Genomic DNA, 70,424 nt, shown 5'->3' on the forward strand with positions numbered 1-70,424 from the left:
AACCAAGATCGTACAAGTTTAGCAATTACCATCACATGTTACATAAAGTTCACAATGACAGTTGGATACATTAGAGTTTAGAACATAAAGTTATTACAACACAAGTTCAAACTGAAATAGCGGAAGCAAATAGTTTTAAAGCCACACACACACTTTTGGTTCAGATACAGTGCCAGTAGGTAGTCATCTCCAACAAAAGCATCAGATGAGAGATACGGAGTGACCATTGCCCTTGGTCCTAGTTGTCGCCCATCGTCGGGTACAGGCAGTTAATGCAATAACCGTAGTACATTTGACCATCTGCAACAACAATGGGAACAATGCCCTGAGTACGAGAAGGTACTCAGCTAGACTTACCCATCTTAAACTAAAATAAAGCGACACCAAGGATTATGCAAGACTTTCTTTAGTGGGCTAGCTGACTCGTTTGCAAAAAGCATAAGCTATCATGAAAAAACCATTTTAAGTACTTTGCATCATCTTTATTATGACCTATCCATCTAGGTAAGCACCTATACTATAGCAATCACTTAATTAACCAATAATATCCAGTTACCAACTTAGATTTAGCATATCCCATACCATCCAGATAACCATCAGTGTTCCATCATAATTACTACGATGTTGTAGCTCGAGTCAAGTGCTCACTATCCAAGAGCGATGGCGATTCAAATCAATTCATAACCAGCTGGTGATTTATTCTTCACACAAACCACACTCACCGATCAAGTGAGCTACAAATCACTAATGACACTTTCCAAGTAGCCATAGGATAACAGTCATGGACCGCACTACCCAGGGACCGCTCGACAACCAGGACGCACCTTGGGCTCACTCTTCGCATCCCCGTCATACCCCCTTTAGCACCAGTCTGCCAATCTGAGTTTATCCTGGCTCGAATAGTGTCACTAGCTTCACGGTCGAAAGGTACTTTATTCGGCCAGCTAAATGTGAGGCATACGTTCAACATGACAAGGGGGACGAGCAACGATCGGTCCTTAATCGACACAGATGAAAAACTAACAACACCCTAGAACCCTATCTGGTTGTCTCTAACTTTTCCGTCCAGTCTCAAATTATCCATCACACATGGTTAATTCCAGAATATTATTCTTTCCATAGCTAAATTCTTTCAGTAACCACCTATAAATATATGTGACCGGAAATCACCGATCGCTATCGGTCTAAGCAAGGCTAAGCAATTATTCGATCCCAACCTAATAGGGTAAAAAGGTAATAAGGTAGGTAAGGATAGTAATAAATGCATCAACGGTTTCAATCAACTCCTATAACTTAATGCAACAATATATAAACTCATATATAGAAAGAATTGTTTTTATAAAGTAGGAGACTTAGAATGCTCCGGGGCTTGCCTCGTTTGAATGAACTAGGTTGATGATCCACGCACTTGGGCAAGTCCTCTCCTTGCTCTTCTTCCTCTAGCACCTCCTGTGTGTGGACTTCTTATGGATCTGTCCCGATCGGCTCTTCTTGAACTGCTACTAGCAACTCCTCCTGCGATCCTGTATGATGCAGATGTATAAGTGCTCATGCATAGGTGCATCGGAGAGATGACATGTAATGATCATGATGCATGGAATGTAGATGAACATGTTTAACTTTATTGGACATAGTAGAAGTAAAGCTCTTCTACAAGGTAGCCAACATCATCCAAGAACATGTACTACTATACTACTACTACAAGCATTGTACTAACATGCCAAGTCACCACAGCAAGCTAAGATGCTTCAAAGATACACCAAAGCAAACATTATTAACTAAACAAGCATTAAAGAAGATTATTTTATTTCATTTTAAACTAGGGCTACAACAACAACATATATTTTTGGTGCTCATAAAAATCTAAGAAAATTACAGTAGCATAGTACTACTCTATGTAGACTACCATAAAATTTTCATGGTATTTGGATAAGTAAAATAGCCTACACAAAAATGACAAGCTATGGCATAAATCTAAGCATGAAAATACTTTGTATTATGAAAAGTATCAAACAATAGATTTAATATTTTTCCTATGTTCTACCCAGTAAACAATCACTGCACAAAAATTATCATACACATGTTTTATATAATTTTTGCTCTCTATTGAAATAACAAAAATTATCAATGAAAGGCACTTGAACTACACATCAATATTTCTCTACAGAACATGCATGACATATATTTTTCCTACAAAGTACATCACTAAAGGAGATTAATAAAACTAGAACCATATTTTTCTGATGTATATTCTATTTATTAGACATTTTCTAAGAAATTAGCATTTATTCAATTTAAATAAAGCTACACAGAAAAGTATCACAAATTTAACATGGAATATTTTTAACAAATAGATATAGTCACAAGGAACCTAGCAAAACTTATTTCAACAAATTTGGAGCTATTTTGAGCAAGTTATGAATTTTTGGAAACATTTAACATTTTCTAGAAAATCATTTCTTAAAAACCCTTTTTGAAAACCGAGGCATAAATGCTAGATCCACGTGGATCTCTACCTAGGCTTGCACCCCTGTGGCTGACAGTGGCCTCTAAGGCCAACTGGGCCCCACCCGTCAGCCGAACCGAAAACAGAGGAGATCACCGACGGTAAGAGCTCGTTGACGGTGCGGTCTCCGGCCAGCTAAGGTGACCAACGTGCTCCCCACCCTCGTGCGAACCCAACGGTGCCCGTGGCAGGGGCCAAGAAGCTCGAGAAGCCGACCGCTGCCGTGCATGGCGGAGCGGCGGCGCGGGTCGTCGCCGGTGGGGCGTCCCCGGCCATGGCACGCTGAGTGGAGGCACTCGGGAGCCTCAGTGACACGGTGTGGTGCTCGTGCACGAGAAAAGAGAGCGAGAAGGAGGATGGAGGGGCGAGGTCCACGGAGCGGAGCACTCCGGTGAGGAGGAGCTCACTCTATTGAGCGATTCACGGCTGGTGAAGGCTTACCAAGGTGAACCGACGCGAGCACGGGGTGCGCAAGGTGGAGGCAGAGCTCAGGGCGAGGTGGAGCGGTCGACAGTGAGCTGGGGCGGCCGGGCAAGCCAGCTCCGACGAGGCACTGGTGCGGGCGGTGGCGGAGGCGAGCACGCGTGTGCTCTGCTGCTGTGCTGCAGCTGGCGAAGTGGAGAGGCGAGTGGGGAGCGCAGCGCGGTCAGGCAGGTGAAGGCGAGCGCGTGGAGTGGTGGGGCCCGCTGGGGTGCCACCTGTACGCCGTTGTCGGCGAGCGGCGGCCACGCAGCGGCCGAGTTTTGCCGCGGCAGGCGGCGCTGGCGCGCGCGCTAGCATGGGCTAGCGAGCGGCGGGCGCAGAGGCAGGCCGGGCCGGCTTCGGTCGTGGGCCGAGAAGCGAGGGCGCGGCCCGCTAAGCCAGGCTCCCTTCTCTTTTTTTAATTTAAATTTAAACAGCCCCAAATTCATCATTTTGAGCAACTTAAAAGCATTTTGATGATTTGGTGTAAAAACAAAAGTTGCTCCATTTTTCAAGCTCTACAACTTTGCCAAAAAGAGTAAGGCCAAAATCCAATTAGATTTTGAACTATCGATTTAAAGTTAATTTAAATCAAAAACCCTATTTTAGAAGATTATTTTTAAAAGCAAAATTTTGAGAAAACTTTGAATATACACCTTGCTCCAAATCGCATCCTAATTACTTCTAAGTGGTCTAAGTGATCAATCAAGGTACACACATAGCAAAACAAACATAGCATCCAATCTATTAAAACAAAACTATGCAACATACATGTTTTATTAGTATGTTTCAATTCTATATTTCATGTCATGCTTATGAATGCATAATAATGATTATGCTCATGATTTGCAAAATGTTAATGCATGCTTAACACCGAGGTGTTACAGCAACCTGCCATTACTCATAATAGGTGATTATAATTACTCTCGTGATAAAATGATAAAAGGAAAAATAGAGATAGGGAAGGGATATGGTATGGGTATTGGTAGGTGTAACAGGTTATGTCCCGTAGCCAACGGGGCTTAGCTTGGTTACACTATTTTTCCTATTCGTGTCGATTAAGGATCTCGTTATTGTGGATGGTAGTCAGGTCATAGACTTATTATCCTGAGCATATACTTGCTTATGGGAGCAGGAAGGCTCATTACGCTCTTGTCGTGGGTTCTGACTCTTTTCGGACTGACTGATTGGAGGTAGGGACAGGTGGAGGTCTAAGCACCATACTGAGACTATGTCTTAAGTGTGGGGGCTTGGAGTCCATGTTTAGATGGGGACCTAGACCCTGTGATAGGAATGGAATGGGTTGGTCTTGTTTGTGCCTGGGGTACAAACAGAGCATGTGTTTTGGGGTACCCAGCTGTGATACATTGGTTTGCGAATTACCATTTCTATGAGACGGTACGACTTGGATATGGTCTAGCACTGTAATAAGAACTGGAAGATGAAAGATGGTTACATGGTTATGATTGCTTAACCCTAGGCTGGGAGTCCTAACTTTGGCATGGGAAATAACCTATTTACCCATGGTGCTTCTCTCCCTCTACTCTATGACATGTGGGTCCCATATGTCAGCTTCATCTTCAACCTCCAGCCATCACCACGCAGCGAAGGGAGGCGAGGAGCTCGTGCGGAGTCCCACGCAATGAGGGGAGGGGAGGAGCTTGTGCGGAGTCCCACGCAACGAGGGGAGGGGATGAGCCCGCAGCCTGGCCTCCTATGCCTCCGTAGCTTGGCCTAGAGTATGCCCGAGCCTGCGACTCAAGCGAGCTCAAGTCGGCGAAGGCGTTTAGACCCGGAGCATGGCCTACGACTCTAGCATGAGAGGCGACGTGGTGCGCCGTCTCTTTGAACGTGTTGAATCGGCGGAGCTTCTCCACGGGGGCGCGTTCTACATTATAACGCGCACCCCACCGCTGGTAAAGCCCCCACAGCGATGCCTCGAAGTTGAGGTCATCGATGGTGAACTTGACGTCGGCGGTGGCGGCTGGCTCTAGCAGAGCCATCAGTGCCAGCAATGCCACCACGCCTACTAGCTTGGCGAGCTGCTGCTTCATCATGGTCGTCTCGGTGGAGCTAGCGATCGGCCTGCTAGCACTACTACTCTCTGGTTTATTTGGCGATAGATGCTCTACGAGCTAGCTAGCTATGTACGTACATGTTCCTATTGTGGAAGAAGCGATGGATGGAAGTGATAGATATGGGCCGGACGGTGCTGCGGTGCCTCCTTTTATAGACGGTCAGCCAGCCAGCGGTGCACCGCGCGAGTCGAACCTCGAAGAAGATGCAGGTGCGCTACGACAAGCCAGGGATCGGACGAGCTAGCTATCTAGTTGCTTGTTTGCATTGGCGTCGTTTGGGTAGCCAATCTAACAGCCAGTGGTTGGGTTAGCTGCTTCGGTCAGTTCGGTGTACGCCGACCGGGTTTGACACGATCACCTCACTCCCGGGCCAGCTCGCGCGCGCGTCGAGACGGTAGCCGCCGCTCATGCATGCCTGGGCGGCCTGCTGTGGGCTGCGCGAACCCACAAGTTATTGGCGTCCGGGATTAACATGGATTGAATCAAAGCACCTCGAGCTGGCCGATCGGCGACATGCAGTTTTCACGAGCTCCTCCCCTCCCATCGCTGCGTGGTGTTGACGGGAGGTTGAGGATGAAGCTGACATGTGGGGCCCACACGTCAGAGAGTAGAGGGAGAGCAGCAGCATGGGTAAATAGGTCATTTCTCGTACTAAGTGAGGGCTTCTAGCCTTGCTGTCACACTGGCATATCCACCTGGTGTGCCAGGTCGACGAAAATGATAAAAGTGGGAGCGCTAAAGATGGAAAAAAAGTTAAAAATCCCGGCAACGCCTCCCCCATGCGCCCCGTAACCTCTTCCCCCACAGCTGCTGCTTCCTTCATCCACGCCCACACGCTCCACCCGCTGCCCTGAGATGGATCCCGCGCTGGCGACCCCGCGCTGGAATCTGGAGCGACCGTACCTCACTGGACGCTTCCACCAGGTATGCCCCTTAGCGCATACTGCCAGCATTACCACGTCAACACCCCTCTCAAGAACCTCGCACGCTCTGGCAGGAGGCGAAGGCAGCCGCGGCGGCGCAGGGACCCGGATCCAAGTCGTTCTCCCTCGACTCCTTCAGGTAGGTACTACGGTGGAATTCGTGCGGTTTAGGCGCAATAATCCGATGATTCTGCTGTTCGCGGTGGTTTCTGATGCCTGGAACTGGTTTGAATCTGCAGCCGCGGCGCCGGCGCCGGCACCGGAAGTGTCATCGGATCGTTCGCAGTATCGGTGCAGGTAAGCGGGCTGGAGGTCAACTAGTGGAGTTGAGCTTTCAAGTGGATTTTTTTTAGCCAACTGTCCAACTGGAGCTAGGGTTTAGGTTCTGGTTATGGGGTTTGGATTTGAGGAATTAGCTAGGTATAGGATTTGACGTGTCTGTATTTATTATCGACCTGTGAATTTAAATTGCTGGATCTCAGGTAGGGAGGGTTTGAATCTGCTGCTGCTGTGCTGGGGATTCCTGAGTATTAGTTTTGACATTGCCTGCCTCCTGGAGCTTAGTAAATCATGTTTCATGTCTCCCTTTTAGTAGTGTAATCATGCTGAGTTAGACTTCGCTTCATTTTTCTGGTTCAAGTACTCATTGTGTGGCTCTGCAAATAGTTTGAGAAATGTTACAAGTATGCGAATTTTGGTTGAGTGTCAATTCTTTTAGTTTGAATTGCATTTGGAGGTGGAGCCCAATGGTCGGTCAGTTGGTTCAGGTTTACAAAATGTTGGTCTAAATATGACATTGTGAAACATCATCACTACTATAGGTTCTGCTCTTCCGTGGGTCTTACTATTGGCCTAATTTTTTACTGTTGTTAGAAATATATGAACTATGTAGCTTTCACAGAACAACTGCAAAATGTAAGTTTGTGCAGGGTTGCTGATATAATTGTAATGCAGGAGCTTTTGGTTATCGATGATTTGCTATCAGCTCTGGTGGGTATTGAGGGACGATATATTTCTATTAAGAGAGTTCGTGGAAAGGAGGGCTATGTTGTCTTTCAGATTGATTCTTCGATGGACCTCGCCCTCCAGGTAGACCTAAGTGTGGTGTCCATTAGATCACACATACAATAAATGATATGGTTGTCACTTTACTGATCTTTCTCTTGCAGGAATTGACTCGCCGGATTTTCCCTTTGTGTGAGGATTATGTGTTGGTCAGCCAGTTTGTGGAGTCCAGGTCACATTTCAAGAATGGTTTGGTCAACCATGCTCTGGCTGCAGCTCTAAGAGCATTCCTACTGGTACAACAACTGTCTGTACAAAGAAAAAAATGAGGCGTCTATGCTCTTGTTAGAGCTAAATTGTGCAGATGTTGAAGACGTATTCTTCTACTCTTGATAGGAGAATGTAGAGTACTTTAACATTTGTGATTTTCACTTTTCGAGGAGAGCATTGAGTTATGGGCTATGGGCCGAGGACTAGAGGCAGCTTATCTGCCATGTGGCAACAGTGCAGCGGCCGTGTTGCTTAGGAGATAAGCTATTTGTTTTGTTAGCCTACAGATAATTCTTGGTTTGTTAGCATAGACATAATTCTAGTTGGTTTGTTATCTCAATTTGCTAATTTGTTTGATTGAAGCCAGCTCTATGTAATAGGCATCGGCAGATGTAAATTGACAAGCAAGAAGAACCCTAAAAGCAGTCAAAGCCTCCAGAGAGTGGGCGACTAGCCAGTTGCCCAGTTCTTTCTGCCATCACAACCAAAACCACAGCCCTGTAGAACTGCAGTTTCGATATGTGATTGCAAGCTCTTCTGTTTGAAAAAGGCAACAAAACCAGAAAGAATATGAAAAAAGCTGTATCATGTGCTAGAGTTCAGTTGTTCTATCCTGTCATGTTTTTTTTAACGAATTGTATCGTTGCTGAGATTATCCCATTGATAATACATTGACTTTCTAAAATCACTATATATTAACTTCCAGGGAAGGTCTATGTTGGTACTTCTGTATGGTGCTTATCTGAAAATTTTGCACTTTGCACATAGTCACCAAGTTTCTTTTATAAAATATATGATCAGGACTATCAGGCAATGGTTGCTCAACTGGAGCACCAGTTCCGTCTTGGAAGGCTTTCTGTTCAGGGATTATGGTTCTTTTGTCAGGTGAGTTTTCTTTTATTATGTTTGCCTTTCTTTGATTATTGGTTTTAGCATTAAAAGTTATGTTTTCTCTTTGGCAGAGGATGACGAGTTCACTGAATGCACTGGCAGTTCTAGTGGAGAAGGCTACCTCCAACAATACTAATGGTTCTGCGACACTTAATCTACTTCAAAGCCAGGTACTCTTTCACAGTGAGTTTATTCCTCTGAGAATACACACTGTTCCTTCTGTGCCTCCTCCCTTCTCCCAGTGTGCCTACTGTAAATCTAAGCTAAATGGAGCTGTCCAGTTTTTAATTTCTTATAGATAAAGCAATTTTCTTCAATAGGACTGGTTTCTTACTTCACATTTTCCTCAGAGCTTAGTTCTCCCGAATTCACATTATTACTTATTTAAACATGTAATGCATCTATCATATCCTTCAACTCAGGCAAAGGTGATGGGTGGTGATAGTGCTGTTCGGTCTTTACTGGAGAAGATGACAGAATATGCAAGCGGAGCATACCTCAGGATGCTAGAAAGGTTCATGATTGTGCATTGCTTCTTTCCTTGTTTGTCTTATGAGTGATGCACCTTTTCAACCGTTTGCTAGCTTTCATGTTTTAGCTGAAGTCAACACACATCTTCTAATTATCGTCTTGTCTTGTTTAGAGTCCTAGTGTTTAGAGGGAAAAAATAAAGGTTCAAGTAACTTGCTATTATGTGAACTTGCTTTTGTTCATATTAGGTGGGTGTACGAGGGAGTTATAGACGATCCTTATGGTGAATTCTTCATTGCTGAAAACAAATCTCTGCAGAAGGTACCTTTTGTCTTCTAAATCTTTGGACCTTCGTATCTTACTGTTGTTTGCATCATATTAAGCCTAACATGTCGAGTCTAGTTTTATCTTATTTTAACCAAGTGCTTGGTTTATTTCCTTTCCTTTTGGTTTCGCTAGGAGAGCCTCACTCAAGATTATGATGCCAAATATTGGCAGCAACGATACAGCCTAAAAGAAGGAATTCCTAGTTTCCTTACGAATGTTGCCGCAATGATTCTTACAACAGGAAAGTATCTTAATGTTATGAGAGAATGTGGGCACAATGTTCAGGTATACATGATTCATTTTTTTTCTCGAATCAAAATCATTAAATATTTAAATGCCATGTTAGTAGTATGCCTCGGTTACTTAAAATCACACAATTACTTTGGATGTTTTATTTAGGTTTCCTTGTCAGACAATTCTAAGCTTATGAGCTTTGGCTCAAACCACCAATATCTTGAATGTATAAAATCTGCATATGATTTTGCAAGTGGTGAATTGTTGACTCTGATGAAAGATAAGGTAATCACTGTTTTATAGTTGGGGTTACATTTTGTTCATTTATAAGCTAGGTTGCTAATTTATCAAATTAAATGTGCAGTATGATCTCATCGGGAAACTGCGATCCCTGAAGCGATATCTACTCCTTGACCAAGTATGCTGAAAATATGGAGAATATTTACTCTTTATATTTTCTGTTATTACTTCTTATGTGTACTTGAGTGTCATGCTTTAGCATAACATGTAGAGACAGTTTAAAATTCAGAAAATAATCTCTATGTTCTGTTACGTCCTATGTTCCAAAGTGTAAAGTCTTTTTAGGTTTATTGTCCTAAGTCAAAAGTCTTCAAGTTTGACCAAATTTATAGAAAACTATTTTCAACACTAAACAAATATACTACAGAGATATTCAGTGGTGGATTTAATGAAACTAATCTAATGTTGTTTATGTTGCTATGTTTTTGTATAAACTTGGTCAAACTTGAAGTTTGACTTAGGACAAAACCAGAACACCTTCCATTTTGGATGGAGAGAGTATGAAATTATGAGTATCTTAGCTGTTTACAATGTCCTTGATAATGAATGCCATGTTTCCTGATTTGATTTTGATCATCCATATTGATTTTTCTTGAGCTACTTATCTTATCTGTTTTATCTAGTTTACAGGGTGACTTTTTGGTTCATTTTATGGATATTGCTCGAGAGGAGCTTACAAAGAAACCAGAAGAAATATCTGCTGAAAAACTTCAGGTTTGTCTTGTACTATGTGTTTTCTGTGTGTTTGTGCCATGACAAAAGCAGATTTTTTGTCAACTCTGATTATGAAAAAGCTGGTTCTCCTTTTGTTTTGCTAAAGCTTTCTTTGTTCATTTTACACGGCAGTCTCTGCTTGACATTGCTTTGCGGAGTACTGCAGCTGCTTCAGATCCAAGCCATGAGGAATTAATCTGCTGCGTGGTAAATATTATCTGGATCTGGTCATACTATATGACGTTTTATATTATCATCTTTGTTTACATCTGTGTTCAACAGGAAAGAAGTTCCCTCCTTAAGAAACTGGCCACTCTGAAAGACTTGGATTGTGCTTACCCTGCAGATAAGCTTGCTGCAGCCGATGTTGATCAGTCAATGCAATTAAGCATCACGGGTTTGGAAACATTCTGCCTTAGCAATAAGGTTTTCTACTTTAATAGTTTGTTTAAAACTTTCCTCATGTTTGTCTTGTGATAATGAAATGATATACTTGTTGTACCCTGCAGGTCCAGTGGCCGTTATCTCTTGTAATTTCAAGGAAGGCTTTGACAAAATACCAATTGATCTTTCGCCTATTGTTCCACTGCAAGCATGTTAGTCGCCAGCTGTGTGCAGCATGGCAAATACAACAAGTATGAATGAACCCTTTTTGTCCTGCAAAATCAGTTTAACATTTTTGCGTATGCCAACTTTGACTGGATATTAACTCTTGGACAGGTATTCCGGTCTGTCAAGATTCTAGGGACACCAATTTTACGGTCATCAATTCTTTGTCGTAGCATGCTCAAGTTTGTAAATAGCCTTTTGCATTATCTAACATTTGAGGTAAACCATACATATCAGCATGCTAAACTATTCTTTTGGTCACTGCTAAACCACATATGACACCATGCATTATCTAACGTTTGAGGTAAACCATACATGTTGGGCAAGTTCTAAATTATTCATTTGGTCCCCAGGTTCTTGAACCAAATTGGCATTTGATGCATGACCGCCTTCAAACAGCAATGAGCATAGATGAGGTTTTGCACTTTTTTTACAATTTGATATTTTAGGGGGATATTTTTGCAATTAAAATTAATCTGCAATGCTAACCGTCCGGAATGCATTACCTTTGATGTTAATACTGCTTGCAGGTTATCCAGATCCATGATTTCTTCCTCCAGAAGTGTCTAAAAGAATGCTTGCTGTTGTCGCCTGAACTCCTTGTGGTGTGTCCTTTTACCTTTTTTCTTAAAACTTAAAGAAAAGAAGATAAAACAATAACTTTTGGTTGATAGATTTACTTAGTACTCCCTCTCTTTCAAATTGTATGTCATTTTGGCTTTTGGATCTCAAAGTTTTTACTATGTATCTAGACATAGTATACTATATCTAGGTGCATAGCAAAAGGTATGAACCCAGAAAAGTCAAAACGACTTAAAATTTGGAATGGAGGAAGTATCATTCAAGATTTTTGAAAGAATCAAGTCTTATTCTTGTATTTATTTGGATGCACAGAAAGTTGAGAAGCTGAAAGGTTTATGCCTTCAGTATGCTACTTCCATCCAGCTCTTGATGCCATCCATCGATGTCACTAACTCCGAGAACACATCAAAGTCTGTGAAGTCAAGATCAAGGATAAATAAATCACAGGACAGGGACCAGCAGCTGAAACTAGCATCAGAGAATGTTGTCATGTCAGAGTCGATCCTGTATGTATCCAGCATCTCTATCTATCCTTGAAGCGACGACATTAAAATTCCAGCCCAGTATCATATAACATCATCACATTGGTCTTTGCTGCAGGAAATTTGAAGCAGCGTTCAATTCAGAGCTCCAGAGTCTTGCTCCTACATTGAGTAACAGTTCACATGCGGAGCCGTATCTGACTCATCTCGCACAGTGCATTCTTGGTGTGCGAATCGACCAATGAATTATTTGATGGGCAATACCTGCGTTCATTTGGATTTGGTACAATGCCATACTCTGCATGTGCGGCTGCAGCGTTGCATTGCCCATCCCAATAAGGTTGGTGTATGTTCGTTTCATGTGAATGATAATGTGAGCTATGATGCGCTTCGGCGTGATAGATTATAGATAGGCCAGTAGGATTTAATGAGCCTAGGGTGGTGTCTTATTGGTGTTGGCATATCAGCCTTCTTAGTATCTTGAGCTCGAGCCTTGATGTGTGTTTATCAGCTGCGACTCAGCATTTCCGTGCTGTTGATATCTGACAATAGCAATGTGTGATGTGTTGTGAGATCCAGATGTGTAGACCAGAGTGTAAACTTTGCTAAGTTTATTCCATGTGTGTGGCAAAAGTGTTTGGTTTGAATCGAACTGGGCATTGACGCCGTCATGGAGATGATTTTGCGTTTCGCGTTACACTTACACGTCGTATCTCCTTTGCTGATTGGTGAAGCACCGAACTCGTGAGTCATGGCGGGCTTCATTGAATTCATGGCAAGACCCCTAAGCCCTAAGCAAGCCACACTAAGGGGGTGTTTGGATGTTTAGTTGCTCCTAAAATTCATATCACATCGAATATTTAGATACTAATAAAAAGTATTAAATATAGATTAATTATAAAACTAATTACATAGATAGAGGCTAACTTGCGAGACATTTTTTAAGCCTAATTAACTATCATCAGCACATGTTTACTGTAGCAACACGTTGTCAAATCATAGACTAATTAGGCTTAAAAGATTCGTCTCGTAAATTAGTCGCAAGTTGTGTAATTAGTTTTGTAATTAGTCTATATTTAATACTTCATGCATGTGTCTAAATATTCGATGTAATAGAAATTTTAGGAGGACACGTAGAAACCAAACCCTCCCTAAAAAATACCACGCGACCATGTAGTCACCAGCGATGTAGTGCAGCGGCGCCAGGCAGTCGCCGGCGCTGGTGACGATGTTGTGCTACGGCGGCTGGCAGAGGCTGACGGGAAGGCTGGCCGGGCCAGCATCGCGCGAGCGTAGCCTCATGCTGACTGGTTCAGGTTGGTACTGAACTACCGTTAAAACTTACGACTTGATTTTGATTGTAGCATCACGGAATCTCAACGAGTAGGAGTGATGTAACGGTGTAGTTGCACTCATGATTTTAACTTGACTTTAAATCTTCGGCTAATCTAGCGTTATGCCCGCTCAAAATGCTCAACCCCTGTGTCCGCTTCCGCCCCTGACCCACGCGCACGCCCCTAGCGCGCCCCTGGCCTAGTCCGCACGCCCCCCGAGTTCGCCCCGCAGCGCGCCGCGTCCGCTCCACGCGCGCGACGAGCATGCCCTAGCTCACCCTAGCCGCAGCACCCTGCGTCCGCCAGCCTCAACACCTCCGTCCGCTAGGCCCTCGACGAGCCACACGCCCCCGTCCGCCCGCCCCCCCTCCCGACCGAACAACATAAAAAGCCAAATAGAACACTTACAACAACACAGAACAACTACTGCAACATTATATTGAAGCAGCTGAAACATTTGGAACATATTATTGCAACATTTTGTGTGAAGCATGTGAAACAACTCTCGAATAAAACTGTCGATGTTTTCGGACCACCGACGAGTGCTCGGAGGACACAATGGTTTATACTGTTTCGGGAGGAACGTCCCTACGTCTAGTTTGCTGCTGCTCGTGTTACCGGCACTTGATTTGCAGTAGAGGTTACAAATAGGTGAGAGAGGGAAATGATCAAAAGTCTCTGGTAAAAGGAGTGAATGGGTGCTGAGAGCTCGATCGCTGCTCAGCCGTGTGCTCGTGTCGTGCTCTTTGTGTTTTTATCTCGTGGTTCGGTCTTGTGTGGATCTGGATCCCCCTTTCATGGGACACCATGCTCCCCCTTTTATAGGCGAAGGGAAAGCGCGGGTTACAGTGTAGGAAAATGAGAAGAATAAGAGAGAAGAAGGCTTTCAGGATCGTCGGGTCATTCTTCTTCTTCATGCGGGTCCCACCGATCCTGTAGATGTCAATAGGGATGGCTCCACATCGTGGCCCTGTTCGTCACTGGCGCCGTGCGCAGGCGTCATCTGCCGGTCATGGCGTTCTATTTCGTCCCAACGGACGTCGTGGTGAACTGACGTGTCTGTCAGCGTTCGTACGAGGGTTAGGCAGAACAACACCGCCACGCCCGACGCTGTTCTTGATGTGAATCCTCAGGTATGGCCCGTCATGGCCACGGGTTACATCGAGGCGTGCCAGTCTCTTTCCTGGTGTTAGAGTTTTGACCCAGGCCCTTACGCTTGGACCTGGAGTGGTTGGCGACGGTATGGGTCCCCGTCGGACGAGACGGAACCCGCGTCCTAGAGGTCGGGCGAGACGGAGCCCACACCCTAGGGGTCGGGCGAGACGGAGCCCACACCCAAGGGGTCGGGCGAGACGGAGCCCACGGCCTCGAGGTCGGGCGAGACGGAGCCCGTGGCCTTGGGGTCGGGCGAGACTTTTTAATACGTCTTGCCCCATCCGAGGAAGTCAACATGGGGCGCTAACTTCCTTGCTTTGGGTATCCCTAATATCGATACCCGACAAAAACACTTACAACAACATGGAACAACTGCTGCAACATAAGACTGAAGCAACTGAAACATTTGGAACATGTTATTGTAACATTTGTGCGAAGCATATAAAACATCCAAATAAAAAACGATTGCAACTTTGTCTAGAAATAGGTGAAACATTTTTGAACAAATGCTTGCAACGTGCCTTTAAAACACTTGCAATATATGCAACATGTTCAACATCCCCCGATTTACTTTTGCAACATCCATATGATTCAACTGCAATATACCTCTGAAGCGTCTAAAACAATTGAAAGATACAATTGCAACATGGGGGGAGAGAAGAGAGCCATGGGGGGAGAGAAGAGAGCCTGGCGCAGGGAGCGCCATGGCCGCCGGATCTGAGGGCATCAGGAGCTCCTTGTGGGGGGAGGACGCCGGTGTGTGTGTGTGGGGGGGGGGGGGGGGGGGGGGGGGAGGGCACCGGGGTGCGGGAAGGAGCCGCCGAGGTGGGGAGGAGGACGATAGGGTCGGGGAAGAAGCCGTCAGTGTGGGGGAGGAGGACGCCGCGGTGGGGGAGGAGGACGCCGCCGCCGGCCAGGGAGGGAGCGGGGTGTGTGGAGGGCGGGCACAAGACGGGGAGGAGCGCGGTCGCCGGCTTGCGGCGCTGCAGAGCATAGTCGGGGGTGCACGGCGCTGCTGGATCCATAGGGGGAGAGGAGAGGAGGACGCCATGGCAGTCAGAGCGGTGATTTTTTCGAAAAAAATGGAGAACAACAGCTGCAAACTTGTGGACGAGAGGCCATGAGCCATATGCGGACGGGGGCTATGCACCGGTGCAGGCAGGGTCTGTTGGGTGACGGGCGGCTCGGTCCGTCCGGATGACCGAACAGTTTCATTATCGTTAAATCAAGGTAAGGGGTCACAACTCAAACGTGACACACGAGAGTTGGCTAGCGGCCAATTCTGTAAGGCCCGGATCCACAGATATAACTATCAGGCTATTAGCTCTATAACTATTTTTTTATTGCTAAGTCGATTATTTGTGTTAAAGTTAATTTTTAGCTGATAAATAAAACACTGGCTGTCCTATTAGTTTTTTTACACACACCTAATAGTTTTAGCCGAAGAAATCTGATCATGACCTGTTGACCTTAACGAAGGTGTCTAGCTTAGCTTACCTAACACCACCTGGTCCATGCGCGGTAACGTTAAGTTGGGTCCACACGAACCAGCCGACCGGCACGATAGTGGGCTAGTGGCAGGCTGCCAAGCTCACTCCACCATAGCCCCCTCGCGGCCCTGTCGTTTGCCGGAAATCCGCTCGGGAACCCCGCGCGCACCAGCCATTTTCCCCTCCACCTCCGCATCGCACTTCCGCACCGACCCCTCGCCCATCCGCGGTTAGTTCGCTTCCCACACTCCCCCCACCCCACTCTCCTGTTCCAGTGTTCCCCTCACCACCCCAGGCCCACCACCACCACGCCGCGCCGCGCCGCGGCCCAGCCAGCCACAACAAGGCGAAATCAGGGGCGGTCACGCTCACTGACTCGCACACGCCGAGCGACTACGCGAAGGCGCAGTCGGCAGGGCGGCGATCTCCCACCCAACCCACATTGCGCGCGCGTCTACGGCCGAGGATCGATGGTGGGCGGCGGGGGGCGCCGCGCGGCGACAGCGGCGGCGCTGGGGCGATGGTGCCTGGTGATCCTGGCCGTGGCCTCCGCGCTCGGGGTCTCCGGCCCCGCCTTCTACTGGCGCTACAAGAAGGGCTTCTCCTCCTCCCCCGCGTCCACCGCGGCGGTGGCGGCCTCCTCCCCCTCGTGCCCTCCCTGCAGCTGCGACTGCCCGGCGCCCCTTTCCCTTAAGTCCATCGCCCCAGGTGAGATGTCCTGGTCAGTCCCTCGTATCAGATCTTGCTACTGTCCTCGCCTGATCTGTGTCGGCGCGCGTGCTACCCATAATTCGTTAGATAAAAAAAACAGTATTTTGGTTGGGACTAGGGTCATCAGATGAACGCCGTAGCACATGTGACTCTGTATTACTGTATGAATTATGGTACAACTGACGCATGCATAAGGGCAACAAATATCTAGTTTTAGTTGCTGTCTAATTGTCTATGATGAAAACCCCCAGTTGCAGCTATGTCCGCATTACTGACAGGAATTTGTGTTCATTGCAGGGCTTGCCAACTTCTCAATAACAGGTTTGGGTCCTTCCTTCACACTCCTGTCAATTGAAGCATGGGTTTGCAAGCTTATCATATTTGGATTAGTGTAGTGGTTATTTTGTCAAAGAATGACAGCAATTGTTGTGGATCACTGTGTTCTTTTCTTGCTGAACTGAGCAGTTCAGTTTGTGAAGGGGCTTTATCTGCTACCTTCAGTAGTTCAGTCACTAACTCACTATGATGATGCACGGGGTGATTTGTAGACCTTATGGAATCTTTTACTTGGGTTATTCTTCACTCTAAAAAAATGCTCGAGCAAATTAGTTCTTATGAAATGAAAGTACAATTATGTGTCAAATTTGTCTTTCTGAAAATTTACATTCTTTTAATCATTTAGCCTCAAATTGTCTTATGTGAAAAGAAAAGCTGAATGCTACAGGGGGGTGAACACTAAAAGCTAGCTTATCAAGTATGTTATGAAACGGTGCTGTGATATCTTAAAGAGTTGGATTTTATAATTAGGCGCGAAACTGCAGATATTTGTCTAATGATGCGCTCTACTGAATGACCTACTATAGGCTTCTTAAAAGCATCATATTGTGTAGAAAAAAGATCTTTTCCTTCATCTTGGTTTGTATTCCATAAGTCTCTGGCATTAGACTATTACCCTAGCAATATAGCATACATGAAAGTTAGTTGTGATCTTTAGTATGTGTTGACATGCATAACATCCAATGAAGCTCAGAGGTTCTTCCATCCAACTAGATTTGGCACTGTTTAGACACTCCAGTGACATGCATTTTGCAGCTTAGCATGTATTGCTTGCTGCTGTTCCTGGACATGCTAAGATCGTAGCTTTATTTTATAATGCAGCCTACAAGTACTGGCAATGCAAACTTGAAACCAGCACTGTCATTGTCAAGTCTGCATTTGCACATAATTGTTTCACCAACATACTTCTCATTTGGACGGTATATTTGCTTCATGAAGATTGCACAAATCTTTCTCACCGCACAATTAGTTCTTGTGCTTCCTGTATCTCATAGCCACCGAGTTTACTGGAATTATCGAAATATTTGAATCACCTTCTTTGCATTGTTTTCTATATCTACCTTTTTCTTTCAATGCACAATTTCCTGACCTTGTTATTGCCGTTATCAAGATATTATGTTAACTGGACTAACACTTTAACGTTCGTATTGAAATATGCAGATTGTGGGAAAAACAACCCTGAGCTTGCCAAAGAGATGGAGAAGCAATTCGTTGATCTTCTCAATGAGGAACTCAAGCTGCAGCAGGTTGTAGCTGAGGAGCATAGTCACCACATGAACGCCACTCTTGTTGAAGCAAAAAGACAGGCTACTCAATACGAGCGAGAGGCAGAAAAGTGTAATGCAGCTACAGAGACCTGCGAGGAAGCTCGGGAGCAGTCTGAGGCAGCAATTTCAAAGGAGAAGAAACTCACAGCAATGTGGGAACAGCGAGCTCGGCAATTGGGTTGGTCGGATTCTCGAGCCACAGGCATGTGACAGCTTTAGTTCTGAATCTCTCTCTTTTTCAGGTGAAATTATTTGTGGTAGCTGCATGGGTTTGTACGGATCCACTTGTAATGTTTGTCTATGTAATACCAGTTTCCACGGCAACATAGTTATTTTTGAGTCCCAATATTATAGTCCCAGCTTCCTTACAAATGTAACTAGCTTGTTGCTGCCTAGATATCTGAATTTTCTCATAGTACTGGTGAAAGCCATTTTAAGTGTTGTGGTTGTGGATTAGAGGCCGAACAGTTGGAGAAACTCAATTCAAATCTGGATACCAGGATGTACAAATAGTGTTGATTGTATAGCATCAATCTGGTGGTATAGTTTACTTTTGGGGGGATGGAAGTACCTTCATCATGATATAATTGTTGTTTGTTGTTGACATATTGGTATATTTATTTATGTGTGTTTATGTCCAGAAAGAAGGGTCTAGTCAGTCCCAAAATTAGCTCTTAACTGTGTAACATTCTGAGCATTCTGTTTTCATCATAGATTGGGAGCTGCAACATGAAGGCTGAAAGAGTCACATAACTTGTGCTCGCTAATGATCGTTACAGTATAGGCATCATCACATACTCAGAGAAATTGCTTATTTAGTTGGAAAAAAAAACCTACCCAGAGAGTAAAAAAGAAAATTTTAAAAATATTTGGCCCATGCAGAGAAATTGTTTATTTAGTTGAAAACAAAAAAAGCTGGCCCATACAGAGAAATTGCTTATTTAGTTGAAAACAAAAAAACTGGCCCATGCAGAGAAATCGCTTGCTTATTTAGTTGAAAACAAGAAAACCTACCCAGAGAGGAAAAAAGAAATTAAAAAAAAATATAAACCTACCCAGAGAGGAAAAAAAGGAATAAAAAATATTACCCAGAGAGGAAAAAAAGAAATTAAAAAATAAACCTATCCACAGAGGGAAAAAATAAATTAAAAAATATTTGACCCATGCAGATCTCGAACCTGCGACCTTCGCGTTATTAGCACGACGCTCTAACCAACTGAGCTAATAGGCCAATTGAAACTTTGTTCATTATTTAATTTTATTAACGTATACCAAATGTACATAAGGCACATATTTATTAACTGATTGATTGATTGAAAGCTACATTACCATACACGCTTGTGCGTTTTCGTCATCAAAGTAGTGGAAGTTCCATCTTTCCGGCCTAAAGCTCTGAAACTCATCGGGGTCATCAGGGTAGAAAAAGAGACTTTTCCCTGTGTGCCATTATAAAAGATTGTAATCCCCTGTGTGCCCCTGAAAAAATTCAGCGGTCTTCAGCGCCACTACTCCAACTTTTTCGTGTCATCTATGCCACTTCCGTCAGTTTTGGCTCTGACGCCGTTAAACTGCAGGGGTGAAAAGACGAAAATGCCCTTAAGTTCAAATATGTTATTAATTTTTTTTGAGCATCTTAACGACTTCAAATGAAAAAACTCAAAACTAGAAAGTTGTAGATCTCGTCGAGATCTATAATTTTCATATAATTTTTTTTTTCATTTAATTTCGCAAAAAAAATAATATGATTTTTCTAAGATATATTAATCATATCAAATCATTTTTTTTATGAAATTAAATGAAAAAAAAAATTATATGAAAATTATAGATCTCGACGAGATCTACAACTTTCTAGTTTTGAGTTTTTTCATTTGAAGTCGTTAAGATGCTCAAAAAAAATTAATAACATATTTGAACTTAAGGGCATTTTCGTCTTTTCACCCCTGCAGTTTAACGGCGTCAGAGCCAAAACTGACGGAAGTGGCATAGATGACACGAAAAAGTTGGAGTAGTGGCGCTGAAGACCGCTGAATTTTTTCAGGGGCACACAGGGAATTACGATCTTTTATAATGGCACACAGGGAAAAGTCTCGTAGAAAAATGGATCACCGTAAGGAACGTAAGTTTCTTCTCCATTGCCTTCCTCCTCATTTTCCTCTGGGGCCAAGATCTCCGCCTTCTTCCGGGTCTTCTTCTTGATCTTCTTCACCACCTTCTCAGGCTCAAAATCTCCTGTCACCGTGACCTTGTTCTCTTCCCTGTCCACCTCTATCGTCTCGACGCCTAGACAGAGATGATGAAACGTCGTCACGAGCACGAACAGATCGAGGCATATAAGTAAGCTGAAGTACTTTCTTATAACTTTCTCACCTTCGACTTTGCTTATGGTACGGCGCACTTTCCTTTCGCAAGCGTCGCAATGCATGTATACTTTCATTTCTATTGTGATGCTCTGCGCAAAAGGAAGAAGAAGCATGCATACAGCGTGACTGGACAGGGCAGACTGACTATGTACAGTGGAATACGAAGTCACGGTTCTCCAGGCAACTTCATGGGAACGATTACCTTCGTAGAGCTATCGTTTTCTTCATCCATTGGTCCCTACTGATGCTGAAACCTGATGATAATAATAAGTGATGCGAGAGATGGCCTGAAATGTAACATGGAACATTCAGATTCAGACCGACAGAGAATGCCTGAATGGACATTCAGACTGACAGAGGTCACAGAACACAGCACCTGTTCTTGATTAAGGTTTCAGACTAGGAATCATGCGGGGAGTACCAGCCAATGCTATCTCTGAACCAAGAAATGAAGGAATTGATCCCAAAGAAGCTAAGGCTGCGATAGATGCAGATGAACTTGAGAGAGGCAATGCTTCATTCTAATCACGCAATTAGCGAGGTGCTGTATATATAGGTGGATGTAGTTATTCCAAGCAGCCTGGAAATGCAGTGTCCATGTAATTCACCGAAAACGAAAATGACCTTGCCATGCAACGTTTCCTCACCCTGTTGGTCCGTTCATGCCGATTGCGCGTTCCCTCCTCTTGGCCCCGTCCAAGGCGGACCCAGGCCAATTCGGCGATGCAACCTCAAGGAACAGCGCGAGAGCGAAAAGGCACCTGAATAAATTACCTTGACGAGAACATTCAGTGAAGGTAATCGAGAGATTACCAAGAAATGGCTTAAAGAGTGGAGATCCAATGATGCGCATGGAGCTATAGCCGTTCGGGAAATCGCATTGACCGCCTGGTCGAGCCGGCTCTGTCGGGAAGGTTCATAATAATAGTGGAAGGAGCGGAGACGAGAAAGACGCGGGAAAACACGTGCTGCATGCCCGTAGTCTCCCCCGACCTGCCCTGAGCTAGCGTTTGCCATTCCTGAAGGAGATACTCCGTCCGTAGTTGGGAACCGTAGAATCCAATTCCCTTGCAATGATTGCTTCCCTCCTATTGTTGTTTCTGAATCATGTTTTTTTTTTAGTTTTTTTTAAACTGTTTCATGCGAAATTGCTCATGTGTTTCAAATGGTCCTTGGCTCCTTGGTGAACTTGGAGATCCACATCATTTCGACACGGCAACAACCTAGCTATTCATCGGCAACCTTCCATGAAATGGGTCTGATGACTTGACTACAGTCTACACAGGGCATATACCTGCATTGTCACTTGGCTATTCTTGGAATTTTGTGTATGGTATCGGTACAACTTTAAAAAAAAGATCTCTAGTGATTTCTTCTCGACGGAATTTTAAGTGATTCGTGGGCTTGATTTGCAGACACCCACCGTTTAGTACCGGCCCAAGTTATGGCCCAGCCACAAGTGAGATCGATTGAAGGATCAAATCGCATTCGAGGCGACAGGCGAGACCGAGCGCTAGCTCGGACGGTTTGTTCGTTGGTGTGCGAACCACCGGACGCGAGTCCGATCCTAGGGATCGACTCCGTTTCTCACCGGGAGAGGTCCCCGAAATAATTCCAGTTGTGGACGTGCCTCTAAGCTGTGTTATTTTATACTCCCTCCATTCCCAATTATAAGTCATTCCAACAATCTTGGAGAGTCAAAGCACCTCAAGTTTGACCAAGTTTATATAATAAGATATAATATTATGATGCCCAACTAAGTACCACTAGATTCTTTGTTAATTAAATTTTTTATAGTATATCTATTTTGATGTCATAAATCTTTGTAATTTTTTTATAATTTTGATCAAACTTGAGAAGCTTTGACTCTCCAAAATATTTTGGAATGACTTTCAATTTGCGGATGAGGGAGAGTACCTAGATATTAAGGGTGCAGATTTAGCTTAGCTTACGCACTATGAGCTGGGTGTGGATCTGCCGTTCCCGAGTCCCGACCCGGAGCGAGCGAGGTGTGCCGAGGCGGGGCGGGGGGGACGCGCCACCGGCCATGGAGCCCGGGCTGAGCATCGAGTCCGGTTCCGCCATCCGCGTCGCGGTGCTCCGCGTGGGCGGCCCGATCCCGCCGCCGCGCCTGCGCGAGTACGCGGCGCTGGTGGCGCGCCACGCGCGCGTCGACCTCGCCTCGCTCCGCACCTACTACGCGGAGCACCAGAAGAGCCCCTTCCAGCACCAGCCCTGGGAGACCGGATGCCTCCGCCTCAAGTTCGTGCTCGGCGGCTGCGTGCCTTCGCCCTGGGAGGACTTCCAGTCCTCGCGCAAGGTGCTCGCCGTGATCGGCATCTGCCACCTGCCGTCCTCGCCCGATCTCGACCGCGTAGCGGCAGACTTCATAGACGCTGCGCGGTCGTACCCGTCGGCGCTCGCCAACCGGTGCTTCGCCTTCTGCCCCACGGACGCACAGGTACGTTCCTGCTGCTATCGCGGGTGTGTCTTCCAAAGTGTTAGGAATCGCCGGCTCAGCATCCGTAGATCTCACCTCGGCGATCTACGCTGCGTATGTGAGGATCGTTGGGTTTCGTGAATGCTCATTTTGTCTAGTACGTGTTCCAAATGGTGATGGCACGCTCATTGACGATAGCTTAGATGCTTCCAAGTGTCCTGAATACTTGAATGAGATCTGTGTGATCCCATTTGACCCTTGATCCGACAATCTAAACTGCACTAGTAAAGCAATTCTAGTTTGAGGGCCGGATTTTACTATAGCTGACTGGGTGTTAGGCTATGCTTTGTGCTCACTTCACTTGCGTTGCATTCTGCTAGTATTTTAAGGCCTATCTTGTGTCACTACTGTGCTTAGTCATTCCCTCTTTGTGTAATGCGATTGAACCTATCTCAAACAGTAACAAATATTGTACCAATGTTGTAACACATCTAGTTTTGTCATGTTTGATCACTTGATGCTCTAATGCAATCTCTTTTTTTCTGGGTATTTTTTTATAGTTGTCGGGGAAGAAGAGGGACGATATTATTATGTTCCCTCCTTCTGATCAGCAATCACTGGAACTTCATATGCTTACAATGATCCAAGATCTTGCTGCTTCTTTGTTGATGGAGTTTGAGAAGTGGGTCTTGCGTGCAGAATCCACAGGAACTATTTTGAAGACCCCATTGGATTCACAATCCAGTCTTGGCTCAGAGGAGGTTCATACTTTAGGTGTTCCAAGTATTTTTGACCAGTGTATGTTGATGATGCAAATGGCCCAAGATTGTATTACTTATACACGACAACATACTTCTGTATTTTTATTAGGTAATTGAGGCTAAAAAAAGAAGGCTGGGTCGTGCGCAAAAGATAATAGGAGATTATTGCCTCTTGGCTGGATCGCCTGTGGATGCTAATGCACATTACACCACCGCTATAGAGCTTGCAAGACTGACTGGTGATGTTTTCTGGCATGCTGGAGCCCTTGAGGGTAGTGTCTGCGCATTAGTGGTAAGCTTTCGCATAAAGTCGTTCTGGTTGTTCAACTATTCGTCTTGATAAGCCGCGTATCAATACTTCATTTGAAAATGTCTCCATTTATTTCTAAATCTCACTTGGCATGAGATTCATGGTAATCTTCCCATGACCATTTTAGGTGATTATATTCTGCTTATGAACAGGTAGATAGGATGGGCCAAAGTGATCCTGTTTTGGAGGATGAAGTCAAATATCGCTATTACACCATTATCCAGCTATACAGAAGAGCCACTTTACAAGATAATGCTCAAAGGTATTATTTCAGGGGTGCTGTTTTCTTTCTTAATCCTTTATGTATATTGCATGTCATTCTGTCCCATATGGCAGTTTCCTCCTTTAGTTCTGTTATTACATTCTGCATAAGCTCATTTTGTTTCTTCTGAGTTACACAAAGAATTGAAGTATTTCATCTGTTTTCTTGAGCTTCTGGTATACTGAAGAGATCATACTGTTTTCTATAATAGTTCTTTCTTTCATTGTTGCATTCCTGTATTAAATTTTCTTGGCCATTATTCTCTTTGGTTTTGAAGAGAGTTCATGAGGGCTTGAAGGATGTTACATCCTATCTTGCCCTTGAGTATACTTTGTGTCTTCTTTGCACTGTCCATTCCCTTCCCTTCCCTCCCTCCCTCCCTCCCTGTTGTGATAGTTCTTTATTAACAATGGGAACTGGAATCCTGTGTGGCATGTTATAACAAGCTATTTACTTCAAAAAAATACTTAACGCACTAACATTGTAGCTGTTCTCTTTGGTGTAGAGTTTCACCTGTGAGCTTTGAGCTTGAAGCTGCCTTGAAGTTGGCAAGATACTTGTGCAGGTGAGTCTCCCACGTGCTTTATTAACAGTTCCTCGTACAATGATATGAGGTTGAGGTTGTGTCAAAGTATATATTCTATTAATGGTGAAGTCATCCGGTGTCTTCATTTATCAGGCAAGAACTTGCCAAGGAGGTCTCAGATTTGTTAATGGGAGCTGCAGATGGTGCCAAGGCTCTGATTGATGCCAGTGACCGGCTCATACTATATATTGAAATTGCAAGACTTTTTGGTACACTTGGTTATAAGCGCAAGGCGGCCTTTTTTTCAAGACAAGTTGCACAGTTGTACCTTCAGCAAGACAATGCATATGCTGCTATGAGTGCTATGCAGGTTCTAACTATGACTACAAATGCATACCATGTCCAAAGCCGAAAGACTATGAAAATGAATCATGATTTGTCCAAGGTGAGATCACAAAGTAGCTGTGCACTTGCAGCATATTGAGAATCAATCATCAATTCATCGTGCATAAATATACTAAATATTGTTGGATTCATGTTTCATTTGCAATGCTTATGTTCTTAAGAAACCTCGTGCTGGCAATACTGATTCTGAAAGGTGCACCCTCAGTCTATAGTGTCATTGTTTGAGTCACAATGGAGTACCCTCCAAATGGTGGTTCTAAGAGAAATATTGATGTCATCAATCTGGGCCGCTGATCCACTCTCATCATGGAGCGCTGCAGCTCGACTTCTTCGATCCTTTTACCCACTCATCACATCAACTGGTCAGAGTGGCCTAGCAAGCTCACTTGCAAACTCTGCTGACAAGCTTCCAACAGGCACACGCTGTGCCGATCCATGTCTTCCTTTTATCAGGTATGCTTAAGCTCATCATTATTATCTTATTGTTATATTTGAGAGAAAAAGAGAATAAATACTGTCGGAACTACTTTTAAGACTGAAAGATGCCAATGGCAAAATTAATCTTTACTATCTTCTGGGATTTTTTTATCTTAATGTATTTTTCCAGGTTGCATTCTTTCCCGCTTCACCCTTCTCAAAGGGATATAGTAAAGCGGAATCCACATAAAAAGGAGTGGTGGACCGGTGCAGGTCCTTCAGGACCTTTCATTTATACTCCTTTCAGCAAAGCAGGAGCTTCTGGGACTTCCAAGCAAGAGGTTAGTTGGATTGTGGGGGAGCCGGTTCAAGTCATGGTTGAGTTAGCAAACCCTTGCAGCTTCGACCTAGTTGTGGAGAGCATCTATCTCTCTGTCCATTCTGGGAATTTTGATGCCTTTCCAGTTAGCGTTAGTCTTCCACCTAACACTTCAAAATTAGTTTTATTATCTGGTATTCCAACAAAAGTCGGACAAATATCAATTCCTGGGTGCATTGTTCATTGCTTTGGTGTTATTACAGAACACCTATTCAAAGAGGTCGATTGTTTGCTCCTTGGAGCTGCACAAGGGCTTGTCCTTTCTGATCCTTTCAGATGCTGTGGCTCTAGCAAGTTTAAGAGTGTCAACTTTCCTAGCATTTCTGTTGTTCCTCCTCTGCCATTGTTAGTTGCCAATGTTGTGGGTGGAGATGGTTCTATTCTTCTTTATGAAGGAGAAATTCGTGATGTTCTGATAACACTGACAAATGCCGGAACCGTACCAGTTGAAGAAGCAAATGTTGCATTGTCAGGGAAGAATCAGGATTCTGTTATTTCGATTGCCCATAGCACATGGAAATCTGCTCTCCCTATTAAACCGGGTGGAGAAGTGACATTTGCAGTAACTCTAAGAGCCTGGCATCTCAGCTCAGCAGATTTGGAAACAGATGGCAGTAGATCTCCTGCAAATTCAAGGAGAATAGCAAGAGAGGGAATCAATCCATTCTTGGATATTCACTATGCTGGTAGGTCACCAGTTTCACATTCTTTTATTCTCTGTCATCCTTTAATATTCAGCTTCTCTCATGATCTATATTTACATTCAATGCTGAAATCTGTAGTTCTGTTAATGTACCTATTACAATTAGACATTTGCAAATATTTGTTAATCCCTCCTGTTGTGAATTAGTGCCTCTATATTTTCATATTTTTATTAGTATATCTGAAGCATAGATAGCAATAGTTGTTTTCAGTTTAACAGTTGCCTTCTTTCTGTTTGGATGCTATTCACATGGTGCTAGTAAGCGGCAATTCTTAATGATCTCTGCTTCATGGGTGTTCCTATCGTTCTCTTGGTCTTGCACCTGGCCCCTTTTGTTCTTTCATCCTGGACAAATTAGCTTTCTATTTTTCTAGCCCATGGACATTTTTTAGCTGTAGGTGTTCTTTGTTGTGATTAATGCTTTGAAACAGCCAACCTGATTACACCTTAGTCTGTCTTTGGTTACTGCTAGGCAATATTCTTCTGAGCTTTGCACATTATAAATTTGTATATGATGTACATGCACGGATGCACCCCTTGTCACATAGGCAAAAGTATTGTCATTATGTAGCTTGAAGACTAAATTTGTATATTGCACTTCAGGTCCTGCTGCGAATCTTGAGAATGGAGATGTTTCACTTCCACCTGGAAGACGCCTGGTTGTTCCCTTGAATATCTGTGTTGTGCAGGGCATGCGTCTTGTAAGAGCACGCCTTTTGTCCATGGAAATACCTGCTCGATTTACTGAAACACACTTAAAACCTGTCAGTGGCAAAGACAATAACTTATTGAAGATCGATCCCTATAAAGGAAGCTGGGGGCTCCGCCTTCTGGAACTTGAGCTTTTTAATCCTACTGATGTCGTTTTTTATGTTGATGTTGCTGTACATTTGGATGACGCGGATGTGGATCAAGAAGTAATTTCAGAGGGCAATGCTGCTTGTCACAAAACTAGAATTGATCGCGACTACTCTGCCAGAGTTCTCATACCTCTTGAGAACTTCAAATTGCCTGTTCTTGATGCTTCCTTCTTTGTAAAGGAAAGTAGTAGTGATGAACCTCTTGGATCCAGGGCTGCCGCCATAGCAGAAAGGAATGCCAAGGCAGAGCTAAATGCGTCTATCAACAACTTGATTTCAAAAATAAAAGTGAAATGGCACTCTGGGAGAAATAGCTCAGGTGAGCTGAATATTAAAGATGCTATCCAGGCGGCATTACAAGCATCTATAATGGACATACTGTTGCCAGATCCTCTGACATTTAGCTTTAAGCTTGCTAAGAATGGAACTGTGATCAATGATGATTCTTCAAAGGATTCTGGCAGCGTTCTGAGGTGCAAAGATCCTATATCTGCTCATGAAATGACCCATATGGAAGTTCAAATTCGCAATAACACAAAGGAAATTATTCAGATGAACCTTAGCATTTCGTGCAAAGATGTTGCAGGAGAGAATTGCTTCGATGAAAATAGTGCAACTGTCCTCTGGGCTGGTGAGTTATCTTTATTTTTCCAGTTCCATCACTATCTGGATTTATTTTTGGTTTTCTGAGGGCAGCAAATGATCAATGCTACAGAAGGCGTTTTGGACAAATGTTTTTTATTCCATGGTCTTTTCAAACCTTTAACAGGGCAAAGTTATTCATTGAAGCAGTATTCAGCGTCCATGTCTGGTACACTACTCTTATGCGTTCTTTTTTCTGTGTAGGTGTTCTTAGCGATATACACCTGGAAGTTCCACCGTTGCAAGAGGTGATACATCATTTTTCCATGTACTTCCTCGTACCGGGTGACTACTCGCTCCAAGCTGCTTCTGTTATAATCGACGCCACAGACGTTCTTCGTGCTCGCGCAAAGGCAGAGTCACCAGATGAACCTATACTGTGTCGAGGATCCCCGTTCCATATCCGGGTAGTCGGTACAGCATAGGCAGTTTCTTCTGAGTTAGTTTAGAGGCCTCATTTTGTACCGTGACAATTGTAGGTGTGAAAAATCTTGTACAAGAGTGTTCCCCCCTCATGCGATTTGTTTTTTTTAGCCTTTTGTAGGCTTCCTTGTAACAGTCATGTCATGTACAGTGTACAAGCATAGTGAGTATTGTTTCAAGCACCGAAATTGTATGTCGATGATTCGAACATCTTAATCTCTGGATGCCGGCTCATATGATTTTACTTAAAATTTACCGTCCCACGTAACACAAGCGTCAGGCACGCATCCGAGCCCCAGGCGCTCGAAATCTTGTTTGGTTACTATGGCCAGGCAGCTCGCTCAGCCGCAGGCGTAGGAAAATGAATGCCTGAGATCCTTGCCAGGCAACTTTTCCAGGTTACAAAGCAAACACGCCTGAGCACCAGAGAGAGTTGGCCAGTGGAGAACCAAACAGCCCCTTGGGTTTCACCGCTTGCTTCCGGCAACACCACTTTCAAGCTGCTGTCATCAGAGTTCATGCACTACTACAAGGTAGCATGGAGCATGGATTTCATCTGAGGGGATTTTATTGCGGCATGATGCGGTCAGGCCAACACAACTAGCCTACTGGAATTCGGCAAAGCTGATAAAGCCATGATGGATGACAAAAGGTATCAAACGTATCACTACTGATCCAGAAAACATTTTGAGGGATCATATGCTGTTACTGAAATTAAAAGGTGCTAAGCAATCAGACACATGGTTATGAAATTTTCACGACTTCAAGCTCTGGATGTAATTCAAGTAGAATTCCGAGTACACATATAGTAGATACGAAAAAAAAGGCTAGGCAGCATCAAAAAGTTAAACAAAGCTTTTTCAGGCCCTGGCCGATGCACTCATCATGATCTTAAGCGGCAGTGAAAGCCTTCTTCACTGCTCCACTCTTTGAACCTGCGGGAATGACTTTGAGCACATTGAACCTTACAGTCTTTGACAGTGGCCTGAAATTAAAACAGTACAACATAAGTACATTTACAGAATAGAGCACAGTGCCAAAAGGGCCAAGATAGATATTTCATGTCAAACAGTAGGACGAATTATATTGAGCTTTGCCAATTGCATTTCAGAAACCATGCCATCCAGGTAACATTACAAAAAGCAGGTCCAGGAATGATAAAGCAAGTTTTACCTGCACTGGCCAATGATCACATGATCTCCTTCCTTGACACGGAAGCATGGTGAAATGTGCGCAGGGATGTTGGAGTGCCTCTTCTCATACCTACACAAACACCAACAAATGGTCAGTTAGCAAACAGACAACATGAAGGCATGAGTCAATAAGCAAATTTGGGCCAATGATGAATATTAGCTTGCCTCTGGTACTTCTTGACAAAGTGAAGATAATTCCTACAAACAATGATGGTCCTATTCATCTTAGCACTGTGGCATGTTCCGGCGATGATGCGACCCCTGATAGACACAGTGCCAGTGAATGGGCATTTCTTATCAATGTAGGTTCCTGCAACAACACAGAAATAAGGGAAATATAAATCACAACTGAATTAATAGAGCCCATCTAAAATCAAGCACCTAAAACAACCTATAAGGTTACCACAACTTTCTTGAAACAAAACTAGAATCACTTCATCACTGTCGAAATGAAAAATAAATGTGACAGCCTCAGCTATGCAAACAGAGAGATTCATCATCTAAAATTACTACAAATTGCATTAGCCTCAATATTCAGAGCATACACCCAACAAATGGACCATGGAGCATATGATAAGAGTTCACACTAGTAGTGATGTATAATAATATAATATAGTTTGGCATGAATAACATCAAATATACAAGGAAGACTTAGCCAGTATAAGCTTTTAAACATAGCAAGGTGAAAGCTTCCAGGTCACCACTGTGATTGCTCAAGAGAGACAAGCTTCCCTGTGATTGTTCAAGAGAGACAAGCTTCCCTTTTAACATCATCGCTATATGGGCAACATACTCAACCGTCTAATAAACTAGCTGATTTCCAAGTACTAATTGTAAGGGCGTCTCGAACGCCACGTGACGGAGTGAGATGCCAAAAAACCTTTGAGCTAGAGCACGAGAAGAGCTAGGCTGTTTTTGCCCGCCCCAATGCAAGAAAGACACACCTACTCCATCTCTCTTGCATAGGTGAAATGAGAATGTGTAGAATAAAGAACACATTACATGTAACATGTGGGGACACATAGGATGTGAATATGCAATGGCATAAGAGCTAGCACTTGACTCCTACCATTGGAGATGCCCTAATAGCTATAGACAGGGATCATAATTTATAACTTACTATTGAATTCAATTCCCAAGCTGCAAAGCTTAAATCTAATCATATTGCATTTTTCTGAAAGCCTTAATATAACTTATGTTGAAGATTTTGGATCAACCATAATCTAAGAATGGACTAAATGTAGTTCTGTCTAAGAGACATACAAGTTGAAACAGCCGGAATTGTTGAACTGGTGAATCATTAACCTAGTTCGTAGCTTTGATCTAACAAGCCAACAGAAACGCCAGTGACTTGGCTGAACAAGAAAAGAAATACTGACCTTCAATGGCTTCCCTGGGTGTCTTGAAACCAAGGCCAATGTTCTTCCAGAACCTGTTTCCTCCCTTGCCAGGCTTGTTCCCCTTGGCAGCCTTCTTGGAACTGAATTCCAAAACAACTCATAAGCCTCGCATCCAAAATGAACGAATGAAACAAAGGCGCGTCAGAAACAAGCGCTTGAATATTACCAGAGAAACACCTTGGGCTGCTTCAAGAAAGCCCTTTCCGTCTGCAGAGACAAAAGAGAAAAGATGTTTAGCACTGACAGTAATCAAATCCATCAGATCATATATCAAGATTGGAACCCAACCAACGTCTGGACTAGTGCAGATTCACGTAGTCCACACTCTTCATAGAATGATAACACAACCAAACCATTCGAATGGTGAAAGTTCAATTGCTACTTCTGCGTTTCCGATCGATAGCGTATCGGCTTAGAGCCACAAGGCTGCGTACTACACGGGTACTTCTACCAAACGATACGAGATCTGCCACAATCAAGCTCACCCAGTGGCCGAAACAAGGGGTTCCAAAGGCATCTGACCTGCTCCGCCATGGTCGCCGCGCTAAGGAGAGACGCCGGAACCCGGTGGAGCGACGCACTAGTCCGAAGCGGCGGCGGCGGCGGGAGCAGCGGAGACGAAGAAATGCCCGAGGCTTAAAACCCTAGACTCTTCTCTGCTTAAATGAATATAGGTGGGTCGGAGGTGGGCTGGACCTAATGGGCTTTTCTGAGTTCACCCTCGGGTGAAAAGGCAGTTGGTCCATGCTGGGCTGGCCTCTCAGTGAGAGGCCGATATCGGTGGCTGCTTTTCAGTCTTTGGGTGGGCTGGGCGCCTGGGCTGTGCTTAGCAATCATGGTGGTGGTACTGACAGGTGACAAGGTCACGTCTCAGCGATGTCCACGTGAAGTGGACTCGATTGTGATTGTCTGTACGAGCGGTAGCAGCAGCCTAGGAGGTGTGGCCCAGCCTAGCGGCGAGATTCAAAGCGAGTTTTGACGAGGCCGACAGGATTCAAAGCGAAGTCAGGCATCCGCTTTTTGCCGCCCCCTGGTGCGGTGCCCTTCCATCCACTTTCTAACCGAACCGTGCACTCCCGGGAGTGGAAGGCAAAAGGCGGCGGCGATCCTTCGTCTCTCCCTGGCGCTGGAAAAGCAGGACAGCATCCGGGCGCGTGCGGGGTCGCCGTCGAAGGTGGCTTCCGCTTCGGCCACCCGGGGGCCGGGGCAGCGTCATGCATCCCCCGGCATCATCATGCGGCGGCAACCGGCGATAGCTCAGGAACAACGGCAGGCCGCCGGGTCGTCGTCTTTCCGGCCCCTGCCTGCCTTTTGGGGTGTTACAGATCCATACTCACCGGGCACAACGCAGGCATTAGTAGAGGTGTTGGTTCGAGAGAAAAAAGTGACAGGCTACCTAGGCTCCAGAGTAACGAAACCAGCACCGGCAAAAACACATCATTGTCGAGTCTCACAAACTCATTTCGCTCATATAAGGTCATCTTCAATGCTACAAGGTACCCAGTATTATAGTTGATCAGAGTTACCTATAGAGACAGCAAAAGCTTGGTCCCACAAAAACGTAAAGCATCTGCTGGAGCGAATGATGTGGAGATGTGAGAGATAGAGGAACCTTATCACCGGGAGAAACAGACAAGTGATTTGGGGAGCAAAGAGCTGGCAGGATTGGTGGCCTATGCTAGGCAGATCATACACCTTAAACTTTGTCATCTGTACATGGCTAGCTACTTTTTTTGTGAGGCCAATAACTTTTTGCAGGTGTGTTGGGCTTGCTTTAAAATGTAGCTATGGTTCCGTTTAGAATGGCTTCTCTTCTCAACCGCTACCTATGATAAAAAAAATTGGCCGAAGCTTCTAACCCGGCTTCCACCCCTCGCGCTTCTTCTCAACACGCCGTTTTCACCTGAAATAAGAATCGGCCTCAAGCGAGCATTGAGGGAAATCCGACCAATTCCTCATTAGCGCTCATGCCTCCTTCATCTTCCTCCTCTGCCAGTCTGCCCTGGTTGCTCCTTCCTATTCTTTGTCGGTTTGCCCGGCCGCGTCCTTCCTCACCGGAGGCCGCTTCTCCCTCAGTGACTACGTCCGTGACGAGCGTGACCGAATCTTGCGACCGTTCCTCCATGACGAGCACAACCTTCGACAGTCGCTCCTCCTCTCCGGCAGTGGCTCCTCCCTCCATGACCACGATCGCGACGAGCGCGATTGGATCCGGTGACCATTCCTTCTTGGGACGAGCATGCCCTTCGGCGGCTGCTCCTTTTCTCTACGACGAGCAATGACTTGTGGTTGTCGCTCCTCTCCCCGGTCTCCGCGACGAGCACCGACCTCTCCGACTGTCACTCGTCCCTGTACAACCTCGAAGAGTCTGGTGGTCACTGCCGGAAAGTCTAAAATCTCTGTGGGTAGAAACAAAACCGACAAAAAAATTAACTTTATCCTGTCGGTGAGAGAAAAACGACTGAAAAATTACAAAATCGACAGAAAAATAGTAAATATACTGTCGGTTTCTGTCCCTGACAGAAAAATGTAAATACCCTGTCGGTATTTTTGGTACACACAGGAAAAATTATATATTTTCTGTCGGGTTCAAATTATTTCTGTCGGTATTTTTCTAACACACAGGAAAGTATGAGAAAAAATCAACGCGCCAAAATTTGCCGCCAATCCGAACATCCGGCGCCAAGCGAAAACCCAAAAGAGCCTCCAGCGCCAAAAGGAAAAAAAAAGAGGCCCACAGCTCGTACGTGACTCAGGCTAATAAAAAATAAAAAACTCCGAAGAGATATACCCCGTGAGGCCGCGGCTCCACAGTCGCGAGATCGCGTCTTTCCTTTTCCTCTCCTCGCGCCGCCCGTACGCCGCCCCTCTCCTCGTGCCCCCGTACGCCGCCCCTCTCCCGCGCGCGCCGCTTGCATTGGCCTCGCGTCGCCAGGGTGCTCGGGTGCCAGGCCTCGCGCAGCCCATCCATCCGGGCTTCGCGCCGCCGTCCGCCCCAAACACCGTCGTTCTGACCCAAGGCGTTGGCTCGCACCCCTGCCGCTACATTTGAGGTATTATCCTCTTCTTCGGTCTCTACTACTGTTGTGTTCATGGGATCCTCAATCCCGCGACCAACTCGCTGAAACCCATAACCCTAATCCCCATATCTGCCTCTGGAGGTGTTTGTGACCACGAATCTGCAGTCAGAGGAGCCCATGACGGAGCCCTAGGTGGAGGAGAAACACTGCAAAGGAGCCAAAGTAGCCCGCAGTGAAGGAGCCGGAGCAGCCTGTTACATCGACTCGGATTTTGCTACTTCCACCTCAAAGGGTAAGCAATGTTTCTTTCTCGTTTTGCTGCAGTTAATTGGCCTATTGAATAAGTAAAATGTACAATTTATATGATCTGCAACATGTTTGAGGTATACACAGAGTGTATGGAGAAGCAGGTAGCTTTAGTTCACTCTTTTTTAATCTTAACAGACAAATATTTTTGTTGATGGTTAGTTATTGTGTCAAAAAATCAGTAGAACAGTGATGTGCTTGGTTAAATTTGATATTGTGTGCTTTGATTGAGGTGTTCTATGGATCTGCTTGTTACTTTGTGTGTTTGTCCTATTTTTTCTAAAACACTACAACATAAAAACAATGTGATGCCTACTAATTTAAATCTTTCAAATACAGCTAGTTAATATGTCACACCACACTTGGATGTATAATGGCTGGCAGCGTGGTAAAGCGCCCTCTAGTGAATGGATTAATCAAACCACTCAATTCTTGGACCAAGCATTTTCCAATATGGAGACAGCTACAAATGACACCATCAAGTGTCGTTGTGCCACGTGCTGAAACTATTTCAGCCTCAAAAGGGATACTATAGAGATGCACTTGTGCAAGCATGGTTTTAGGGAAGGCTATGAAACATGGACGGAGCATGGGGAGACTCATATTGGGCATGATGACGGTGATAGCATAGCAAATGGGGAGGGTTTTGATGAGGTTGATCGAATGGATCAAATGTTGATTGATCTAGCTGGGGACAATCCACCTATAGTAGATGAGCAACCAACACCATTTGTCACAGATTTTTATAGGATGGTTGATAGTGCAAGTGAGTTGGTGCATGAGAAGACCACGCACTCTAGGTTATCTGCTGTGGCTCGCTTGCTTGCCATAAAGTCACGACACAACATGTCAATTGCTGAATATGATGATATACTAGGCATAATACATGAACTTCTTCCTCCAAATTCTAATTTACCTAATGACTTCTACCAATCAAGGAAACTACTACAGGGTCTTGGCATGCCGTATGTGAAAATTGATGTTTGTTATAACAATTACATGCTCTTCTACAAAGATGACGCAAGTAAAGAGATATGTGATGTTTGTGGTGCCAACCGGTATGAGGAAGGTGTGGCAGAACCTCCTAAGTTATAGGGCCCACATGCACCTGTCACTGTCCGATGACTTTTGACATTTATGCATACGTTTCCAATAACTTAAAAAGACTGTCGGGTGTCCTCGGGGAACCCCGAATCATCCACGATTTCCGAGCAGGATCACGTTACATAGTCATTGCAGTATTATAACATTTATTCAAATATCAATACCAGAGTAAAAACAGCGGAAGTCTTACAATAACATAATTTACAAAACAGTAGTTTCAAACCTCGCAACTAGGTTCGATGTTTATTACAAAACGAAATAGTGGAGTGGCATTATAATATAATACACAACACACAAGGAGATTGCCCTGCCCAAGGACCACACATTTACTTCTCATCGTCATCACAAGGTACAACTGTCATGCAGCACGATCCAAAACAGATCTGCTCATGAGGCTCTCCTGCAACAAGGGTCAACGAACCCTGAGTACAAAAGTACTCAACAAGACTTAACCGAAATAAGAATTGATAACTCAGGAATGCAGGCTCAGGGCTTCAAGGTATGGTTTTAACAATAATCAAAGTTCTTTTGCGTAAAAGCTCTTTAATAAAATTCTTTACTCCAAAGGTAAAACTTTATAAGTACCACATATGAATCTGCCATGATCCGTAATGAGATCATGAACTTCATATCAATCTTTTTCGCAAACCTTTCTCAAGTTCCAGTTATTAATTCTACGATGATGAACAGTGAGTTGAGTCTCCATAACCGAGGAGCAACGACGATTCAAACCGATTATAAACCCAGCTGGGACTTCCAGACCACACGACATATGCAAGTCCCTGACCTACATATACCAACCCACCCTTGGATCCTCTGAAACAAGAACGGGTCCGCGCCACCCGAGAATACAGTACTCTACCATTCCAGCCCATGGCCACGTGGGTACACGCTATTCCCGCCATCTCTCCACTCCCAGTGCGCGAGTAGCCATTCTCGTAATAGAATCGCCAAGTTTAGGCTTACCGGAGTATGTGGTTAGTACTACAAATTCTCACCTTATGCAATTCAACAACAGACGTGCCTTAATCGACACAGGCGGAAAGAACCCGCTCACAAGACCTCCATGTCTTGTGGCTCACACACACCGAGTCCGCCCGGTCTAAATTTATTACTCCACATTCCCATATCACATGCTAACATAATTAACCAATGTTCCATTTAAAACTTGCAGGTGACAGGTAATCGCCCGACTTTCATCGTTCTATGCATAGCTAAGCAAAACTAGGCATATACGAGTTTAAAACTGGTAATATGGTAAATATGGAATAACAAGGGTGGTAATGCACCAATTTGTTTTTCACTTGACTCCTAATCACTTAATGCAGTAACGAGAAGCAAAAGCGAAATCAATTCGTAAAATACAAGGTAGGGTTGTATGCATCCGGGGCTTGCCTTCGTTGACGGAAAAGTCCAGCTCCTGCGACGTTTCACAAGTATTCGATCCGACCTCAATAGACGGATCAACCTTCCTGACAACTTGATTAACTACCACGTGTTCACCTTCGTTTACTACACGTAATAACAATGCCATGTTTAACATGATGTGGAATACGAAACATGATGCTCGATGATGGATGCAAAATTAATAATTTGAATACAACTTTCCTTCGCGGTACAGTTGCAAGTCAAACTAATCAAACCTTTTTCGCAACACCCAATCAATTGCCAAGAATCATTATCAACTAATGATCCAAGGTCATCACTCAATCCAAAAGTCCAAACAAAAACCTAAATCATTAAAGGTTACTATTCGCTTTTATGAATTAATTATTTAATTCAAAATTATGAAATAAATCAACTTATTCCAATTGAGCTCAAAATTTTTGTAAATGTTCATTACATGATAACTAAGTGGCAAAACAAATTTCATAATTTTTTTGATAAATAAATAAGCCTAGAAAAATCATGGAAAGTCATTTATTAATTAATTGAGCAATTTTTATCACATCCCAAAATTACTGAAAATCAATATTTCAAATTTTTGTCATACAATATACATCATAGAGAATTCACACAAAAATTTTCATAATTTTTGGAGCTCTAAATAATTCTACACAAAAATAACAAATTACAGCACTATTCATTTAATTCTGAAAAATAGAAAAATCTATTTGAACGTTGAGTCACTGACACCTGGGTCCCACATGTCATCTTTAACCTCCGACGTTGACCACGGCAGCAACGGCTCTGACCGGCGAATTCTCGTCGACGGTGAGTTCACCGGCGACGACCAACGTACCAAAATGATCACCAAGTCTAGGCGCATCGATTGACGTCCCTATCAGCACTGATTACGGTCCTATACTAGCTCGTCGTCGACCATGGCGGACGCGGTGGCACGGCAGCGCTACGCCGGCGGTGTGCAACCGGTAGAGCTCAAACAAGGGATCCAGGAAGCACCAGTGGCTCACCCCGAACGCGTTGAAGCAAGGAGCGAGGTCGGAGAAGCAACGGAGAGGCGTGACGACGATCATGGTGATCATGGCGGAGCAAAACGTCGTCGGCGATGGTGTACCAGCGACTGCAGTGATCAAAATGAGCAACCAGCTATGGATTAAGTACTACAGCATCGAGACGAAGCAGAATCAGCCAAAACCAGGGACGAAGATGCACCGTGGAGCTCTGGCCGCGGCGAATCGTGCTCGGCGGAGGAGTTGCCGGCCGCGAGGAAGAAGACGATGCAACTCGAGTTCCCGACTTAGACTAGCTAAATTGGTGGGTTGGCTGGATGCGCAAGGATACGGCGGAGCTGGAGCACGCTTTACCGAGACGGCAACGGCGCTAGGTCGATGGTGAGAGCTCGACGGAGTGGAGCAGCGGCGACGGGAAAACAGAGCAAGAAGAAAGGGCAAAGATGACGGCGTCGGAGCTTTATAGGGCGGCCAAGGAAGCAAGGAGAAGCCACGGTGACGCCTTTCCCGCGCCAGCGCGAAGCCAAGGCCGCCATGCGCGCGCCTGGAACGCCAAAGACGGTCGCCGGCTCTGTAGCTTCGGCGGTGAACACTGTTCACAATAATTACAAGTTTGCCATTCGCCAAAATTCACAAATTACTCTCAAATTTTCATAACAACTCAAAAATCTCCAAAAACAAAAGTTGTTCAAAATCAAAAGTTCTACAACTTTGCTTGTATAACCATCTCCTAATTCGGTCTAGATTTTGAAATGAACTTTTGAATTTGAATAGGGAATATTTAACGAATTACGCCTTTTTGAATTACTCCAAATTTTTCTAAACAACTTGAAAAACTCCAAAAATAAACTTTGTATAACTTGTTAAGCTCTACACTTTTGCTTTTGGGATCAACCCCTGAAAGGTCCGTGTTGGTTTTGGTAATTGAGTGACAACCTAGGTGGACTAATTGTGTTTATGTGAGATACACAGGTGATTAGTCCACAGGTACATGTGTGTGAGCAACATATGCCATGAAGGTGAAAATGGCTTAGAGATGTTGCAAAGCTCACACATGTGATGATGAAGGAGCTTATTGCACATGAGACATGACATTGAGTCATGTGATCAAGGTGGAGAAGATCAAGACATGACTTGGCTTGATGGACCGGTTGCAAGCGTGAAGGGCAAGTCGAAGGCTTTGGAGTGATGGACCGCGTGGCGGTGAAGCTTGAGCAAGACTTGGCGCCGATGGACGATGGCAACGGTGAAGAGCAAGTGGAGTCAAGATCGATGAACCAATATGATCATGTGATGATATGAAGTGGATCATATCATTGTTGATCGTGTTGGTGCATGTGTTGCATCGACATTGAAGGAGATGGAATGGAATGCGCAAGGCAAAGGTATAACCTAGGGCATTTCATTTCACCGGTCATAGGTGTGTAGAGAAGTTTATGACCGGGTTTAGGATAGATGGCCGTACTATCAAGAGGAGCAAACTTGTTTGCATATCGGTCATCTAGTGCCACTCGAGTGATCTAACTTTGCATTGTCGCTAGGATCGAGTGGCGTGGCAAGTTGAGTGGCTAACATCCTTTGGGAAATGATTGTGAAAATGCTAACACACATACACATGGTGGTGTACACTTGGTGGTGTTGGCACATTTACAAAGGAGGTGGTGTTTGCAAGGGTGAGATGGGTTTGGGATTCGGCGCTTTCGGGAAAATGAAATGTCTATTTTCTATTGCGTCGGATGCAAATTCTTGTGGTTAGCACAATTGGATCAAGGGTGAAGAAGATAGAGGAGAAAGGTTTTCGGTCTCACTGTTTAACAGTGACCGGACGCTGAGTCCAAAACGACCGGACGCTGAAGTGGTGCGTCCGGTCAGGCTGTCGGTCAGACACAGTGCTTAGGGTTAAGCACCGGACGCTGGTGCTGCGTCCGATCGAGTTGACCGGACGCGTCCGGTCATGCTCGGGAGCTTACTGGAAACGACCGGACGCTGAGGGTCCAGCGTCCGGTCAGTTGAAGTGCTGCGTCCGGTCGGTAGATGACCGTTGGAATCGGAAGATGACCGTTGAACGCAGGGGACACGTGGCGAGTATCGCGTGACCGGACGCTGAGGTCCAGCGTCCGGTCGATCGGATCGGAGCGTCCGGTCGGCCCGAGTTTTGCCCAGTGAAGGGGTAACGGCTAGTTTAGCCCTTGGGGCTATAAATAGAAGTGGCCCTCGGCCATGGCTGGAGCTGAGCACCTTGGGGGACTTTGTGTCCATGCTTGAGAGTGCTTAGGAGCCCTCCATCTCACACATACTTGATAGTGATCATCCGATTGTGTGAGTGAGTGATTCTAGTGCGATTGCATCGTGAGGTTGCATCAAGTGGCACTAGGTGATCGAGTTGCAAGCCGGTGGTGCTTGTTACTCTTGGAGGTTGCCACCTCCTAGACGGCTTGGTGGTGGTCTCCGTCGAAGCCCGCAAGAAGTTTGTGCGGTGCTCCGGAGAAGAGCTTTGTGAGGGGCATTGTGCTCGCCCCGCGGGAGCCGCGAAGAGCAACTCTAGTAAAGCGAGACGCGAAGGGCGACAAGTGGTCCGGCCGGGTCAAGTGCTAGAGCTTGTGGTAAGCACTCCACGTGGGAGAGTGTGACTTGCGAGTCACCACTAGCAAGAGGACTGGCGGCAACCTTGGAGCTTGTCTCAACGGGGACTAGCATGTTGGCAAACACGTGAACCTCGGGAGAAAAATCATCGTGTCAACTTTGTTCTTCCCGTTGGTTTGCAACCCCCTTACACAAGCTTGTAATTACTTTCACATACATTGTGCTTGTGTAGTTGCTCTTATAATTAGTTAGCTTGTGTAGCTCACTAGTTACCTTCTAGCTTGTGTAGCATAGAAGTAGCTCCCTTGAGTGGCTAATTTGGTTTTAGTAACCTTGTTAGTCACATTGCTTAGTTTGTGTAGCTAAGTATTTGCGCTCTCTAATTAGGCATTGGTTGCCTTGTTATTGAGCTTTGCTAGTGAGCTTAGTTGGCTTTGTGTTTTTGCTTACTAGCATGTGTAGGAGCTCCCTTGTTGCTTAAAGTACTAGTGGCATAGGTTTGTGTGACCTTGCTCCTAGAATTGTTTAGGAGAGCTCTAGCTAGCCCGGCACCTTAGTTGCATAATTGTTATCTTTGCAAGGTGCTAGTGAACATATATAGTGGGGTGTAGTCCTGGCTAGACCGATAGTTTTAATTCCGCACTTGTTTCGGTTAGCCAACGTGATTAAGTTTTAAAAAGGACTATTCACCCCCCCTCTAGTCGCCATCTAGACCCTTCAACCCCAAAATATGCTTATATTTTGAAATGGATTTTTAGGGTAGGATTTAAATGCTGAAAAGCGGGGTTTTCTCGAAAAATTCAAAAATCCAAACAAACTTTGAATTTAAGTCAAACAATACAATTCAACACATACCACATGAATATAAACTCGTTTTAGTGTATGCATCTCAAAGTTTTCACCAAATGCCAAATGCTTTGCAATGCATATGATGACATGTCAGGTTTTAGTATTTTAAACACCCGAGGTGTTACAGAAGGCCGCCGAACAAAGGTTCCACGCAAAGTTCTACGGTACCTACCCATCACAGAGAGGCTGCAAAGGTTGTATGCGTATGTGGATATAGCTAAGCTAATGAGAGCACCTAGTCCATCAACGTCTGGTAAGATGGTGCACCCTTGTGATGTAGAAGCTTGGCAGCAATTTGATGAAGACTTTCCAGAGTTTACAAGGGATAGAAGAAATGTGCGGCTTGCTGTAGCAACTGATGGTTTCACACCATTTGGTAGAGATGCTGCCCCATACTCATGCTGGCCAGTCTTTGTGACGCCATTAAATCTACCTCCTGGAACACTCTTAAGGCCAGAGTATATATTTCTTGCCCTTGTTGTTCCTGGTCCTAAGCATCCTGGTAAAAACTTGAACATTCTAATGCAGCCCTTAGTTGATGAATTTAAAACACTGTGGGAAGGGGTTGACACAATCGATGCTTCCATAAAACGTAGCTTCAAAATGAAGGCAGCATACCTTTGGTATGTACATGACTTCATGGCATATGGAGACTTCGCTGGATGGAGCACCCATGGTAGATTGTCATGTCCGTGTGGATATGGCTGCCTAGGTTTCCAACTCTGTAATGGTCATAAGGCTTGTTGGTTTGACTGTCATAGGCGCTTCTTGCCTATGGATCATGTGTTTAGGAAACAAGCTAATGCATTTCATAAGAACACAAGGGTGTTGGAAGAGCCACCTAGGAGGTTGATAGGGGAGGAACTCCAGGACAACGTGACCAGATTTGCAGGTGACGACACCTTTTGGTAAATTGCACAATTGGACACATGTACTTTGATTTAGGCAGCTTCCATATTTCTCTAAGTTACTTCTTTCACATAATATTGATGTGATGCACAATAAAAAGAATATGAGTGAAGCCATATGGAACACATGCTTTGACATAGGTAGTAAGACCAAAGATAATGTGAAAGCTAGGCTAGATTTAGCTATGATTTGTAACCGACCTTCATTCCATCTAGTCCAAAAGAACAATGGGAAGTGGGACAAGCCTAGAGCTCCATTCTGCATTAACAAAGATGACAAGCCAATCATTCTCTAATGGTTCAAAGAATTGAAGTTTCCTGATGCATATGCAGCCAACATTAGGCATGGTGTGGACTTGCAACATAAGAGGATTCTTGGCCTAAAAAGTCATGACTACCACATCTTTATTGAAAGATTGCTTCCTATTGTGTTCCGTGGGTTTCTACCAGATAATGTATGGTGTTCTTTGGCTGAACTTAGTTACTTCTATCGACAATTGTGTGCCAAAGAACTTAGTAAAGATGTTGCTCGCTCTTTAGAACAGAATGTTGCGGTTCTTCTTTGCAAATTAGAGAAGATATTCCCTCCTGGATTCTTCAATGTTATGCAACATCTGATCATCCATTTGCCTTATGAGGCACGATTGGGAGGGCCAGTTCTAGCCCGTTGGAGTTGTCCATATGAGAGGTAAATCTGAAAAAAAATCTACATATCAGTTAAGGCCCATTAGTTTTTTATTTGTAATATGTTCTCTTATTTCATAGGTTTATCTAGAAAATTAAGAAGAAAGTAAGAAATAAGGCACGTGTTGAGGCTGCCATTGTTGAGGCATTTCTAGTTGAAGAGGCTACAAATTTTTTTAGTCTATATTTCAAATCCAGTGCACCTTCTATTAGAAACAAGATGCCACGATATGATGATGGTTCATCTATATTTCAAGGTACATGTGACCTTGAAATTTTTAAATGCCCGGGTCGATGCATCAGCCCAAGGGGTATCCGTAGCCTCTCAAATGAGGAGTACAAGGTTGCTTTCTTGTACATAGTAACAAACATACCTGAGATGGATGATTTCTTCATGTAAGTTATACAAACTACTTGAGTAGTGTTGTCCCAAATAACCTGAACCTTTGATGTGAGTTGAGTATTGTTCCTACATGTAGACAATTTGATAAAGAGGAGTGGAAGAGCCAATCAGATCCCACTGAATAGCAACTTCGTGATTTAAGGTTAAATGGTTGGAAAAATGCCCGTGCCAAACAGTTTGGGCCAAATTTTTTTGATTGGTTCAAACAGAAAGTAATACTCTTATCCATTTGTCAATATGTTTATATTGAATAATAAAAAATGCTAAAGAATTTTAACTTAGATTTTTTTGTTTTAGGGCATGAAATCAGTTAGCATTCACAATATTCTATGCCACTTATCTTATGGTTTCTGCACTCAAGTTACCTCCTATGGGTGTTATGATGTTAATGGATATAGATTCCGTTCAGAGAAATATGAGAGGGGAAGACCTGGTTTAACAACCATCAATACTGGTGTTTGTGTTACTTCATATGATGAAAACAACAATGCCCTTGAGTATTATGGTGTCATAGAAGATATCATAAAAATTGAATGGGAAGGCAGTTTGAAACTAGAATTGGTTTTATTTTATTGTCGCTGGTTTGATCCAACACCTAATGGATTGAGGCGCATGGAATATTTAGGTTTAGTAGAGATCAAGCATGCATTAAGGTTGAAAAGTTTTGACCCATTTGTGATGGCTAGTCAAGTTACTTAGGTTTATTATCTATCTTACCCATGTAAGGATAAGGATCTATCTCCATGGTGGGTTGTCTACCAAGTTGCTCCTCATGGATGTGTACCTCTTAATGGTGCAAATGATGAGTCCATGAGTTCTGAACATGTAATACATGATGTCTATCAAGAGGATGGATTGGATGGTACCTTTATTATTGATTTGGGGAAGCATTGGATTCTCTGGTATCTTTGGGCTCAGATGAGATTACTGATGTGGTAGACTTGGAGACAATAGAGAAAACCACGGTTGAGGATGAGGAATATGATGAAGAAGCTATTGATGAAGAGGGTAACACTATAGAGGAAGTGCATGAAGCAATAACGGATGAATCAGAGGAAGAGACTTATAATCATGATGATTATTGAATTTTTAGTCATGAATTTGTAGAGCTGTAATGCTATTGTGTATCACTGGGATAAAATGTACCCTTTAAACCTTATTTTGATATTAAATCTGGACTTGGTGTTATGTATTCTGCAGCTATTTTCTGTAATCTGAACTTGGCGATATTAAATCTGAATTTGGTGTTATGTAGCTGCAGCTTGGTGTTATAGAATACAATATTCTAACTCATCGTTCCTATGCATTTGTTCATTTCTATTTAGCTGATGTATACTATTGAATACAATATTCTAACTCATCGTTCCTATGCAGATGGCTCATGGAATCCGTCATGCACGTAAAAATCGTCTTCCTAGGAGGCATGGATCTGAAATGGGTGCTTCTCAAGAAACAGCCACCCAAACAAGTGCATCTCAAGGAACAGCCACTACTAATGGATCCTCACAAAGGACTAGACCTGTTGCCCCTCCCGAAGTAGAGCCTCCTAAAAACGAGGAAGGAAGTCGGGGACTAGAACCAAAATAAAACCAGTTCCACCATCTGGCTAGGTGGCTCTTTATCCAAGTGGTGACTCGTGAGTAAATTACCAACTAATTCATACTGTTAGGTTCCATTTTTAGTTGTTTATAGAAGCATCTGTCATTTATGTACATGCAATTTGGTTATGTCAACTACAACTGCAAGCCCCCTTACAGATACACTACTTAACTTGGTGTCATTCTCAAGAGAGAGTACCCATGTTTGCTTCAAGAAAAGGATGAGGATGGTGTACTGATCAGGGAGCGGCTAGCTCTAGACTGGCCTGATTATTTTCTAGGTAGTGTGAATAAAGAAGGCATGACAAATGGGGAACGTGTGCTCTATGAATTTTGGGTAAGAGCCATGTTATTTTGTTAGTTAGGTTCATTTTCATGTGTCACAACTATGTTGGACTTCATTCTACTGTTAATACATTGTAGATAAGAACTTGAATTTCTTAACCAGTCTTCACAATTCATATTTCCATTTCATATTGTTAACTGAAATTTCTTGGTACACATGTAGCGGTTGTTCCAAGTTAACGAAGAAGATCAAGCAGAGGCGGATCGTGTTCTTGACAACTATTTGAAGAAAAAGGTGAGGGACATCATGTATCAAGCCCGTGTGGATTGCGTAAAGGCATACTACAGAAAAAGGGGTGAAAGTTTAGATGATACACTAGCCCGCACAATTGAGCTTGAATATGAACAATACAAGGTGGTCAGGCTGGACTGGTTCAATGATGCTGTGTGGCCGGTTCTATGTCACTATTGGTGTTCGGAGGAGTTCAAGATAAAACGAAAGATAGGACAGGAATGTCGCTTCGGTTCTGATGATATTGCTCAAAACCATGGAGGGTCTAGACCCTTCACAGAGACACAACAAGTTCTGGTATGCTCAAAACCATGGCCGGTTCTATGTCACTATTTTGATGCTGCTCATTAACTATTTCTATTTGTAGGCACGTATGTTTGGACAACATAAGGGAACCCCTATTAATGCATTTGCTGCAATGAAATCTGGCATGAAAATGTGGATAGCAGTGGTAATTGTGGTTCGATCAGCAGCAACAAAGCACAACAACGCATGGTATGTAAATCTAAGTCCGGCTATGAAAACATACATTAATCATTTAGTTTCTACAAAATTTTAGTTCTTGAAATCCAACCATGATAGCCTGAAATGGATACATGACTAGTGATTTATATTGAGCATGGACACCTGGTGTTCGATCCCGAGACATGGTGTCGATTATTGTGGTTGTGCTTGTCCCTGATGATGCGCTCATCTCGCTTCTTTGGGAGGCTTGTGGATGTGGTGTAGTTTGATCTGGATTTGGGAGAGGGCAAACGGTACAACAAAAGGTTGCTTGCACTGCCAGGAGGATCAAGGAACTTGCCTAGTGCCTAGGATCTGCGACTGGCTTATTAGTTATTTATTATAGGTGTTGAACTTGATACTGAGGCTTCCTCTTAAATATTCATACATCTTTATCTCGTCTGTCTGGCCCAGATGATTGGGTCTGTCTAGATTCTGGATCTCTAGGCCACTAAATTATCCTTTAAGTTTCCTTTGCTGCTGCTCCAAATTTCATCAGAAGAACCATTATTGGTGCAAAACCAGTTGAGTGCTGACTCTATGGTTCGCGCAATGTTCAGGCTAGGATTTGCTGTTCTAGTGTTTGGAGGTAGTGTTCTGTTCTGCTTAGTTTCTGAATATTCAGAATGTTGTAGCAGCACTTGAAACTTGGCATTTTTGCCTCAACTTTGACTCATATATAGTCTATAGATTCAATTTGTTACTCAAAGTCATCAGAATTGACATTTGTCGAGATAAAGACAAGAATTGGCGTCAGTCACGAATGGCTTGTCAGTGAGGCCAACTGGTGTATAGAGAAACGAGAAATAGTCAGCTACTCGGCTTATTCATGTGACAAACAAAAAGATTCCTGTGTGGCTCCCACTATAATCCATCCTTGAACATTAGAATATCTTTCAGTGAGATACCACATTGGAACTTGAGTTCACCCTCGTTTCTTTTCTTTTGCCTTGCCATTGCAACCTGTTTCATAGAAAACAATGATAGCCTAAAATGGATACATGACTAGTGATTTCTGTTGAGCTTCTCCTGATCTTGGTTATGAAATGTCACTGAAGCCTTGGGTTCTAGCCGAGGACCAAACCTCTTAAGAAACAGTGCTTATGGTATTACTTGCTGCATTGTTCACTTGTTCTATGTGTTAGCCATGTGTGTAAAAAGGTATTGTACCTGATATCTACTAAGTTTGTTTTAGAAATGAAGCTAAACTTTAACCTTGAAGTTATAGTTGTATCATGTTTACTCTTCATGTAACATGAAAGCATGCCACTTTTAAATATTTGGTTGTTCCACAGTCTCACTGTCAGCAATGCTTGAAGTGCTTATTTGTTTGTCATGGTTAAAGGACAATTAAATTTCTTGTTTTTAGATTAAGCTAGTACCCTGGTAGCATCACAACATGATTACTTGGAATTGCTTGTAGGATGACTATATAGCAGGGGTTAAGAAGGTTACACAGGAGCATGAAGAACATGAAGACGATGGGGAGCATGAAGAGCATGAGGATATGGAAGAGGTGGAACAAAGGCAAGGGCCAGAACATGAGCAAGAGTTGAATGCAAAGGTGTTGTACGACGTGTCGGTTGGTTTGTCCACCCATGGGCGCTTTGCTATAGGATATGGCGCTGTTAGGGCAGCTGATGTCAGAGCAGCTGCGAAGGAGAATAATGTGAGTCAATCAAATTCAGTTTCAATGAAAGTGTTGGCCCAACAAAATGCAGAACTACGACGAGAAAATGCAAGGCTACATAAAGAGAAGGATAGTGCGATGCAGCAAGGCAAAGTTGCTATATATCTGACAATGGTAAGTATATGTGTTGATAGTTTTTTTTCTATAGGCAAACCATTTTTCAAAATCTGAAATATTTAATGTCTTCACTATAGGCACTTTGTCGATGCTTAGGACTGGGACAGGAAATTCCAGAGGCATCCTCACAACTTGCAGCAGCAGCAGCAGTGCAAGCAATTGTGAGTACAGCTAGCCTAACTTATTATCTTTTCTATAAAATGGCTATAATTTTGATGTGGTATTCAGAATGGCAACATGCAGTCCACCAGTGAGGAAGTTGCCTCATCTTGATTCTTGCGTCTAGACTTAAATTGAATTAATTGAGTACTAATGGTAAGGTAGATATTTGCATTGGTTCAGTTCCCATGGACCGGGACTCAGTTGATATCACTAACATCTCTCATTTGGGCCAGCCTTGCACTTCGATGAAGTTTCCCACATTCCTCAACCCCACAAGCTTCTTCAATTAATTTCCATGTCAGCCCAGAAACAGGCTCACCATCCTCTTCAACCCTAGTCCAAAAGGTAGGTTTTGTCATTGTGGAAGTAGCTAGGACACCTTTGCTATTCTTCTTGATGTGGCTCAAACCTAAGTGTCGGGGACCTAATACTGGGGTACCCCAGAAGGTGGAACCAATAACCACCGAGCGTTAAAAACTTCTAGATGGATAAGGGCGCCATAACGTCCCTTGCTCGAATGACAGGAGTTTGGTTCCACCTCGCTCGACGCCTTTAGGGCGAGCTCGGTCTCGCTCGAGGGCTGAGGGATAGACTCCGCCTCACCCGATGCCTTTGAGATAGCTCTGCCTCGCCCGAGGGCTCAGGGCTAGTCTCCGTCTCGCCCGACGCCTTTAGGGCGGGCTCGGTTTCACCCAAAGGCTGAGGGATAGACTCCGCCTCGCCCGACCCCGGAGGGGCAGGCTCGGTCTCGACCAAGAGATAAGGACTGGGCTCCACTGCACCCGATGGCCAGGAACGAGCCTCGCCCTGCTCGATATCTAAAGACTGATTTCATCTTACCTGACAACTTCTCCCTGTTCCCTCATGGTGATGGGTACAGGGCAAGACAAGATGTTCGGGTCAACCATGGCTCCAAGGACCATACCCTGCGCCCTAGCAGGAAAAGTACTACTAGGGAATGACGGGACAGGTGCTTTAGACCCTTTCGGGCGCCGCAGAGCCTGAAAGGTATTTCAGGTGCGTGCCCCTCGTCCTGTAGGGTTGTAGGCACCGCCTTTAGCTCTAGGACACAGAACCCAACGAAGATATACGACAACAAAAAGGATTTGCTATCTCCACGAACGACTGATATTCCGTCACCATGCTATAGACCCAAGGGAGCTATGCCCGCTTCCCGACCCCTTAGATCCACCAAGTCAGAAGACCTTGGCCACGGTGCTACTCTGGACCCCAACCCCTCGTCCCTCCGATAAAGACTCATAGGAACCAGAAGGCGTGCGGAGCAAGGCTGAGGGAGACTCATAAGTCAAAACCACTGTACTACAGTCCATACCCTGCGCAGGGCAGCATTCTATAACCAACCTGACATTCTACAGAGGCATCGACAGTATTATAGGCGCTTATCTTCCTTCACACTCATTAGAATGAAGAACCAGGTTGGGTAGACGTGAGCCACAAGACTAGGTAGAATACGCATCCTAAAGCCCTCACCCTTGTAAAGCTAGCCCCTTTATCTATAAAAGGGGATGCGCTTCCTCCACCAAAGGGACAGATCTTTGATGGCATAGTACACAACACTCACACAGTCAAGCTGTGATCAAGCTCTTGGCCTCCTTTCAACCCTTCCATCAGAGACTTGGCACCTGTCCCTCTCTCGATCGTTTGTATCCCCTACTATGAACCGTTCACGGTGCTAATAACACGAGCAGTAACAAACTGGACATAGGGACATTTGGCCCAAACCAGTATAAATCTTGTGTCCTTTAGCGCACCATCTGAGCCTAACGTGCATTACTATAAATTTACTTGTCGGTGCTTGTACGAAACATCGATAGTTGGCGCGCCAAGTAGGGGTCTTGCACGTTCCAAATCAGGCCTTGGATGGCCACCCACGCAATTAGCTGGGCCCCGGGCGCACACGTGCATTTTGGCGACCTAGATTTTATCGTCACACTAGGAGGAGAACTAGCGCTGACCCACACGGCCGCACAGTCTCTCTCTTCCATCAACCTCAGCCATCTAAGCCTTGAGGGCCCACGGGGCGACTCCCTTGGACCCTAGTTATCTAGAGAGCCCCCGCGCAACATCACCCTTTTTCCGGAAGGCCCCATACAAAGCGCCCCGACAGCGTTTCCGTTCGGTCTCTGCAACGCTGCGGCGACCGCTGGCCACCGTCTGGCTCTACGCATGGTTCAGTCACCTACGGACAGCGAGTTCATGGGGGTAATCGAACATGATCCGGAGACACTCTATGGGCTCCTCATGGAACCAGAGTCGTCCTCTAGCTCTGACTCCAGCAAGGGGAGCCATCACCCTTCCTGGGAATGCTTCATGACGCAAACCCCCAAGGGGCACGTCCAAAGCATCTCTGGAGAGGAGACAACCCCAACAGGCAACCCCGATGCCAGGATCAAGGCAGAGATGGCGGCTCCATCTCATGTAAGGATGGAGCAACTAAGAGCACAAAAGCTGGAGATCGATGATGCCGGATAATAGCTTGTCCGGGAGTACCGAAACATCAAGGAGGAGATCAAGCGTCGCGGAGACGGTGGGCACGCACGCGCCTTGGCCCATGATGTGCATCGGAGGATCCTCACCGATGATGGGACTCTCCCTCACTTCACTCGAGCAAGCCAGAACATTGCCGCCACGACAGCCTTGCTTCACGACCTCCTAAAGGCCACGACGTCTGAGGATCGCCGGGCCCACAGGGAGATTCAAACGTTGCTTGAGCATGCGGCGGCGCAGCAGGCGGAAAGTTCGTTGTCTCGACGACACAAACTCGACACTAGCCAGCGCACGCCCTTAGTGCGTCCCACCAGGGACACGTCTGTTCACCAAACACCGCCAGACGGTAGGTAGCCCTCCGCCATCCTAGTGCATCAACGCCTCAGCCATGACCGTGATGTACGCAGCATCATCGACGCTCAGAAACGCGCCCACAGCGACAATGGAGAAGCAGCACACCATGGCAACCATCCTCGACATGGCGGATGCTACGACAGCAATGAGGACCGAAGCCTGAGCCCCGGCCTACTAGGTCCTTAGGCCTTCGGTCGACACATCCTCAACGCTGCGTTCCCCCTAAGGTATCGACCGCCTACCAACATCCCTAAATATTCTGGCGAAACAAATCTTGGGCTTTGGCTCGAAGACTATCGGCTTGCATGTCAGGCCAGTGGAGCAAGTGATGATGATTTCATTATTCGCAATCTCCCGCTGTTCTTGGCCGATTCGGCGCAAGCATGGCTGGAGCACTTACCGTCCAACGCCATTCAAAGTTGGGCGGATCTAACGGAGATCTTCGTGAGCAACTTCCAGGGCACGTACAAATGCCCTAGAAACCCATGGGACCTCAAGAACTGCTGCCAGAAGGCCGATGAAACCCTCCGCGGGTACATCCGGCGCTTCTCTCGATAGTGCAACGAGCTCCCTAACGTCGCCGATGCCGACGTGATAGGAGCCTTTCTATCCGGGACAACCTACAAATCCCTGGTCCACAAGCTAGGACACAGGGGCCCACGGACTACCAAGGAACTCCTGGACATCGCCACCAGTCATGCCTCTGGAGAGGAGGCGGTCGGAGCCATCTTCGATCGCTCCGACGGAAAGACGAGGTGGGACGAGGATGCCGGTAAAGGCGCCTCCAACCATCCCGCCAAAAGGAAAAGTAAGAAGCAACGGCGCGACAACTCGCTCGTGGCCACCGCCAACCGCAAAGGTGGCCGGAAGCCCACGGAGGGCACTCCAAACAACTTTGAGAAAATGCTCGAGGGGCCATGCGCAAACCACGCCTTCCTGGCCAAGCATCTATACAAGGACTACGGCCTCATACGCAAATACTTGTCCAGGGGCCTTAACAAAGGGGAGCAGGGGAAGGAACCTGTTCCCACCACAGACGACGCAGAGGAGAAGGACAACGCCTTCCCAATGCCGACCGGTGCCCTCATGATCTTCGGAGGATCAACAACCTACGACTCCAAGCGCTGCTAGAAGGTCGCGCGCCGCGAGGTCTATACAGCCGGACCGACCACGCCTGCCTTCCTCCGGTGGTCGGAATCTACCATAACCTTCGACCAGACCGACCATTCGGATGCCGTCCCACACCCGGGAAGGTACCCGCTTGTCGTCGATCCGATCGTCGGTCCAAAGCGGCTCATGAAAGTACTGATGGATGGAGGCAGCGGCCTCAACATCATGTACGCCAAGATGCTCGACGAGATGGGCGTCGACCGAACGAACCTCCATCCCATCTGAGCGCCTTTCCATGGCATCGTGCCTAGTAGGCAAGCCGTGCCACTAGGGCAGATCGATCTGCCCGTCACTTTCGAGGATTGGTCCAATTACTGGACTGAGACCCTCACCTTCGATGTAGTGGGGTTCCCGAGGACTTTCCACGCCATCCTGGGACGACCATGCTATGCAAAGTTCATGGCCGTCCCCAATTATACGTACCTTAAGCTGAAGATGCCGGGCCCCAGTGGGGTCATCACCATCGGCACCTCCTTCTAGCGCGCTTACGAGTGCGAAGTCGAATGCTGCGGACATGCATCCGCAGTCATCGCCTCTGAAGAGCTCGCCACCCTCAGGGAGGAGGTCGTTGAAGGGGCACCCGACGCGAAGAGGTCATCTGGGTCGTTCGAATTGGCGGAAGGACCCAAGGAGGTTCTCTTGGACCCCAGCAACTCCGAGGGCAAAAAAGTCCGTATCGGGACCACGCTCTCCTCCGAATAGGAAAGCGCACTCGTCGACTTCCTCCGTGATAACAAAGACATCTTTGTGTGGAAACCCTCGGATATGTCGGGCATCCCGAGGGAGGTCACCGAGCATACCTTAAAATTTCACCCGGGCTCCAAGCCAGTGAAGCAACGCCTGCGCCGCTTCGACGAGGAGAAACGCAGGGCCATCAGCGAGGAGATAGCCAAACTGCTGGCCACAGGATTCATTAGGGAAGTATACCACCCAGAGTGGTTAGTAAATCCCATTCTTGTGCGAAAAAAGAGCGGGAAATGGAGAATGTGTGTCGATTACACCGGCCTCAACAAAGCGTGTCCAAAGGATCCATTTCCTTTGCCATGAATAGACCAAATAGTCGATTCCACCTCAGGGTGCGAAACCCTTTGCTTCCTTGACGCATACTCCGGCTACCACCAAATCGCGATGAAAGAGTCCGACTAGCTCGCGACATCTTTTATCACCCCCTTTAGATCGTTTTGCTACATTTCAATGCCGTTCAGTCTGAAGAATGCTGGGGCAACTTACCAGCGTTGTATGCTCAATTGCTTCGGAGACCTCATTGGGCGAACCGTTGAGGCCTATGTCGATGACATCGTAGTCAAGTCCAAGCGAGCTGACCACCTTGTCACCGACCTTGAACAAACCTTTGCGAAACTTCGGGCAAACGGCATCAAACTCAATCCCAAAAAATGTGTTTTCAGGGTCCCTAGGGGCATGCTGCTCGGCTTCATCGTCTCCGAGCATGGCATCGAAGCCAACCCGGAGAAGATATCAGCCATCACAAGGATGGGCTCGATCCAAAGCATAAAGGGGGTTCAGCGGATCACAGGGTGCCTGGCCACCCTCAGCCGATTCATTTCGCGCCTCGGTGAATGAGGACTCCCCCTTTATCGACTCCTGAAGAAATCTGACCGCTTCGAGTGGACAGCCGAGGCTCAGGAGGCACTTGACATGGTTAAGTGATTTTAACTAAACCTCCGGTCCTAGTTCCTCCATGCAACGGAGAATCCCTCCTACTGTATATATCGGCCACCACCCAAGTGGTTAGCTCTGCCTTAGTGGTAGAGCGAGAGGAAGAGGGGCACGCCTTCAAGGTGCAGCGCCCTGTATATTTCATTAGCGAGGTGTTATCCGACTCCAAAGCCCGCTACTCCCAAATCCAGAAACTCCTCTACACCATCCTCATCACCAAGAGGAAGCTACGCCACTACTTCAAATCACACCCTGTAACAGTAGTGACATCATTCCCCCTCGGTGAGGTTGTCCATAGCCATGACGCTACGGGAAGAACCGCAAAGTGGGCGCTTGAGCTGATGGATCAGGGCATTTCTTATGCCTTCCAAACAGCGATCAAATCTCAGGTACTGGCTGACTTCATCACGGAGTGGACCAAGGTCCAGATGCCACCAGTAGTCGTCGATCAAGAGTACTGGACAATGTACTTCGATGGATCGCTAATGAAGAAAGGTGCCGGAGCAGGACTAGTTTTTGTATCCCCCCTTGAGGTCCACATGAGGTACATGGTTTGGCTCCATTTCCCCTCATCAAACAATACTGCAGAATACGAAGCGCTCATCAATGGCTTATGAATCGCCATCGAGCTGGGCATTCGAGGCATCGACGTCAGGGGTGACTCTCAGCTGGTCGTCAACCAGGTCATGAAGGAGTCATGCTGCCACGACGCCAAGATGGAGGCATACTGTCAAGAAGTCCAATGGCTAGAGGACAGATTCGACGGCCTCGAACTCAATCACATCCCAAGGCGCCTTAACGAAGCAGCCGACACGCTTGCGAAAGCAGTGTCCGGCCGAGAGCCAGTCCCGACAGGCGTCTTTGCCAGCGATCAACACAAACCCTTGGTATGCTACGCAGGGTTAGAACAAGCCAATGATGGCCCATCTAGTCCAACCCCAGGGGCTAATCCGCCAACTGCTTCGCCCGACCCCGAGGTTATGGAGCTTGAAGAGGACCCAGCAGCGGAGTCCGACCCTCCCGATGACTGGAGAATGCTTTACCTTGACTACCTCCTCCATGACATACTACCAGCAGACAAGACAGAAGCCCGATGGCTCACACGACACACCAAGTCCTTCGTTCTTGTAGAGGGCGAACTCTACAAACGGAGTCACATCGGTATTCTGCAACTCTGTATCCCTGGTGAAATGGGGAAGCTCCTGCTAGGCGACATCCATGGTGGAATCTATGGTCATCATGCCGCACCAAGAACCTTGGTTGGAAATGCATTCCGACAAGGCTTTTACTGGCCCACTGTAGTAGCCGATGCCGAGCAAATTGTACGCACCTACGAAGGGTGTCAGTACTATGCTCGGCAAACACACCTCCCGGCCTAGGCACTCCAGATGATCCCCATCATGTGGCCCTTCATGGTCTGGAGGCTCGACCTGGTTGGGCCACTCAAAAAGGTGCCCGGGGGCTTCACCCACCTGCTTGTCACCATAGACAAGTTTACAAAATGGATTGAAGGTCGACCAATATCCACGATCAAATCTGAGCAAGCTGTGCTATTCTTCCTCAACACCATCTATCGCTTTGGAGTACCGAACTCCATCATCACAAACAATGGCATGCAGTTCACTGGCAGGAAATTCGTTCGATTCTGTGATGAACAACACATCCGGATCGATTGGGTAGCCGTCGCACACCCTCGGACGAACGGGCAGGTCGAGCGCGCAAACGGCATGCTCCTTCAAGGCCTCAAACCCAGAAATTTCAACCGGTTGAACAAGTTCGGCGCGCGCTGGCTCGCTGAGCTCCCGGCCGTGCTCTGGAGCCAAAGGACAACTCCTAGCCGGGCCACCGGCTACACACCTTTCTTTATGGTCTACGGTTCCGAGGTCGTTCTCCCAACGGACCTCGACTATGGAGCACCAAGAATCAGAGCATACGACGAACAGGGGGGCGAGGCATCTCACCAAGACGCCATGGACCAGCTAGATGAAGCCCGCGACATCGCCTTCCTCCGTTCAGCTAAGTACCAGCAGGCGTTGCGATGGTACCACAGCCGACGGGTACGGGGTCAATCCTTCAACGTCGGGGACCTCGTCCTCTGCCTTGTGTAGAGCAACAAGGATCGCCACAAACTCTCCCCGCCCTAGGAAGGGCCCTATGTCATTGCAGAAGTACTTCACCCGAGCGCCTATAGGTTGAAAACCATCAATGGCGAGATCTTCACCAACGCCTGGAACATTGAGCAGCTACATCGTTTTTACCCTTAAAATAAGCATATACTCTTCCTTATCAGTTTTTGTCATTACGAAACCTTGATCCTTAGTGACTTCTGACCCCTGCAAATCACGAGGGGTCAGACCTCACTCGGGGGCTGAAATGAGTAATACAAATATTACGCTTGCAAAAACCTCTTGTGTTATATATTTGCAAACATTCTCTAATTTTTCCATTCTTCTCATAAACAAGTCCTAAGGGCTAAGATTTTGGGAACAAATTCTGAATACAATTGGTAGGACTGCGGGAGACCCACGCCCCAGCGGCTGCAACCTCTTTGCTCACCAGCTCAATCAGAATTAGTTCGCCCATGTTCCTAGTTTCTTATGACTTAGACCGTGAGAAGGGTCGGAGGGCACTAAAACTGTTTCTACAAAAAAGAGAAAGATAAAAAGATTGCTTGCCATAAGCAAAAGATGAAAATGTGTTCATTTTTTGCACAAATTCGCCACTTACAAAGTGATTTCATTACAAAAAGGACTAATATACTTATAAATTCAGAGGACTATTTACTCAGGGGCTTCCCCACAAAATTATTCAATTACAGTCTCTACTTAGCTTTACTAAAGTACTGCTGCAGTCGCCGCGCCACGCTCTCCATCGGCGACGCTCGGGGCGTGTACATGGGCCAGCTCGTCTACTGCGGCCACCGTGCCACGCTCTCCATCGGCGATGCCCGGGGCGTGTACATGGGCTAGCTCGTCTACTGCGGCCACCGCGCCACACTCTCCATCGGTGACATCCCACCGCTTCGTGGGATCCTCGAAGGCGCCATCATCTGCAACGCCTCCGCTAGGGCATCCACGGACTACGCCATCGTCGTCAGCCGCAACCCCGACAGCGATGCCTTCGCTAGGGCGTCCGGGGACTACGCCATCGTCGCTAGCCACAACCCTGACAACGGCGTCAGAGCAAGAAATGCCTCCCGCCAAGGGAGGAACACAGCAAACGACGGCGAAGTCGACAACATACGGCGCCCGCCAGCGCTCCTTCTCCTTCAGCAGCAGCGACTCCTTAGCAAGGGCGGCACGCACCATCTCATCTACGTTGGATGACCTCCGGCTCAACATCATGCTCCAGATTCACGAGCGGATTTGTGAGTTTTCTATCTCTCTGGCATTACTCTTCCTCACTCAGGAGCCACCGCGACGCACGGAGGAATTTAGTGGAAAGGGAGAAGGATAGGTAGCGGCTCAGAGGCAGAAGAAGAGGTGGGATGAGAACTCCTCTCCCCCTCCCTATTTAAAGAGGAGACACTGCAGCTAAGGAAAGGTGAAAGGTTGGACGAAAAACCCTCTACCTTCCCCTCCTTAAATACGGAATCAATACTGATAGACACCTGAGGGGACGCGCTGGAACTGACGGGACGTGCCTCGGTCGACGAGGCATCCCCCCCGGTCAAACTGGACACTGCTTGGGTAGGGCCTGCCACTGACCCACTCTGGACGCGGCAATTAAGGCGCCCACATGGGCAGACGACCCTTCGCCTCCCCATGCAGGACCATGGAACGATCCGACGATAGGACCTCTGTAAAGGGGAGCCCAACGGCTCTCCTGGGTCGACCATGCGGCCCAGGAAAGACGACGAATGAACATCCAAAGAAAGATAAGCATCTCTGCCTTCTTACTTTATGCGTTAAAGATTTATTACCGAACTTCCGACCCTGTCAAACGGCGGGGACACGAACATCACTCGGGGGCTGCCGAGGATGTCTACCAGTCTAGACAACCTCTTCACCTGACCCCTCTGTACGCTTGAAACCAAGGGCATAGAATACAGGCATAGAACTTTGAGTAAAACTAGACGAACTAGCAGACCCTACGCCCCGACAGCTACAGTGTTTCTGTTCACCAGAATAATCATACTCAACGCCCCCCGCATCTCCAGCTTCGACATCTGCCTTCTCAAAAAGGGTTCAGAGGGGTCCGCCTACAGAATCTCCCCCAAAGGAGAAGCTGTCAGGTCGCCCAAGTCAATCGAATGGCTCAGACTGCCACTGAGATACAAAAAATAAAGAATAGCGATTCTTATGCAGGTTACTCCAACCTCGTCGCAAACATCAGGGCCCGAACCTCGCACGAACACATCTGGTAGGAACTTTTCCGTCACTCATGCCACCAATGTAATGTTACCGACCCCGCCTTTATTTTGATTAAATTATACATTCAAGCATTACATATGCAAAACATTACATCCCAACGCTTCGTGTCACGTCACGAAACGGCCATTGCCTCATTCGATATAGGTGGCAGCAGGCCAAGGTTCGAAGGCTGACCCGCGAAGGGCTCGAGGCCGCCTCATGCCGAATAGAGCCAGGGAGAAATAACTGAGACGAGCCCCAGCGGCCCTACCTGACCCCTCTCAGAAGCGAACAGGGACGTCTCAACCTTTTCTCGTTCGATTCTAACCCTGAGTCAAACCCACAGAATCTCCATCGAGGAGAGGCCATCGGGCCACCTGAGTCTATCGAACGGCTCGGGCATCTACCAAGAGATGGGTTAAGAAGTTGTGGAGTGCCACCAGAGGGCTATGTCGACCCCATTAGCAAATGATGGACCCGGATTCCACATGAACGTACCCGTTAGCGAGCTCGTTGAGCGCGATACTCGAGCCATCGAGGCCAGTGTCATTTACTCAGCCCCTCCGATTGCGAAAATCGAGGACAGGGTAACACGCAAATTATGGCCGACCCTATCAGACCCTGACAAGGCCCGGGGGCTTGAGCCGATCAATACAGGGACATAGGTTCGAAGGCCCTACCTTGCCGAGCCCATAGAGTCCCCAGTTGGGGATTTCTGTTGGAAGACAGGGCGGGGAATATTGCAATGCCATCCAAGGACTTCGCCGACCCTGTCACCAAAACCATAGAATGGGATTCCATCTGAACATTCCGGTCTCTAGTAACCCCCGACCCCAGCAAATGCAGGGGGTTGGACCTTACTCGAGGGTTGGTTAAGGTATGGCTACCTCCCTTCCTTCTTTTGAAACAATCTCCTCGCATCAAGACCAGCGGCAAGATTCGGGGGAACAGATTGGTAAGATCGCAAAAAATCAAACAAAACGAAATTACGAAGCAAAATCATGAAACTACGTCCAGACTTGAAAATACCAACACTTGTTCACATATTACATATAAGTTGTTCTCAAAATTATTTGACTAAATACTCCCGCGAAGGGAGAACCATCTCTTTTAGATTATCTGCCAGGTTTTTCGCAAGGGGAGCAACCATCTTCTCAATTGCCTCCAGCTCATCATCCTCATAGGTAGACGGGAAACCTTCGCTCATCACCTTTAGGTTGATCTCCTTCTCATAATGAGCATGGGCAACGGTGAAGGCCTGGGTGATCCCGGCGTGAAAAGCACTCTCCTCAAGCTGGCCTACCCGAGCCGTGATACCTATGGCACGAGCCACAAGTGGGCTGGTCTCCACCGGCTCCACCACCTTCAGGGCATCAAGGACCACCCTGACCGTAGCTTGCAGAAGATCATGCTCGTCGCTCTCAGTCTGAAGGGTCCTTCATACATGGGCAAGCTCCTTTTCTAGCTTGACAGAGATGTTTTTAGCGCTCAACCTTTGGCTCACCGCATCACCGAGATCCACCCAGAGAGAATGAACCACCTCGACGTCCTCGTCCACCTTCTGCTGAAGGGCCGTGGCCCTACTCTCGGCCTTCCACCTGAGGTCCCGCTCCATCTCTAGCTCCTTCAGGACCTCGCCGGCCTTCTCATTAGCCACGACATTCCTCTACAGCAGCTCGTCTCGCTCCTTTCGGAGCCTGGCGATCTCCACCGCATCCAACTTTGACCTCACTGACAAATCCTCAAACATCCTGTGGGCCTCCTCCGCGTCTTGATGTGCCTGGGCCTCCAGCTCCTGGGCGGCGGCAAGCTGTGTGGCCATATCTACTCATAGCCGGGCCTCCTCGTAAAGGCGATCCCACTCCGCCTTTTGCTCGCGGAGGAATTGGGATTTATTCTGGCTATGAGCAACAAGAATCTGAAGAGGAAGAAGACTGGTATCAGAAATACGAGAACACAAAAACATGCGAAGAAAGAAGAAAACCAAGCGAATACCTGGGTAGTAGGAACAATGATTTCACGCAGGGCTCCTCTGGCCTGGTCCAGGGCATCCAGCATGGTCGAGATTTTGATGTCAAGACCCTCCCGCTCCATGCTCTCGGCATGATCATCGAGCGAGAAAAGAGCCGACGTTGGATCCTGGGCGGCCATCCACTGGAGCGGCGGCTCCCCCGCGCGGGGGAGCGGCTTCCTCCCGACAAAGGGGCTGGGGGCGGCTCCCTCCTAACCCTATGCGGCACCACCGCCGTGCTCGAGGACCCTCCGATCAGACCCTCCTTCATCTAGGCCGCTTCGAGCGTTACGGGTGGATCCACCTAGGCCCCCGGTGGCGCGGACTGCACTGCGCCCTCAAGCACCACCGTAGCGGCGTTCGGCTAAGCCTGGCTCAGCGTGGTCGCAACCACCTCCGTCGGCATCACCCGACCCTCGGCCGGCTGTGCCACGCCCACCACGAAAGGTGCCGCCCGCTCGGCAACCACCGAGGGCACGAGCGCCACCGCAGGCGCCGTCGGATCGGCCAACGTGGCCCCAACATCGGCGCCGCTCCTACCCAAAATAGGGGCGACATCGGGCAGCGCCACCTATCCCACCTGTATGGCGAGGCTCTTTTTGGGTGCCAGCCCTAGGGGGTGACCCATCCGCAAGAACCTACACAAAGGTAATAGCCATTAGGTCAAAATAGAAATGGAAAAAGATGAAAATAGGGGAATCAGCAGCTTATGCTGATGCCCTCGACCGGTGGAAGCGTTTTGGGGACGGATCCCTAGACCCTGCCCTGACTCGTCTGGGCAGGACCGTTTCGAACCTGCCCCCTACTCCAAGGCAGGGGGGCTCATCTCCCTCACCTCATGGGGCGCGGCACCAGAGCCGCTCCCCTCCATCGTCTCATGGGGCGTGGCACCAGAGCCACTCCCCTCCACCATCACCTTAGGGTCAGCGGCGGCAAGCCCACCTTCCCCCATCCACCGATCCTCGGCTGGCACGCCATGCGAAGCGGCGGACTCTTCGACCTCCACTGACTCACTTCCCTCCATGTGGAATGGGAAGGGTCCCTGCACGGACGGGTGGGTACTTGTCAACGTGTCCTCGTCCTCCAGGCACCCCAATCCATGTCGACGACTACCTCGTCATCATTGTCATCGTCATCATCATTGCTCACGTCCTCCCCCCGATCCCATGCCTCCTGCTTCAGTCGTTTCGCCTTCTTCATCTGCTCCCTTGCTTTCTTATCCCGCTCGGTCGTGAGTCGATTCGCCGCCACCACGGCCTTGTCCTTTGGCAGCGGAACCGAACTGTCTTTGAAGACTAGCCCCCCCCGGTTGGACCCAACGTCGCAAAAGCAAGTATAAAAAATAGAGATTTAGAAAAAGAAAGAGCACGGGAGAAGAGGGCTTACGAATTCGAAGAACCTAGGTTCTGGCTGCATTGGGGGATGTCCAGGCACCGGATACACAATGTCAAGGATGCTGCCTTTGGAATCCTTCATCGGCTCTATCACCTCCTTAATGCGCTGCGCCACTTCCAAAAAAGGGAGCGCCTCGTCAACAAGCACCGTCCCCTCGAATGACATCCCGGGCATCATCCGATGCAGGGGAAGCACGCACACCATCAGCGGCGCCACTCTCCTCGCATGATAGGCGCCGATAATCCCCATCCCCTTTATGCCCCGTTCCTTCAGGGCTTGGTGGGCGGAAAGAAGGTCGGAGAGGTGTTTCTTGTCTTTGGACTGGACACCCCAGCCCCACGACTCCGGAGCCTCTTCAATAAGGCACCCAGTGTACCTCGGTAGGGTGGCACTCACATCATCCCTGACATAAAACCACTACGAGTGCCATCCCTTGTTGGATGTTGCCAGACGCATGAATGGGTAACCCCTCGACCGGGTATGGCGCAGATGAACGCTGGCACATCCCATCGGCACGTTCGAATCTTTCCCCCCAATCTTCCTCTTTGACAAACTAACGGTAAAGAAATACCGCCACAGATCAAAATGGGGATCAATCCCTAGGAAACCCTCACATAGGGCAACAAACGCCGCCATATGTTGAACCCCGTTGGGAGTTAGATGCTGCAACTCCACCTCATAATAATCTAGCAGCCCCCAAAGGAATCTATGCGCGGGTACCGCAAATCCCCGCTCATGGAAGATGGTGAAAGAAACAACATACCCTTCGGGCGGCACCAGCTCACCCTCGTCACCAGGTAGCAGCCACTCCTGGATGGTGGATAGCGGGCGAAGAAGGCCATGGCGGACGAGGCCCTCCAAACACTATGAGGTGATGCTAGATCTGCCCCATAACTCCATTAAAGCAACTGGGGAGAAAGGCAGGCGCAAGCTTGACGGTGGCTACAACACGGATGCAAGCCGATCGATGGTGGTGGTGCGGGCGCAGGAGGCTGGGACGATTGGCGACGGATGTTTTAGACACAAAGGCAAGGGGGCAAAATACGGAACCTTGGGGGCGAACCCCGTGGTTTTATAGGGGCGACGGATGCGAGAAGGGCAATCGTCCGCCTCAATCTCTGGGCCTACCACGCGCACCGCTGCGTCACGTCGCGGGACACGCGCCCGCAGTCCCTATCCTTTCCCACCGAAAATCACGGTGGACGATTCGCCTTCCCCAGGCGAATTCGGACTCTCTTCCCACCTGGGGAAGGCAGGTCACAAAGATTTTTTTCTATTTGGCCCACCTAGGGCCTAGAAGCTCGGCGATTGGCCCAACTGAGGATGGGTCCGCGAACAATCCAAAATCAAGGGCACAAGTATTACTGGGATCCTGGTCCACGAACAAGCCCCAATTAGGTCAGCCCTGAATGAGATCCCCACGAACGGGATACCACAACCCCCTCAAAAAAATATCCAGTTGACGAAAAACTAAGTCCTTTAGCCTTACCCGCGAAGGGTCCGTTATAACCCCCTGGGCGACCCTGCTCGAATCACCCGGGGGCTCAGGGGCTACACCCATTGGGTGCGCTCGCGCGCACCCTCTGGCAAAGTAACTCCGACGAAATAAAAAACACCCTCCAGGCGGTTCTATCCGAATCACCTAGAGGCTCGGGGGCTACTATCGGGGACCTAATACCGGGGTACCCCAGAAGGTGGAACCAATAACCACCGAGCATTAAAAACTTTTGGACAGATAAGGGCGCCATAACGTCTCTTGCTCGAATGACAGGAGTTTGGTTTCGCCTCACCCGATGCCTTTGGGGCGAGCTCGTTCTCGCCCGAGGGCTGAGGGATAGACTCCGCCTCGCCCGACGCCTTTGAGATAGCTCTGCCTCGCCCAAGGGCTTAGGGCTAGTCTCCATCTCGCCCGACGCCTTTGGGGCAGGCTCGATTTCGCCCAAGGGCTGAGGGATAGACTCCGCCTCGCCCGACCCCGGAGGGGCGGGCTCGGTCTTGACCAAGAGATAAGGACTGGCCTCTGCTTCACCCGACGGCTAGGAACGAGCCTCGCCCTGCTTGATATCTAAAGACTGATTTCATCTTACCTGACAACTTCTCCCCGTTCCCTCATGGTGATGGGTACAGGGCAAGACAAGACGTTCGGGTCAACCATGGCTCCAAAGACCATACAATGTGCCCTGGTAGGAAAAGTACTGCCAGGGAATGACGGGACATGTGCTTTAGACCCTTCTGGGCGTCGTAGAGCCCAAAAGGTATTTCAGGTGCGTGCCCCTCGTCCTGTAGGGTTGTAGGCGCCGCCTTCAGCTCTGGGACACGGAACCCGATGAAGATATACGACAACCGCTACGCTCTAGAAAAGGATTTGCTATCTCCACGAACGACAGATATTCCGTCACCAAGCTATGGACCCAAGGGAGCTGTGCCCGCTTCTCGACCCCTCAGGTCCACCAAGTCAGAAGACCTTGGCCACGGCGCTACTCTGGACCCCGACCCCTCGTCCCTCCGACGAAGACTCATAGGAACTAGAAGGCGTGCGGAGCAAGGCTGAGGGAGACTCATAAGTCAAAACCATTGTACTACAGCTCATACCCTGCGTAGGGCAGCATTCTATAACCAACCTAACATTCTACAGAGGCATCGACAGTATTGTAGGTGCTTATCTTCCTTCGCACTCATCAGAATGAAGAACCAGGCCGGGTAGACGTGAGCCACAAGACTAGGTAGAATACGCATCCTAAAGCCCTCACCCTTGTAAAGCCAGCCCCTTCATCTATAAAAGGGGATGCGCTTCCTCCACCAAAGGGACGGATCTTTGACGGCATAGTACACAACACTCACACAGTCAAGCTGCGATCAAGCTCTTGGCCTCCTTTCAACCCTTCCATCAGAGACTTGGGACCAGTCCCTCTCTCGATCGTTTGTACCCCCTACTATGAACCGTTCACGGTGCTAATAACACGAGCAGTAACAAACTGGACGTAGGGACATTCGGCTCGAACCAGTATAAATCTTGTGTCCTTTAGCGCACCATCCGAGCCTAACGCGCATTACTATAAATTTACTTACCGGTGCTTGTACGAAACACCGACACTAAGAATTTGTCCCATTCATCACATTGAGGGTGTGAGTTGCTAGGTTTTTGTCAGTGACTTAGCTTGATCAATGTAGCCCTTGAACTTCTTCATCTTCCCAATTCCTTCTTGGCATTCACAGTATCTAACTTCTTGGCATTCACAGTTCGACTGTTCCATAGAACATTCAGCTACTTGACATGCGGATATGGCCATGTCAACTGTTAATCATTTAGCCTATGCAGTTACATATCCCAGGCTGTTGGTTACTACCAGGCAGTCCAGCATATCCCAAACTGTAGGTAATTAGTACTAGCAAACAAGCAGGGTGGTGTCAGTTTGGTCACCTGCACCTGGAGCTGAAGCTGCTTCAGGTCCTCAATGGCATCATCCAGCATGGAGGCCTTGTCCGTCTGCACTTGTGAAACCATTCGCCAAAAGCAGCAGAAGCAAGAACTCAGCTAGTGGAACCAGAGGGATTAGATGCAGCGGATGACATCCTGCAACTACAAATAATTTAATGAGCAAACTTTAGACAACTATTTAATAAGCAACTACAAATAATTTGTTGAGCAAACTACAATATACTAGTCAGCCATTTATTTAACAATCCATTTATAACTATTTAGTATTTATCATTGCATTCTATTCTATCAGAAAGGAGCAGCAGATGCAATCTTGATGTGTGAGATACTCCATGTCCAGTTCTAAGCAGATGCACTGTTCTGGAATGTTTTTACCTACTGACTGTTGTTAGCATCTGGAAGATTACTACTACTACCTGTAGTAATCTAACTAATATTTCTCTTCATATATGTATAGGCCACTGGTTCTTCTCATGTTGGCTCGGAATCGACCGATGATGACAATGCCACATATGGCCACGATGAAGACAATCTCAATGCCGCATACAGAGCTGCATTGGAAACACTGAACCGAAACCATGCATGAAGGTGGGAGTCATCACAAACAGATAATGCCATTTTGTGTTTGTAGAAGCTGTTGGTAGTTGCCACTTCTAACCTTTAGATAGTAAAGGTGCAGCCAACAAGTTAATGCCAGTTTTTGGGAAAGACAATCAACTAGTTGATGCTTTTGTGAAATTATTATTTATGTAGCTGTGGATGCAAGACCTATGGACATCTTAATTATGTAGCTGTGGATGCAAGACCTATGGACATCTTAATTTGTGGTTGTTGATGCCAACTGTGGGCATCTAATCTATATGTATGGCATGTGGATGATGACAAATTGATGCAATATATATATGTGATATAGTTGAAAACCTTATAGAATTAGATGTAATGTTTGTGCCTATACTGTTATCATGAATATCGTACGAAATTATAAATAAATGAGGTGCTTCTATGGCATGGGGATTGTAATTATTTCCTGTCGGTACGTTATAATCATACTGTCGGGAGAGGATGACAGGAAAAATGTAATTATCCTGTCATAGTTAAGTTGACAGAAAACCAGAATTTCCTGTCGGTACGGGGTTATTTTTCTGGCGGTCCACAATCGACAGAAAAGTTTATTTCCTGTCGGTAAACGCATTTTTTCTGTCGTTATGTGTCGACAGAAACAAAATCCTAGACTTGACGACCGAGAATTTCCCTGTCGACGACCCACCGACAAAAAAATTATTGAACCGACAGTAAAATAACACACCCGACAGAAAAATGTTATTTTCCTATCACTTTAGTCCTGTCGAAATTTTCCTGTCGTTTTACCGGCAGGAAAATTACTTTTGGTTTTCCTTGTCGGTTTTTTTCCATTTTCTGTCGGTTTTTTACCGACAGGAAATTCTTGGTTTCCAATAGTGGGTGGCTCCTCCCTCCGTGACGAGCATGACATGCGACAACCGCTACTCTCTTCGCGACGAGCATGAACCTCTCCGGCGGCCGCTCCTCTCTCTACAACCTCGAGGAGTCTGGCGGTTGCTCCTCCCTGCGTGAGGAGCGCACCCGAATCCGGTGACCGTGAGCGCTGGAGCCGGCCCAAACGAGTTCTCCCCGCCTCCAACTTCTCCATAGAAGCCAGCTCCCACGCAAACGTGATGTTTTTTGCCGCTTTGATTCTAATATAAGCTAGCTTAGCGAGGAAGCCAGCTTTGACTCAAAGCGTGGTCCAGCAAAGCGGTTCTAAATAGGGCATATGTTTTCTACACACACTCTCGATTCATACACTAAGATCTCAACCTTTATCCTCACATAACGGGTATTTTATTGAGAACTTTCTACTCTATGTTACACGAAGCATTGGGTTTTCTGCAAAGCTAATTTGACACCCTATGAAACCACCTGTTGGGCTGATTTGGATGCTCAAGGCAAGCATGGAGCATTGGGCCTGCCCTAACATGTGCGCTGATAGAGTGATATGTACTGGATGAGATTTTTAGTATTAGACATCAATGTCATACTCCTATATATGTGCGCGCGATAGGCAATGTTTTAGTTACCTACTTCGTACTTACCTGAAGTGAATCAACCCTGCTATTTGAATGGTTATATTATATGCATGAGTGGCTGTGATGCTGGTTTCTGTAGTTGCAGCAGAATTGTTCAATCATGTGATCATGACTGATAATTGATGAACCGTATTACTACCTCTATCCCAAAAAGAATGCAACTACATGTTGCACGCTAGTTAGAGTGGTCCACGTTTGACCAAATTTTATGTGAATAGTATTGACATTTAAGGCTACAAAATCAATTTATTATAAAAATACATTTCATAATGAATCCAATGGTATTTGTTTGATATTATAATTTTTAGTGTTTTTTAATCTATAATTGATCGAACTTAAGATACTAAAATATGACACTATGCTAGAATTATATTCTTTTCTGGGACCAAGGATTTGTTCCACTTCCTAGATCGGGTTTTCACTCATACTGCAAGCCTACAATAGAGAAAGAAGCCAATGTTCGTCGTCTAATACCACAAGCTAGAGAAATTCAAACACGCTCCCATTCGTCCTCGCGGCGCCGCACGTACGGTTCGCCGTCTGATCTGGTTTCCTCCGTCCTTGAATGGCAATGGCATGCATGCCACTCGCCGTACGTCCAGGCCTTCAGCACGCACGCACGCACGTGCGTGGGAAACGATAAGACCACGCCAGGGCGCGCGGCGCAGTCCGGCCGGTCCTCCTGGAATCATTGGATGCCATTCACGTCTTCATTCAGATCCGTTCCTCCGGTTAGGTGCATGATTGAATTGAACTGCTAGATCGATGATCTCCATCTCCACGGACCGATCGAGATGAGATCGATCGTCTGCCCAGTGCCCAGGCAAAGGGGCAAAACAAAGACCAAAACGGCCTTTAGCGCCTCGGAAAGGACGCTTTTTAGCCCTGTGGCGCCGCGCGCGCGAGGGGATGGATATACGACCGGGCACCGGCTGACGTGTCGCGACGACCAAGAGCCAAAGACGACCAGCCTGATCGCTCTCGTATTTGGTTTATAAGTCATAACTTACTAGCTAACAAATAATATTTTTCTCTCACATTAAACCAGTCAACAGTATTTTCAGTAAGCCAAACAAATCCAAACAAACAGGACGAACGAGTCTAGCTGACAGCGACTGAGCTGATAAGCTTGATTAATACTAATTTGTTGTGAGAAAAAACACTGTGCTGATAATCCGATCAGTTGCCAACACGGAGCCGCGGCCCCTTATCATCACCCGGGAACCCCTGAATGAATTATGATCTTTGAACGGCCGGCCAGGTCGCCTCGCAAGTGTCAGCGTCTCCCCGGCTCTGCTTACTTGCAGTAGTGTAGAAATGATATCTTATTAGAATTTAGAACCACTCATCATTGCATCGAGACAGGCACCCGCGCCGCGCACGAAGCGGGCAGAAATTTTCTTTTGGCAAAATGGCGAAATCTCCGGCGCGACTCTGCCACCCGACGTCGTGATGATACGAGTAATCTAGTGAGTGAGCACAGATCGCTATTATGCCCGGACAAAACTAATCGACAGCTCTTCCATGTGCCGTGTCACGCAGAGGAGACGAGAGTACTCTAGAAGTGTTGCTTTAGCAGGAGTACAATGATTCGTCATCGAATGTTGTAAAAAAAAGGATTTGTCATCGAAGATTATTATCCCAAGTAGTAGGCATACGGAGTATTCTGCAAAGGGCATTGGATCTTTTGTCTACTCTACCAACAGCCTTTTCATTACTGAATAGGACCATAATCGGAGTAGTTGTTCTCGTGAAGAGTTTTTCTTTTTTATTTTAAAAAAGAAAGACAACAGTTACTTATTTGCTTGTTGTACTGGAAGGCGATGAATGCTTAGGTACACACGCCACCGCAGGCGCACCATATACTCAGGCGCCTTGTGTAAGTAAATAATGCAAATCAAGATCGAACACGAGACACAGATTTTTACGTGGAAAATCCTTGTGGGAAAAAACCATGGGCGCCAACCGACGATCTTCACTATATGAAGAGAGTTTACAGAACGCAGGAAATACAATGAGTCATCAGCTCTTCCCGTGCGGCTTACAAGATGTATTTAAATAGGACGGACTGACTGCAGTCAAATACGGAAACAAATCCGCTAATAAACATGACCAAACCATGGGCCCTCCAGGCGTCCCCACAAGACCAACGTTATAATTCGGATCATATTCCAACAAACTCCACCTTGAGACGAATTCTATCATGTAGCAAATGAAGTATCAATCAATCAACTCACTTCAATAATAAACAGTCACCGGCGCCAAAAAAATCACTATGACTTAATTTGTAATGCCAACTAAGCTTGAGCATAGCCCAAACTTAGCTCTAGGAACTGGCTTTGTCAACATATCAGCAGGATTATCATGAGTACCTATCTTGCACACCTTAACATCACCTTCAGCAATAACACCTCGAATGAAGTGATACCTCACATCAATATGCTTTGTTCTTTCATGAAACATCTGATCCTTGGTCAGATAAATAGCACTCTGGCTATCACAATGAATAGTAGTGCAAGAAGTAACCCCGCAAAGTTCAGAGTATAAACCTCTCAACCAAATAGCTTCTTTACAAGCTTCAGAAATAGCCATATATTCAGCTTCTGTAGTAGATAGAGCAACAGTGGACTGCAAACATGCTTTCCAGCTAACAGCACAACCACTAATGGTGAAAACATAACCTGTGAGAGATCTCCTCTTATCCAAATCACCAGCAAAATCAGAATCAACATAACCGACAAGTCCATCTCTAGATTTCCCAAACTGCAAACAGGCATTAGAAGTACCTCACAAATATCTGAAAATCCATTGAACAGCCCTTCAATGCTCCTTACCAGGATTAGCCATGAATCTACTGACAACACTCAATGCATGAGATAAATCAGGACGAGAACAAACCATGGCATACATAAGAGAACCAACTGCACTGGAATATGGAACTCTAGACATGTACTCAATATCTTTATCTGACTCTGGACATAAATTTTATGATAATCTGAAATGTGCAGCTAATGGAGTACTCACTAGTTTTGCATTATACATATTGAAACGACGAAGAACCTTTTCAATATAACCTCGCTGACTGAGGTATAATTTACCAGATTTTCTATCTCTAATAATTTCCATACTAAGAATTTTCTTAGCTGCACCCAAGTCCTTCATCTCAAATTCTTTACTCAATTGTGCCTTTAATTTAGCTATTTCTGATTTATCTTTAGCAGCAATCAACATATCATCAACGTAAAGAAGCAAATAAATAGCTGAG

General features: G+C 46.3%; 6 protein-coding genes and 1 non-coding gene across 9 annotated transcripts; 3 read left to right on the forward strand and 4 right to left on the reverse strand.

Annotated features, from left to right (window-relative positions):
* Positions 1-4,548: 4,548 nt before the first annotated feature.
* Positions 4,549-5,025, reverse strand: LOC136492042 (vignain-like). The gene has a single exon (XM_066488197.1). It carries the CDS (start codon positions 5,023-5,025, stop codon positions 4,549-4,551), a length of 477 nt encoding a protein of 158 aa, XP_066344294.1.
* Positions 5,026-5,808: 783 nt separating this feature from the next.
* On the forward strand, positions 5,809-12,468 carry LOC136490901 (gamma-tubulin complex component 2-like). Its single transcript, XM_066487108.1, has 21 exons — positions 5,809-5,970; positions 6,044-6,108; positions 6,209-6,266; positions 6,924-7,058; positions 7,139-7,270; positions 8,046-8,129; positions 8,207-8,305; positions 8,558-8,649; positions 8,855-8,927; positions 9,066-9,218; positions 9,333-9,452; positions 9,532-9,585; positions 10,098-10,181; positions 10,314-10,388; positions 10,464-10,607; positions 10,691-10,816; positions 10,902-11,009; positions 11,144-11,206; positions 11,321-11,395; positions 11,685-11,878; positions 11,973-12,468. Exons 1-21 carry the CDS (start codon positions 5,902-5,904, stop codon positions 12,097-12,099), a joined length of 2,130 nt encoding a protein of 709 aa, XP_066343205.1. The 5' UTR covers positions 5,809-5,901; the 3' UTR covers positions 12,100-12,468.
* A 3,565-nt stretch (positions 12,469-16,033) lies between these two features.
* Positions 16,034-18,762, forward strand: LOC136490902 (uncharacterized). The gene is made up of 3 exons (XM_066487109.1): positions 16,034-16,541; positions 16,842-16,865; positions 18,042-18,762. The coding sequence occupies exons 1-3, from the start codon at positions 16,304-16,306 to the stop codon at positions 18,356-18,358; spliced, it is 579 nt and encodes a 192-aa protein (XP_066343206.1). The 5' UTR covers positions 16,034-16,303; the 3' UTR covers positions 18,359-18,762.
* Positions 18,763-19,305: 543 nt separating this feature from the next.
* Positions 19,306-19,379, reverse strand: TRNAI-AAU (transfer RNA isoleucine (anticodon AAU)). The gene has a single exon. It is a non-coding gene; the product is annotated as a tRNA-Ile (tRNA).
* An 87-nt stretch (positions 19,380-19,466) lies between these two features.
* Positions 19,467-21,373, reverse strand: LOC136491225 (copper transport protein ATX1-like). Of its 3 annotated transcripts, none has more exons than XM_066487469.1 (6): positions 21,156-21,373; positions 20,885-21,052; positions 20,711-20,795; positions 20,516-20,597; positions 20,255-20,428; positions 19,467-19,624 (listed from the first exon to the last, which is right to left on the reverse strand). In XM_066487469.1, exons 3-6 carry the CDS (start codon positions 20,738-20,740, stop codon positions 19,560-19,562), a joined length of 351 nt encoding a protein of 116 aa, XP_066343566.1. In that variant the 5' UTR covers positions 20,741-20,795; positions 20,885-21,052; positions 21,156-21,373; the 3' UTR covers positions 19,467-19,559. The 3 variants fall into 3 exon arrangements, with proteins under 3 accessions (XP_066343566.1, XP_066343565.1, XP_066343567.1); XM_066487468.1 differs by having other exon boundaries at positions 20,885-21,088; XM_066487470.1 differs by having other exon boundaries at positions 19,469-19,584; positions 20,885-21,088.
* A 1,108-nt stretch (positions 21,374-22,481) lies between these two features.
* Positions 22,482-28,844, forward strand: LOC136490903 (trafficking protein particle complex II-specific subunit 120 homolog). Its single transcript, XM_066487110.1, is given in 11 exon segments — positions 22,482-22,969; positions 23,509-23,709; positions 23,819-24,001; positions 24,172-24,281; positions 24,787-24,846; positions 24,961-25,252; positions 25,374-25,398; positions 25,401-25,665; positions 25,820-26,694; positions 27,315-28,202; positions 28,418-28,844. Coding segments are annotated over 11 exon segments (3,534 nt in total). The 5' UTR covers positions 22,482-22,555; the 3' UTR covers positions 28,639-28,844.
* Positions 28,845-29,380: 536 nt separating this feature from the next.
* LOC136493208 (small ribosomal subunit protein uS17-like) lies at positions 29,381-31,904 on the reverse strand. Its single transcript, XM_066489269.1, has 6 exons — positions 31,752-31,904; positions 31,396-31,436; positions 31,209-31,309; positions 29,995-30,139; positions 29,810-29,899; positions 29,381-29,621 (listed from the first exon to the last, which is right to left on the reverse strand). Exons 1-6 carry the CDS (start codon positions 31,761-31,763, stop codon positions 29,528-29,530), a joined length of 483 nt encoding a protein of 160 aa, XP_066345366.1. The 5' UTR covers positions 31,764-31,904; the 3' UTR covers positions 29,381-29,527.
* Positions 31,905-70,424: the final 38,520 nt, after the last annotated feature.

The sequence above is a fragment of the Miscanthus floridulus genome, chromosome 11 (genome assembly GCF_019320115.1).
Source record: "Miscanthus floridulus cultivar M001 chromosome 11, ASM1932011v1, whole genome shotgun sequence".
Lineage (NCBI taxonomy): Eukaryota > Viridiplantae > Streptophyta > Magnoliopsida > Poales > Poaceae > Miscanthus > Miscanthus floridulus.

Coding starts and splice junctions, on each gene's coding strand:
- LOC136490901 (XM_066487108.1), top strand. CDS start 5,902: ATGGATCCCGCGCTGGCGACCCCGCGCTGGAATCTGGAGCGACCGTAC. Junction 7,059..7,138: donor CGATGGACCTCGCCCTCCAG/GTAGACCTAAGT, acceptor TTTCTCTTGCAG/GAATTGACTCGCCGGATTTT. Junction 7,271..8,045: donor CTCTAAGAGCATTCCTACTG/GTACAACAACTG, acceptor ATATATGATCAG/GACTATCAGGCAATGGTTGC.
- LOC136492042 (XM_066488197.1), bottom strand. CDS start 5,025: ATGATGAAGCAGCAGCTCGCCAAGCTAGTAGGCGTGGTGGCATTGCTG.
- LOC136493208 (XM_066489269.1), bottom strand. Junction 30,140..31,208: donor ACCCAGGGAAGCCATTGAAG/GTCAGTATTTCT, acceptor GTGTTGTTGCAG/GAACCTACATTGATAAGAAA. Junction 29,622..29,809: donor GTGATCATTGGCCAGTGCAG/GTAAAACTTGCT, acceptor TTTTAATTTCAG/GCCACTGTCAAAGACTGTAA.
- LOC136491225 (XM_066487470.1), bottom strand. CDS start 20,740: ATGGATGAAGAAAACGATAGCTCTACGAAG. Junction 20,598..20,710: donor AAAACGATAGCTCTACGAAG/GTAATCGTTCCC, acceptor CCTTTTGCGCAG/AGCATCACAATAGAAATGAA. Junction 20,429..20,515: donor TACCATAAGCAAAGTCGAAG/GTGAGAAAGTTA, acceptor ATCTCTGTCTAG/GCGTCGAGACGATAGAGGTG.
- LOC136490902 (XM_066487109.1), top strand. CDS start 16,304: ATGGTGGGCGGCGGGGGGCGCCGCGCGGCGACAGCGGCGGCGCTGGGG. Junction 16,542..16,841: donor CCTTAAGTCCATCGCCCCAG/GTGAGATGTCCT, acceptor TGTTCATTGCAG/GGCTTGCCAACTTCTCAATA. Junction 16,866..18,041: donor TGCCAACTTCTCAATAACAG/GTTTGGGTCCTT, acceptor TGAAATATGCAG/ATTGTGGGAAAAACAACCCT.